Source organism: Hemitrygon akajei, unplaced genomic scaffold (assembly GCF_048418815.1).
Source record: "Hemitrygon akajei unplaced genomic scaffold, sHemAka1.3 Scf000049, whole genome shotgun sequence".
NCBI classification, from domain to species: domain Eukaryota; kingdom Metazoa; phylum Chordata; class Chondrichthyes; order Myliobatiformes; family Dasyatidae; genus Hemitrygon; species Hemitrygon akajei.
In genome coordinates, this window is record NW_027331935.1 from 3,088,338 (window position 1) to 3,160,426 (window position 72,089).

Sequence of the window (72,089 nt, forward strand, 5' to 3'; positions counted from 1 at the left end):
ATAATTTTACATTTCAAGGAAACATGCAGCCAATCATGTAGGGCAGGATCCCTCACAGTAATAAGATCTTGATCAAATGTGCTCAGTTGAGCTTCCGGAGACAAGCAGAGGTGCATCCGTGTCCTCTCTCAAACTATAGCCTGATGAATCAGCCGAATGACCCGGCACAGCACAGGGTCATTAGGTTCCAGTTCCACCTTAGTCACCCGAATGACCCGGCACAGCACAGGGTCAAGAGGTTCCAGTTCCACCTTAGTCACCCGAATGACCCGGCACAGCACAGGGTCATTAGGTTCCAGTTCCACCTTAGTCACCCGAATGACCCGGCACGGCACAGGGTCATTAGGTTCCAGTTCCACCTTAGTCACCCGAATGACCCGGCACAGCACAGGGTCATTAGGTTCCAGTTCCACCTTAGTCACCCGAATGACCCGGCACAGCACAGGGTCATTAGGTTCCAGTTCCACCTTAGTCACCCGAATGACCCGGCTCAGCACAGGGTCATTAGGTTCCAGTTCCACCTTAGTCACCCGAATGACCCGGCACAGCACAGGGTCATTAGGTTCCAGTTCCACCTTTGTCACCCGAATGACCCGGCACAGCACAGGGTCATTAGGTTCTAGTTCCACCTTTGTCACCCGAATGACCCGGCTCAGCACAGGGTCATTAGGTTCCAGTTCCACCTTAGTCACCCGAATGACCCGGCACAGCACAGGGTCATTAGGTTCCAGTTCCACCTTAGTCACCCGAATGACCCGGCACAGCACAGGGTCATTAGGTTCCAGTTCCACCTTTGTCACCCGAATGACCCGGCTCAGCACAGGGTCATTAGGTTCCAGTTCCACCTTAGTCACCCGAATAACCCGGCACAGCACAGGGTCATTAGGTTCCAGTTCCACCTTAGTCACCCGAATGACCCGGCACAGCACAGGGTCATTAGGTTCCAGTTCCACCTTAGTCACCCAAATGACCCGGCTCAGCACAGGGTCGTTAGGTTCCAGTTCCACCTTAGTCACCCGAATGACCCGGCACGGCACAGGGTCATTAGGTTCCAGTTCCACCTTAGTCACCCGAATGACCCGGCACGGCACAGGGTCATTAGGTTCCAGTTCCACCTTAGTCACCCGAATGACCCGGCAAAGCACAGGGTCATTAGGTTCCAGTTCCACCTTAGTCACCCGAATGACCCGGCACAGCACAGGGTCATTAGGTTCCAGTTCCACCTTAGTCACCCGAATGACCCGGCACAGCACAGGGTCATTAGGTTCCAGTTCCACCTTAGTCACCCCAATGACCCGGCTCAGCACAGGGTCATTAGGTTCCAGTTCCACCTTAGTCACCCGAATGACCCGGCACAGCACAGGGTCATTAGGTTCCAGTTCCACCTTAGTCACCCGAATGACCCGGCACAGCACAGGGTCATTAGGTTCCAGTTCCACCTTAGTCACCCGAATGACCCGGCACAGCACAGGGTCATTAGGTTCCAGTTCCACCTTAGTCACCCGAATGACCCGGCTCAGCACAGGGTCATTAGGTTCCAGTTCCACCTTAGTCACCCGAATTACCCGGCACAGCACAGGGTCATTAGGTTCCAGTTCCACCTTAGTCACCCGAATGACCCGGCACAGCACAGGGTCATTAGGTTCCAGTTCCACCTTAGTCACCCGAATGACCCAGCTCAGCACAGGGTCATTAGGTTCCAGTTCCACCTTAGTCACCCGAATGACCCGGCACAGCACAGGGTCATTAGGTTCCAGCTCCACCTTAGTCACCCGAATGACCCGGCACAGCACAGGGTCGTTAGGTTCCAGTTCCACCTTAGTCACCCGAATGACCCGGCACAGCACAGGGTCATTAGTTTCCAGTTCCACCTTAGTTTGTAAATCTAAAGTGGCAGGAACACCACGACAAATCGCCGAGTTCAAAGCGTTTGTGTGTCATATTAGGATGGAGCCTCTCAGAATATGCAACTGACACTGTACGTGCTTCAGTTTGGGATCGGAATTTCCTCAGTCTGCAGTGAGGCTGAAGTCTCAGACGGTTGGCGTCTACACCACCCGTTGGGACATCATACTTCTCACGTTTTCTGGAGATGTGTGAAGAATAACTATGGAGATAGGTGAAGATGGGAAGTGATGTTCTGTATAAGGACTTTGGTAAAGCCCAACGATCCCGCATGGCAGCTGATCTGGAAGTTTTGGTCACGTGGGATTCACGGGGAACTTGCAAGGTGGATTCACACCGGGCTCAATGACAGGAAGCAGAGAATAATAGAGTTCCTCTTGTCCTTATCTACCTCCCCTTCAGCCTCTGCGACTTCCACCATATCCAAAGTCTTACAACTAAACATATCTTTACCTTCCTCGCTCCCAACCCGCCCTCTTCTTTTAACAGGGATCTCTCCTTCCTCAATTACCTTGTCCTTTCATCCCTCCTCACTAATCTCCCTGAAGTCACTTGACGTGCAAGTGGCCTAACAGTTACACCTACCTGTACACCTCCTCCCTCACCTGTATTCGGAACCCGAAACAGTCCTTCCAGATGCGGCAACACTTCACCTACGGATCTGCTGGGGTCATTTCTTGTATCCCGTGCTTCCGCTGAGGTCTCATTTACATTGGTGGGACCCACATACCGTTTTGTCGGGTATCTCTTTATCATTTGGCACAAGAGGGACTTCGCAGTGGCCAAACATTTTAATTCTGATTCCCATTCCGATACGTCTCGACCAATGGCTTTCTCTTGTGCCAAGATGAGATCACCCTCTGGGTGGAAGAGCAGCACCTTGTATTCCATCTGGTTACCCACCAACCTGATTGTATGAATATTGAATTCTCCTTCCAGTAAATAAATACCCCACCCCCACAAACTTCTCAATTCCCCACTCTGAACTTTCATTTCTCCTCACCAGCCTATTACTTCCTCTGTGTCCCCTTCTTCCCTTTCTCCTATTGACAGCTCTCCGATTTTTTCTTCTCCAGCCCTTGAACCGTCCAACGCTTGACTTCACCTATCACCTTCCAGCTTGCTTCTTTCTCCTCCCCGACCTTTTTATTCACATATCTTCACCCTCCCTCCTCCGTAGTGAAGAAGGCTCTTTGTCCAAAATGTCACCTGTTTACTCTTTTCCGTAGATACAGCCTGATTTACTGATTTCCTCCAGCATTTTGTGTTTGTTGCTTTGGATTTCCAGCATTTGCAAGCTTTCACGTCTTTAAGTGAGGTACTTACCATACTAGTTACTTGTGCCTTGTTCAGATTGTATCTTGGATGTGGTGTAAACTCCTGATCCCCAGACTAACACGGGTTATATAGACCAAAGCACAAATTGCCAGAGGAACTCAGTAGGTCGGGCAGCATCTGTGTAGGGAAATGAATCGTCAACATTTCGGGCTGAGACCCTCCAGGAAATAGTCAGAGAAAAGAGTTGCGGGGTGGGACGGTGCAAGGGCTAGAGAGTAAGAGGTGGATCCCGGTGAGGGGGAGGTGGTAAGTTGGAAATAGTGACAGAGGGTGGTGGTGAGTGGTTGGGGCAACACAGGGTTGCAGAAATAGAATTTAATTCCATGAAGGATTAACAAAGAGGTTAGAGACTATATGTGTTAGAGATTTACAAGTCTGATTGTTGGAGGACGATGATGATCCGTGATCGTCCTTACATAAAACAGAGGTCGGCAGATGTGTGGAGACCGAATGGTGCGAGGAAATGAGGATCAGGCAGAAACTTATGGCTGAGATGAGAGAGCAGCCGCCATCTTGTTGATGGTTTGACGGGCTGAATGCTCACCTCCTGCTGCTTCTCATTTAACTTTTCAGTTTTCCTGTCCTATGAGTCCTCGGGGGAATGTGAATAGAAATTAGTATTTATAAACACAGAACTGATTTGCATGAGATCTTTTCGGGTCTGACTTGTGTATCGGATTGGGATAGGAATCAAACCCGTAACTCTGAGAACCGAGAGGTGGAGCGATGGGGACGCCGAGGATACGGGGGGGGGGGGAGGGAATATATATATAACGTATGAAGTAACGTGCAAAAGTGCGGCAGGTCGGTCGGGCAGTGTGTGAGGGGCGAGGAGCAGCGTCACCGGTTCAGGTGGGAGACCATCCACACGTCACCAGATCCAGTTTCTCGCTCCCATTTCAACGCAGATCAGCAGCATCTGCTTCCGCGGCCAGCTCCCGCTCTCGCAGTCTCTGGAATGGCGGTGGTTTTCTTTCTGTTCGCTGCTGAAACGTATCGTCGGCTGTGAGCCGGTGGGCTGATCGCTGTCTGCGGGACAAATTGGTCGGGTTCTCATCGGTCAGTGTTGAGGCCCGTCACTCGGGGTGAACGCGACCGGTAATTTCCCATCGGTGAGTACTGAACCCGATCCCGGGTGTGGGGAACCTGATGTTGGGCAAAGAGTCCTCGACCTGGCGGCCTCTTCCCACTTCCTGGATACAACCTGTCGCGGTCGGTCCGGGTTCACACCGAACCGCCTGAGATGAGCCGCCGCTCAGTCCCTGGTGTTCTGGTCCCAGGAGTGGGATAATAGACAATACACAGTAGACCGTAGGTGCAGGAGTAGGTCATTCGGCCCTGCTGGCCAGCACCGCCATTCACTGTGATCATGGCTGATCATACACAATCAGTACTTTGTTCCTGCCCTCTCCCCATATCCCTTGACCCCGCTATCTAAAAGAGCTCTATCTAACTCTCTCTTGAATGCATCCAGAGACTTGGCCTCCACACCCTTTTGGGGCAGAACACTTCACATATCCACCACTCTCTGGGTGAAAACATTTTTCCGCATCTCGATGAGGTGGTGATGCCGAGACTGAACCCATCCATTAAGATGCACCTGGGTAAATCTACCTCCATCACACGGCCCGGTATCGGATCCAAACTCCACCTGGATCAATAACTGTTTTACATGTTCCCAGCACACTGGAAGCGGCCGTTCGGCCTGTAGTGTTCTTGCAGTCACAGGGGTTAAACAGAGTAATCGCACCCTCGGGACACTGTTCCACGTGTATGAGTAGTTTCAATTTCCCCCGTTCAGACGGGACAGTGAGATCCAGATCTCTCACGTCCTTTCGGGGGACTGGGAACTTGATTTCCATCTTATTTCCATGTCTACGACTTGCCGAAATGCTGACAGTGTCCCCGATATCTGGCCCTATTAATGTGAGAATTAAGTCTTCTTCATTTATCTGGGATTCTCGGAAATGTGTACACTCACTCCGGAATTTCCAAAAGAGCAACCCAGGATGTCTATATTTCCACACGATTGAAATGGGGAAGCTTTATTTTGTTTTAAATGTACAGAGATAGAGTGAAAATCGTGTCTTTAGTGTTATCCACACAGATCAATACATTGCAGCAGTACATTGAGATAAAACAATACCAGAGTGTAATGAATCATTCTGGTTGCAGTGCAGGTAGATATGTGGTGCAAGGTCACATCGATTTAGACTGTGAGGTCGGGAGTCCACTCATCACGCTGTTCGCTTCTAACAGCAGAATGGACACCGTCCTTGACCCGGTGGCATGTCTGTTTTATTTTATCTTCGCCCCTATGGGAGGGTGAGAAGTGAGAATGTTCAGGGTTGTGGGGATCTTTCATTCTGTTGTCTGCTTTATTGAGGCAGTGGGAAGTATAGATAGAGTCCATGGAGGGGACGTTAGTTTCTAAGTTGTACTCAGCTGTGCCCACAGTTTTCCACTATTTCATTCAGTTAAAGGAAGAGCAGTAACCGTATGAAGATGTAAAGTATGAAGATGGGATAGTTTCTGCGGTGTATTGAAAAAGCGTGTAGAGTAGAAGAGTGCATATACCAAAGTTCTTATTGTTTATTCTGGCTTTGTTATATTGGAATCTATTATCTACTAGTGATTACTATTATTTCAGGATCTATGTATTGCTGGAGGGCCATCGGTGATCGTCCTTCATCCCCTTCTCCCATCTGGCTCCATCTGCTCATCCCCTGCCCATCGTGTTCAATCTCTGTCCAGCCTGTATCCAATCATCTCAATGATATATATCAACCACCTTGTTCAAACTGACCAGCTTGCATCACATTGCTGCAATAATATATTTCAAACTTTGTCTTCATTCTTTGTATTGCATCTTTTCCAGGACTGGTCTTTTGATAGCTAGGACTACCAGAGGTGTAACTGAACACAGCACACGGCAGGGTGAAAACAACCCTGTTTAGTTTCCCCTTTACAAAATGGCTGCAGTGTTAATCTTTGTCAAAATGGAACTCATAGCATCTGATGTTTTTCGGTTATTTTCGGTGAGCCACTTCCTGTGTTTCCAGGGTAACAGCCCATTGGAGCTGCAGCAAGTGTTGCCCATTTTAGTGTTCTGTGGTCACCGCCTCTCAGCGTAGGCACAGTGTCCTCAGGAGCAAATGTAACAGAACGACAGTGGAAGGGATGCTGTGAGTATTAACTGTGTGTTATGTATTACACAAGGTTCAGAATGAACTCCGAACTAACAAATTGCTTGGGCTGGGGTGGCATTTACAGTTTAGGGTAGCAATCAGTTATTATCCGTGCATTAAAGTAAAGAGGGAAAAAATACTATTGCAGGAAATTTAAGTTAAGGAGGAGAAAATACCGGAGATGCTCAGCAGATCGGCAACATCTCGGACAGTCTCAGTTCTGGAACTCGGTCTTCCACCATTTCTCCTTTCAGAGATGTAGTCTGATGTACTGAGTTCCCAACATTTTCTACTTTATACTTTTACGTTTTATTCCTGCTACACTGCAGGAAATATGGCAACCAACTGTGCTGGGCAAGATCCTACACAGCAAGTGATTATGATCAGATGTGCTTGGTTTAGCTGCTGGGGACAGGCTGAAGTGTAACCGCATCCTCTACATAGCATCGGCCCCGGCAGAGGGTCATTAGGTTCCAATCCCACCTTAGTTTGTGAATCGGAAATGGCAGGAACACGATGGCAAATCGCCGGCACCAAAGCGTCTTTGTATTGGTTATAATATTGCGCATGTGACTCTGAGGATATGGAAATGGCAGTATCCAGGGCTTCAATCCTGGTTGGTAATTCGACAGCTGGGATCGGAATTTTCTCAGCCTGCAGTGAAGCTGAAATTTGGGCATTGGTTATGGGGAAATCATCATCTACACTGCCCAATGGGACATCCTTTCTGTCAAGTATTTGGGAGATTATTTAAGAGTTAACTAGGGAGTTAGGTGAAGTTGGGGATTGATGTTGTCAAGATGAACATTGGTACAGTCTCTAACAAGATCCCGCACGGCAGCTGATCGGGACGGTTCGGTCACGTGGGATTCACGGGGAGCTGGCGCGGTGGATTCACACCGGGCTCGAGAACAAGAAGCAGAGGGAGATTATTGAAGATGACTTTTGCAAATAGAGGCTTGTGATGAGGGCGATGTGTGTGCCAGTGTCGAGACCTCTATCTTTCTTTATTCATGCCATTGATTTGTATATGAACGTACATGTCACGATTAATAAGTTTGAATTGAATTAAACTGAATTGATTTCTTACATCCTTCACATACACCAGGAGTAAAAGTCTTTACGTTACGTCTCGGTCCAAATGTGTCAATGTGTAATCAAAGTAATGTATATTAATTTATAATACATTGAATAGATCATGTGATATAGAGTTAACTCAAATCAGCGTGAGTTAATTAGTCTGATGACCTGATGGAGGAAGCTGTCTAGGAACTTGTTTGTCCTGGCTTTTATGTTGTTGTGCTGTCTCGCGGATGGTAGCAGCTGGAATAGATTGTGATTGGGATGACACTGGTCTCCAATGATCCTCAGGGCGCTTTCTACACATCTGTCCTTGTAAATGTCCTGAATCATGGGAGGTCCCATGCCAGGCAGTAATGCAGCCAGACAGAATGCTCTCGATTGTGCTTCTATAGAAAGTTCTTAGGATTTGGGGGCCAATTCTGAACTTACTTAACCGTCTGAGGTAAAAGAGGCGCTTGTGCCTTTTTCAACATACAACTGCTGTGAACAGTCCACGTGATGTTCTCGGTGATGTGGATGCCGACGAACTTAAAGCTGTTTGCCCTCTCAGCCCCTGATCCACTGATTTCAATAGGGGTTAGCCCGTCTCCATTCCTCCTGTAATCCACAATCAGCTCCTTTGTTTTTGCGACATTGAGGGACAGGTTGTTATTTTGCCACCACTGTGTCCGGGAGATGACTTCTTCCTTGTAGGCCACCCCAGTACTGTTTGAGAGGAGACAAATCAATGCAGTGTCGTCGACAAATTGAATTATTAGATTGGTGCTATGGGTGACCACACAGTCATGGTAATACAGGGAGAGTAAATTCGGGAGACTGGTTGATAAGGCAACAGGTGACAATGAATTTCAAAGACATCTTGGTCAGTTATAGAGATGGGCTGAGGAATGGCAAATGGTTTCCAACTTAGACAAGTGAGAGGTGGTTCATTTTGGACAGTCAAACTAGGTCGGACTGTAATAGTGAATGGGAGGGCATCGAGTGTTGAGGAACAGAGCGATCTTGGAGTACACGTGTACAGTTCACTGAAAGTGGGCGTGCAAGTATAGAGGTTGAAGAAGAAGGCTTTAATCATGCTGGCCTTCTTCAGTTAGAGCACTGAGTTCTGGATTATGGGTATTGTATTGTTGGTGCGGCTACACAGTATTATGTACAGTTGTGTTCACCCTACTGTAGAAAAGACATTATCATTCTGGAGAGGTTGCTGACGAGAAATCTGAAGATGTTGCCTGGACTCCAGAGCCGTGTCATAGGAAGAGGTTTGTCGAGCTGGATCTTTATTCCAGGGGAGAAAGAAGATGACATTGTTGGGTATCATAATATTAAGAGTGTAAATGAGAAGTGTAAGTGCAAATGAGAACAAAAAAGGATCCAAAGCAACAGAATTTAAAAAAAAAACAAAATTATAGCGATCACAAGAATAAACAAAACAATATACATTAAGTATGACAACTTAAAAATATTGATCGTATATCCCTACAGTGACGTTAGGCACAGGAGTGTCTGGACATATGAGACTGACATTGATTCTGTGTCCATAAAGTGACGTTAGGCACAGGAGTGCCCAGAACTAACAAGAAATGTTAAATTAGTAGTAGGTGTGGTGTGGAGAGTGGGTTAGTGAGTGCAGGTGTTGATCAGGCTTACTGTTTGGAGAAAGGAACTGTTTTGAGCCAGATTGTCCTCGCATGCGTGTTACAGATCCACAATTCCTTCAAGGTAGCACCAGGGCCGTAAAGGGAGATTTGGGCATATTGACTTTATAACATAGGCTATTAAGAGGGGTGTCACTTGGGGACAGGAGGCTGGACCCAAGTGCAGGACGCAGGCACTGATGTACAAGTGGCGGGACAGGAATAACTAAAGGATAGAACCAGATGGGGAGACCAGGGCGTGCGAAAGAGAAAGGGCCTGCCAGGTAATCCTGGGGTTCAGAGAGAGTTCGTGGCTAGGCAGGGTGCTTGGAGTTTTCCGTGGCTAGGCCGGGTCTTGGACTGCCGTGGCTAGGCCGGGTCTTGGAGTTCCGTGGCTAGGCCGGGTCTTGGAGTGAGTTCCGTGGCTAGGCCGGGTCTTGGAGTTCCGTGGCTAGGCCGGGTCTTGGAGTGAGTTCCGTGGCTAGGCCGGGTCTTGGAGTGAGTTCCGTGGCTAGGCCAGGTCTTTGAGTTCCGTGGCAAGGCTGGAGAGCCCCCTGGGCGGCCGCATAATTCCTGGGCAGGGCCGCCTCCCTGGCCGGAACACGGAGGCCCGGGCAGGACGCGGAACACCTGGGCAGGTGCGGGCACAATCCGTAGAGGGCAAGGGGTAGGAAAGGGCAGAGACCTCAGGGTGGGCCGCATACTTCTGGGCTGGTTCGCCTCCCAGACGGGAACACGAAGGCCCGGGCAAAACGAAGGACACCTGGGCAGGTAGCGGACACAACCCATCAGAGGTGAGGTGTAGGAAGGGGAAAGAACCCCTCCGCCGGGCAAAGGCAGTCCGGCCTGCTACCTGACGGAGGCAAGGTATCCGAGGGGAACTTGGTCCGGGGTGACTCCAAGGCTGATTCACGGAACTTGAGGTTGAAGACATGGGCCCTGCAAGCCGGGACGTCCGGAGCGAACAGAGCCGATCGGACGAAACACCTCGGAACATGGCAAACGAGCTCGTACAAGACAACCAGTGAACAGGACAAAACAGGTCAGAGTAAGACGACCACCCCAACTCGGCTCGGTCTCAGAGTCCCTTATATCCCCCTGCCAGCTGATAGGCAACAGGTGCACCTTCTTAAGCCAAGGTGATCCTGTTTGGCTTAAGGGTGACAGGAGGGACGGCTGCAAGACCCGGAGTCCGGAGTCCGCGGACCGGATCAAGACCCGGAACGCGGCTCAGGACCGGACCATAACAGGGGGTTGGGATAATAATGATAAAGTTGTAAAAGACACCGTGAATCCAAAATATGCAGAACTGTGTGTAGATCTTTTCAGCTGCTTGGAGGAAAGATATCGATAGGCGTGGAAGTGTACAGGGAAAATTACACGGACATTGCTGGTAACTCAGGAAATAATTATAGTGACAGGTAGAACTGGATAGAACTTGATTACCTGGAATGCAGGGGAATGAGGGGGTACACTAGAAGTTTTTCAATTTTTCTATGCCATTTGCCCTACAATTAAAGGGTGGGTCCAGTGACCCCTGGTTGAGAACCCCTGCAATATATGATGGTATAAATAGGGTAAATGCGGGTGGGCATTTTCCCCTCAGGTTGGATCAGATCATCGATCTAGGGGGATCGTACATTTACGGGGAATCTGAGGGGGAACTACTTCACTCAGAGGGTGTGCGAATGCGGAAACAACTCTCAGCAGAGGTAATAGATGAAGGTTCAATAGTAGGATCTGAGAGATGTTTGGTTGGGTATATGGATGAGCGAGATCTAGAGGGCTATGGTCTGAGTGCAGGGCGATAGGACCACACTGGACACGGCACGGACTGGATGGGCTAACAGGCTTGTGTTTGTCCTGTCATTGTTCTATGAATCTGAATTGAAACTTCTACACATAATCGACATTTGTTGCAGACGTATCGTATCCAACAATGTGTTTTTATTTCGGACCAGCATCTGCACTGCTGAGAGTTCAGTAGAGCTGGAACTACCATGAGGTTTACTGAATGCACCTCGAAAGGGTAAAAACAAGCACTGGAATTTGGAAGGATGTTGAACATGTTTCTCGCTCTCTGGTTGCTGACTCAGCGGAGAGAGAGTGGACTGAGATAAGAGGATTCTTTGAGCATTTACTGTACGAGATGGAATGTACTGTAGGGATTGTATTTATGCAATTCTGTTCAGGGTATCAATCATCTTGCAGCCAGTCCATTGTTTCTGCATCAATAAAATATAAAAAATCTCCTCTACTGAGTTTCCAGTGCTATATTTTCAAAGTTATATTTAACACATTTTGTTCCTGTTACACGACGGGGAAAGTGGCTGCTAATTGACCTGGGCTACACCGCACTCAACAATAAAATAATGAACAAATTTACTCAATGTAACTGGGAGACAATTTGAAGTGTATCAGCACCCTCTTTGTGACCAAATGCCCATGTTTCCCAACTGCGCTCCGTCCAGACAAAAGATCATCAGGCTCCATTTCTGTCATGGTTTGATCTGGGTGTGTACGTTTTTGGTCTGGGATTAGCTGACACACTGCCGCATATTACCGGCATCAAAGAGCCCTGGGAGATTTGATGCTTGCTATACAATCTTGGGATTTGGCTCCAAGAATATGAAACTGTCAGAGTTTGGGCTTCGGTCTACGTTGCTGCTTTTACAGATGCGGCTGGACGTTCCTCCTTCCACAATGAAGCAGACGTCTCCGGTGACTGGATATTGGTAGCGCGAATCTCTCAGTGTGGGATGTAGGAACACCCAGTGTGAGATGTGGAAAAGATGTGTGAGGCTCTCGGTGTGGGCTGTGACCATCTGAAGTTGGTTTCTGGGATACCACACATGTTTTGACCCAGATAAAATGAATCAGGGGTCAAGTTGTCCGGGTTTATGAGCTACTGAGCGAGTATTTCTGTTCTGTGCTCAGATGTTTGGTTCCTTTGGAAGTAAAGCAGAGAATAAGTTCCCAATCCTTCCATCACAGGGAGAGGCTGTGATTAAATGCACTGTTTTATGTTTGCACCAGTAGAAAAAGACTGGGGTTTCAGAATTCAATTCACATTTGGAAATCCCCCCCCCCCCACTGTCACCTGTCTACCTGCCAGTGGGAGTCAAACAGAAATTCAAGATGCTGAAGATAGAACAGAACGTTGAACAGTACATCACAGGAACAGACCATTCAGCTACAATGGTGTGCAAACCAGCTGAAAAGTAAATCAACCTCCCCAAATAAAAGCTAATGACTCCTACCTACACAATGTCCGTATACTCACAATCTTCCTCGCACCCATGTGCCTATCTAAATGTATTTTAAAAGCCTCCAGCGTATTTGCTTCCACCACCCTAACAGACAGCGCATTCCAGGAATCCACACCTCTCTGAGTAGAACAACTTACCCTCAAATTTCCTTTGCATCTACTCCTTCATACCTTCATTTCATGTCCTCTGGTATTAGACATTTCTAACCAGCAAAATGATACTCCCTGTCTACTCTGGTGATGTCTTTCATAATCTGAAAAACCTGTATCAGATCTTCCCTCAGTCCGCACCGCCCCATGGAGAAAAATCCAAGATTTCCCATTAAAAACTGGATGATGTTTGAATCCATTCTGACGAAAGGTCAGGAAAACGAATCGCTGACTTTTTTCCTCTCCCCACAGCTGTCCCTTACTTGTTCAGCGTTTCTAGTGATTCCAGTTTCTCTTTATTACATTCACCCTAGAACATTTGAAATCTCCTGCGAATGGACCAGTGTACCAGCGCTCGTTTTGTCAGAGTTGATAGAAGAGTAAAGAAACCATAGCTTTTCCCACTCCATTATCCTGGTAACAATTGTCATGTTTTTTCCCGGAAATGTATTCAGTACAGCTGTTGCTAACAAGGTTCACCAGAATAATTTGAGGAATGGTAAGCATTATTCATGAGGAGCATTTGATGGCTCTGGGACTGTGTTCATTGGATTTCAGAGGTATGGTGTTTGAGGCTTGTGGGGTGGAGTGTTTGGTGAGGGGAGATTATTTACACCAATTGAATAATAGCAAGTCTGGATGCAGTGAGAATGGAGAGGGTGTCTTGACTAGCCACGGAGTCTGGGATCTGAAACTACTGCCTTAGAATAAAGAAGCATCACTTTAAATCTGAGATGTGAGAAATTACTTCAGAAAAATGTTGGGTGAGATGTGGAATTTGTTACCACAGAGGGTGGTGGAGGATATCGTTGGGTATATTTATGTTCTGGATTGCTAATTAGGTTGAGTATTATAACAGGGAAGCAAGAATACGGTGTTGGAAAAAAAATCCTCCATGATTGATTATGAAGCAGAATAGATTGACCGAATCACATGATTCTACTCCTATGTATACTTGTATCTTATATCATGACTGAACGATGACTTCTTTGTATCCCATCACAAACAAGAGAACATTTTCAAATGCTGGAAATCCAAGCAACACACTAAATTCTGGAGGAACTCAGCAGGCAAGGTAGCATCTATGGAAGAGAGTAGAGTCGACAAACAGATGCTGCCTGGCCTGATCAGTTCCTCCAGCATTTTGTGCATGTGTTCTTGTGTATCCAATGTCAGGCTTCTGACTCCGAGTTTCCATTCATTCAGTCAGGAGAAAGTTTGGTGTGTCTCATTTACGCTAGCACTGGTCCTTTAGACATTACATTTCTGTAGCAAGGAAAATAGAAAATACCTGGAGTGAGACTGAATAAACCTAGAAGTACCAGTTATGCCAGTTGCAATCATCCCAGATCTGCTGCCAGCATCAGCTCTGTGAAGCCACGCACATTCTCTCATATTGGTTGCTCATTTCAAACTTATCACTTCTGATGTTTCCTTGCTTGTCTGTGTTAAGTCAGAATAATTTCAAAATGCCTGACAATTTCCTCCCTCTAGAAGACGCCACAGTTGTTTCCTGCTGTAGTGATTATATCACTGCAGTGATAGCCTAACAAACTTTTTCAACCTTTGTCCAGTCTGTGTCCCACCAACTCAATGATATCTATCAAACATCTTATACAATTTCTGTCCAACCTGTGCCCACCCATAATTAGCTATCAACAATATTTCTCCGCCATTGTCTTCATCGTGATGTATTTTGCCTCACTAAGTTACTTCCGTAATCGGTGTTTATTACCTGTAACTACCAGAGGATTTATTTAATGCAGAATGAGGAAGGATAAAGACAGTAACCACAATTTTAGTTTCAAAGTTACCAAATGGCCTCTGTGTTAATCTTTGTCAACAGGTGACACTCCATTTAAAGTTGAGTCTGTTATGTACTGTTTTGGTCATTTTTGGAGAGTTAATTTCTCTGGGAGCAGATGTAACAGATTAATAGTGGGGTGGGGAGGAAGATGTGAGCATTGACCGTATCGGTTGCATCGACCCTGTGTTGGAATGAGGAGAAAGCTAATGAATGTGGGCATAACATTTGTGCAACTTTTTCCAGGCCATCACAAACATCTTGCAAACAGTTAATAGTTGTGCATCTTTTAAAGTAAAAAGAGAAAATGCTGGACGTGTTCAGCTGATCGGGCAGCATCTTGAACAGTCCCAGTTCTGATGCTGGGTCTTCCACAGTTTTACTTTTCACAGATACGATCTGATGTATGGAGTTACCAGCAATTTACTTTCAATTTTATATTAAACACGTTTCATTCCTGTTAGCCTACAGGAAATGTGACGGCCAACTGTGCTGGGCAAAATCTCGTTTAACAATACGATAATGATAAAATGCGTTCAGTTTAGATGCTGGAGACAATGCGAAACGTATCCATGCCTGCTGGAGATCCACGCCCATGTTTTCCAGCCTAATATCTGGCTCAGTCAGAGGATTATCAGGTGAAAATGAAGAGTATGTTTCCATTAGACCGAGAGTCTGGGGTCTGACATCACAGTCTCAGTATAAGGGAGCTTACCTTTAAAATTGAGATGAGGAGAATATCTCAAGTACAGGGCGGCAGATATATGGAATTTGGTGTCACAGAGTGTGGCTGAGGCTGCCATTTAGGTATATTTATGGCAGAGGTTAATATATTTGTGATTTGAAGGTAGCTTCGGGGTTACAGGAGGAATATGGTGTTGCAATAAAACTCAGCCATGGATTGAATTGTAGAGCAGACTCGATGGAATAAATCAGTAATTCTGTTCTTTTGGCTCATGTCCCACCATGACTGAATGATGACTCCTTCATCACCCATACCAACTTTAGTACCGTGCCAGGGACAATTACAGATTTGTTCACTACGTTCATTATATTTATCTTAAATGTTTAAATTTCAGTTTTTTTGGAACATTGAGCAGAAATGTTCTCCTTTGTATTGGTAACGTGGTTTATTATCTCTCTGGTTAAAGTTTGACCTGTGTTGAGAGATTTATTGGAAGAAAACCCCACAACTGGAAGTGAACCACAACTGAAAATAAAAGAACAGCAGCAACTGAACCAGGGCTGAGAGCATCAGCTGAAGAGAACGCGTCTGACTCAGGGATTCCTTTGATTTCGTCAGGAGAAAGACTGGTGAGTCTCAGTTACTCAAGCACTGGTCTTTAGATACTACATACCTACACAAAGGAGGGTAGGAAATGGTTGGAGTGAGACCAAATCTGCCCAGAAATACCAGTTATGCCTCTGTCAGATCCAGTTACAATCACTACAGGTCTGATGATGTGCTGTCCGTATTCCAGCTCTTTAAAGTCAAACTCATGCTCCCAGTGTTTGCTCATTTCAAGGACTTGCATCTTGTGAAATAGGATTTGTTCATTTCTGAGTGGGGAGATGGAAACAAAGTGGAGAGTTCATAAATAATATCTTTCAAACAAAATAATTGTTTGAACTTGCTACAAACTTGCTTGGCCTTTTCTCCTTGGAGCGATAGAGGATTGGAGCTGAGCTGATAAAGGTGGATAAGATGATGAGAGGCATTGATCGTGTGGATAGCCAGAGATATTTTCCCAGGGCTGAAATGACTAATATGAGGGGGCATAGTTTTAAAGTGCTTGGAATTAGATGGAGAGGGGATTTCAGGGGAGTAGGGGTGTGTGTGGAATGCAACGTCGACGACTGTAGCGGAGACGGATACAATAGGGTCTTTTAAAAGAGTCTTAGATGGGTACATGGAGTTTAGAAAAATAATTTTATACATTTGGATAATTCTACACAGTTTCTAGAATAGGTTACATGGTCGGCAGAACATTGTGAGCTGAAGGACCTGTAATGTGCTGCAGATTTCTATGTTCCATCACTAGGTTATTGATATAGGTGACAAGTAACAATAGGTGTAAACACGGGGAACATCACTAGGCACTGGCCTCGATTCCAAGAAACAGTCTCTCAGTATCACCTTCTGTTTCCTGTCATTCAGCTGTTCTCAGACTCTGGGGCTGTCACAAACATAATGTTAACAGGAAGATTGGACAGTAATTACCGTGAAAAAAGAATAGTTGCTTCCTGAAAGGTCACGTATCCTGTCTGATTCAATGGACTAACTCCTCCCTTGTTTACGACTTAATTTGTCCTGGGACCCATCTTCTGGGTCACACTGCATCTGACGACCCATATCCCCAAACCTCCCTCCACCCCATCAATGGCGCCAAACCCTTTCTACCCTTTACATCACACCCGCACACTAAGACTGATCCACATCTTCCACATCCTCCCTCCATCCTGCCAATGGCCCTACACCCTTTCCACAATTTACCCCACACCCGCACATGTAGACTTATCCACATTCTCCCTCCCAGCTTAGGGAACCACAAGTAACTGATCCTACAGTCTCGGCTCGGGCACGAAACTAGAACGAGAGCTGCAAGACCAGACAGCCTGGACTCTCCAGCCATCCGGCTCGGTCCTGGAACCACTTTCACCGCAACAAACGCTCGATTTACACAAATCTGGGATCAGCCTCTTCTTCCCCGCCGCCTGAACTGAAGAACCAGTGGATGACACCTGTTAGGTTTCCCTCGTTGTTCCCCTGAAATCATTAAAAACGTCTATTGAACAGCTTTTCAAAACAAGCTGTCACTCGCATGTGATTTCACTCTGCACCCCTAATTGCCTGATGATACGTGTGGGTTTCCCACACGGGGATCTTGACGTCACTCTGCGCCCCCACATGACTGATGTCATATGTGGGTTCCCCACACCAGGATCTGACGTCGAGTGTGTAGTTCCATATGTTACCTAGGCGCTGAGATGGTTGAACTTTACTGGCTAAGGTAACAACTACCTGATCCACCCTACCCCACCATAGAGTCAACAGAGTAGTTACACTCTTCCCATTGGTGCAAAACGATGTCAATCATTGTTTACACTTAATAGCCGAGGCGGACTAGCCGTGTGGGTGTTACCCCTGCTGATACATCTTCCGCTCCTGCACCGAAACTTCCAATTGAATGGGAACAATTCCCAAAGTTAATGTCGCACTTTTTGATTTATTTCCATTTCCCTCCACGGGAAGTAGGGAGCGTTTGTAAAGTGATTTCTGCGGCTGGAGTATAATGTATCTCTGACAGGCAGGAGGAGACCGTCGGTCCCATTGGCTTGATGCAGGCTCCCTGCGGAGGGAGTGATCCAGCAGAAAGATGAGGGGGAGGGATTTTACTGAGAGGATAAAGGTGGTGTGACAGGAGGTAGGCAGGATGGAGTCTGAAAGGATGTTTGGCCTGGTGGGGGATCAAGGAGCCGGATGGGGAAGGAGCCCATTAACAGTCAGGAAGAGACATGAGTGGTTCGTCTATGGAAATTCCTAAGCCCACGGTGGTGGCGAGCAGAGATATTCACTACTTTGTTGGACAAACACTGGCAGACTATTGAGCAGCAAGTGGGGTTGTAGGACCTTCACACCGAACTGCCGCTCAGCCCCGTTGGAATAGGCCCGACACAGGAAATTAGGACCATATCTGTGGGCACTGTTTTTAGCATTTTCTCGTTGGGCTGAAGGGTCTGTGTCTGTGCTCTGTAGCTCTGGGACTCTATCAGCAGGATGCGCCAGATATTACTGGACAGACATACAGATGTGGTGTGGAAGTTGATGTTATTGGGGAATGTTTAGTCCCTGAGCAAACTGCTGCTCTGATACAGGGGCTGGAGGTACTGTCATATTCACAAAGTGATCGCTCTCCTTCTGACCTTTGCATGTAATTCAGAACATCACCAGCAGGTGGAGCTTTCCAGCACCAGGACCATTGTGTAAACAAGAAGAGACAATCAACAATCACCAGTCAGAAGCAGAATGGACACAGGTATGATCAGTGGAATCTATATAATCTATTATATTGGTGCACAATAATTCAGATGATGAATCTTAAACAAATGCAAACAGGGCACAGAAAAGTTTCATCAAACACCGGTAACGGTCCAATCATTCCACTCACCACGCAAAACGTCACCTGAGTGAAAGCAGCAGAAAGTCGTGAATAAAGTGGTTGTGAGCGAAACACAGTCAGGAATGTGACAGTGGTCCTGTGGTTGACGTTACAGTCCAGAGAAGAGAAAGGGTCTGTTTCACCTCCAGACAGGCCCTGATATGGAAGATGTTTCCAACTTTCATCTCTTAAATCTGGTGCCAGATAATTGGAGCATGTCCAGGAAACATAGAAACATAGAACATAGGTGCAGGAGTAGGCCATTCGGCCCTTCGAGCCTGCATCGCCATTCAGTATGATCATGGCTGATCATCCAACTCAGAACCCTGTACCTGTTTTCACTCCATACCCCCTGATCCCTTTAGCCACAAGGGCCATATCTAACTTCCTCTTAAATATAGCCAATGAACCGGCCTCAACTGTTTCCTGTGGCAGAGAATTCCACAGATTCACCACTCTCTGTGTGAAGAAGTTTCTCCTCGTCTCGGTCCTAGAAGTCTTCCCCTTTATCCTTAAACTATGACCCCTCGTTCTGGACTTCCCCAACAACGGAAACAGTCTTCCTGTATCTAGTCTGTCCAATCCCTTTAGAATTTTATACGTTTCAATAAGATCCCCCCTCAATCTTCCAAATTCCAGTGAGTATAAGCCTAGTCGATCTTAGGAGTTCTGGGCTTGAGCGACATGAGTACATTTCAGCTTGTGGAAGGGCGATTACCTGTAGGTTTTTGATATTTTTGCACAGTGGAGATGTGAGGAGCTTCCTAGAGTCCGTTTTCTGTGGCTGAGTTGGAGAATGTTTCCAATCGGTGGAATAGCTTACGGATCAGCTATGGAAATGAGTCACTCTTACAGATTTACTGTGGGTTATCACACTTTAATGCACCAATGAGCATGAAATTCTACTGATTCTACAAATCCAGATTAAACACACATGCGCAATGCGGGAGGAATTCAGCAGGTCAGGCAGCATCCATGGAAATAACAAAGAATCTACGTTTTGGGCCAAAGTCCTTCTTCAGGACTGGCCAAGGAAGGTCGGCTCTCATGAAGGGTCTCAACAGTTTTGAAAGTCCGTGAAACCGGCTTTACGGACTTAGTCACAGCCCGGTGTATAGTCATAGACTAAAGAATACAGCGCAAGTGGCGAGAACCAAGAAGAGTATCCTCCAGGGAGGCAGAGGAATAAGAGGCTGTACTGGACAATATTCAGGAATCTTTGAATCTGAATGAATACGGCACAGTTGTCCCCGACTTCATTAAGACCAGTGTGGATGACTGGGGTCCTTCGAGAACATTTCATAAATACCCAATCAAAAGCTGTGGGTGAACCAGGGGATTTAAACTTTCCTAAACTCTGCCCGTTTAGAAAATCGCCTGTACTTGTGTTCCTTCTAAGTGCATAACCATACACATTTCCAACTCTGTATTCTCTGCCAGTTCACTCACTATTCTCCTAATCTCTCCAGAGTAGGTCCACCTCCTGCCCCTCTGCTTCCTCAATACAACCTGCCATTTTACCTATCTTTGTAATGTCTGTGAACGCGGCTGCACAGCCAACAATTTCATCATTGATGTGTAAACAGAAGAGGTCCCAACACAGACCCCAGTGGAACACCGGCAGCCAACAGGAAAAGGCTCCAATTGTTCCCATTCTGTGCCTCCTGACAATCACCCTGTCCTCTGTGCATGCCAATATCGTTCCTATAATACCATGGACACGTACATTGCTTAGCAGCCTCAAAGATCTTCTGAAAATCCAAGTAAGCAGCATCCACTGATTTTCCTTTGTCCACCCTGCGTGTTGTTTCTTTAAACAATTCCAACATATTTGTCAGGTAAACCATGCTGACTTTGCGCACGAGAAAAACTGCAGATGCTAGAAATTCAAGGACACACAAAATGCCGATGGGTCGCAGCAGGCCGGGCAGCATCTATAGGAAGAAGTACAGTCAACGTTTCGAGCCGAGACCCTTCGTCAGGACGAACTGAAAGGAGAGGTAGTAATAGATTTGAAAGTGGGAGGGGGAGGGGGAGATCCAAAATGATAGGAGCAGACAGCAGGGGGAGGGAAGAAGCTGAGCAGGAAAGTTGATTGGCAAACGGGATCAAAAGTTGCAGAAGGGGGAGGATCATGGGACGGGAGGCGTACGGAGAAAGAAGGAAGGAGTGAATCCACAGGAAGTTGGACAGCAGGCAAGGCGTGATTGTGAGAGATGGAGAGAGAAGAAAAAAGTGAAACAAAGAAAAGGGGGAAAAGTAAAAATAAATACAAAAACAAAAGGTAAATATAAGTAAGGAATATGGTAAGAAGGGGAGGAGCTGCATTAACGGAAGTTAGAGAAATCAGTGTTCATGCCGTCAGGTTGGAGGATACCCAGATGGAATATGAGGTGTTGTTCCGACAACCTGAGTGTGGATTCATCTTGACAACAGAGTAGGCCATGGATAGACATACCAGAATGGGAATGGGGCGTGAAATTAATATGTGTGGCCATTGGGAGATCCTGCTTTCTCTGGCGGACAGAACGTAGTTTTTCAGCAAAACGGTCTCCCAGTCTGTGTCGGGTCTCACCAATATATAGAAGGCCGCACCGGGAACACCAGACGCAGTATACCACACCAGCCGACTCACAGGTGAAGTGTCGCCTCACCTGGACGGACTGTCTGGGGCCCTGAATGGTGGTGCGGGAGGAAATATAAGGGCAAGTGTTACACTTGTACCGCTTAAAAGGATAAGTGCCTGGAGGGAGATTGGTGGGAATGGGTGTTGGAGACGAATGGACGAGGGAGTCGCGTAGGGAGCGATCCCTGCGGAAAGCAGAAGGGGGCGGGCGGAGGGAAAGATATGCTTCCTTTTGGAGGTGGCGGAAGTTACGGAGAATTATATGTTGGACGCGGAGGATGTTGGGGTGGTAGATGAGGACAAAGGGAACCCTATCCCGAATGAGGTGGCGGGAGGATGGGGTGAGAACAGATGTGCGGGAAATGAGAGAGAGGCGTTTGAAAGCAGAGTTGATGGTGGAGGAACTGAACCCCCTTTCTTTAAAAACGGAAGACATCTCCTTCGTCCTGGAATGAAAAGCTTCATCCTGAGAGCAGATGCAGCGGAGACGGTGGAATTGTGAGAAGGGGATAGCATTTTTGCAAGAGACAGTGTGGGAAGAGAAATAATCCAGGTAGCTATGAGTGTCTGTAGGTTTATAGTAGACATCAGTGGATAAGCTGTCTCCAGAGGTAGAGACAGAAAGATCCAGAAAGGGGAGGGATGTGTCGGAAATGGACCAGGTAAATTGGAGAGCAGGACGAAAGTTCGAGGCAACGTTAATGAAGTCAATGAGCTCAGCTTGCGTGCAGGAGGCAGCGCCAAAGCAGTCGTCGATGTAGCGAATGATAAGTGGGGGACGGATATTAGTATACGCTTGCAACATGGACTGTTCCACAAAGCCAACAAAAAGGCAGTCATAGCCCCAGTCCTGGGCCCATACGGGTGCCCATGGCTACACGTTTAGTTTGGAGGAAGTAAGAAATGCAAAGAAAAAATAAAATAGAAAGTACCAATTCCGCTAGACAGAAGAAAGTTTCTTCTTCTATGGGGGGACTGGTTATGTCTGGAATCCAAAAAGAAGCGGAGAGTTTGAGTCCTTCGCTCTCCACTTTTTTTTGGATTCCAGACCCAACCAAATTTCTATAGATGTATCATAGCGAACCTACTAATTGTCTGCATCAACATCTGTTATGGAAGGGCCACTGTATAGGATCAGAGAAAAGCTGCAGAAAGTCGCAAACTCAGCCATTTCCATCTTGGAGGACACCTTTCCAGCATTGGGGACGACATCAAAAGGCAATAATTTAAAAAAAAAATAGTCTCCGTTATTAGGAACTCCCGTCACACTCTTCTCCTTCCATCAACAAGGAGGTACGGGAGCCTATGGACACATACTCAGTGTGTTAGGGACTACGTCCTCTCTGCTATCACTGGAATACTCAAAGCGTTAATCATCAGATTCAGTGGAACCGTTTGGAAATATTATGGCGATTTACAGCATTGGTCGAGGATTGAGTACTAACATAGAAAAGTCTTGCTATAGCTTTAGGAAACTTTGATCAGGGCCCAATTGCAGATTGTGTCCAGTTCTGGTTTGTGGAGTCTCCCGACAAAGTGCAGAACAATGCTGTATGGATTACAGAGTATCAGATATAAGGAGACATTGGACAAGCTTGTATTTCTTTCTTTACAGTCTCAGGGTTTGATACTGGGGTTTATAAAACAGAGAGGCATATATTGCATAGGCAGTCGGCCACTTACTCAGGAAGGACATATCAAATCCAGTGGGCACGAGGTTTTGTGAGGGGTTTGTGCAAAGGAGAATTACAATGCTCGTTTTCCATTGAGAGTGATCAGAGCCTGGAACGCGCTGCCAAGGAGCTAACGGTAGAGATACGACTGCAGTGTTTCAAACACAGTCAAACCGGCACATGGACAGGCAGGGACTGGAGGTATATAGACCATGAGCATGTAGACAGGATTGTTTCACCTTGGCCTCGTGGTCGACACAGATGTGCTGTCAAGAAGGGGATGTTCTGTGCTGTACTGTTCCATGTTCTATATGCCTGTTCACAGATCTGAATTCCGCTATCTCCAAGTTCTTGTCAAACTGTGAGGATCACCAACTGTTCTGGTTGACGATATTCTACATGGAGCGACTGCAGCAGGCTATAGAAGAGGGTGTGGAGAATCTCGGCCTCATGTTAACCGGCAAGGATCGCTTCACGGCACGAGAGTATCATGTAAGTGGAAAGGACACCAACAGATTGAGTGTCGCTACTTCAACAGCCTGGCAGAACAGATGTAAACAAACAGGTCTGTGTGGTCAACAGGGCAGACTAAGGGTGCAGCCATGCTGAGCCTTTATTTGGCAGATACAAGATGTGACAGGAGTCTCTCCAATTATCTGAACACATTCATTTTTAGCCGGGTTAGGATACAGTCAATGATTGAAGGGTGATTGTTAGTGTTGTGACATGTGATGGGTAGTTTCAACGACCAGAGAAAGGTTTTATATTAATCTGTCCAACTTCCCAACATTTGACCAATGATTGACCCTGGCGACCATGCAACAGTGTTGCCTTGAAGACTTCTGGGATCCCACAATCCATAATGATTGTACTATCTTTCTCCACCCATGCCTGAGCTCTGCCTTCACTTGTCATTCGATCCCACGGAATCAGTTGAACAGATAGAACTGGACTAGTGTCTCTCCTTTGAACTATGACGCTGTCTCTTTTGATCATATATCCTATCATGCCTTATGGTCCAGTTACATTCAGTTCCTTGTGACAGTGTCAGTGTGAAGTAGCAATTACCACAGCATGTGATGTCAACACTGAGAATTGCATAATTAGTGTAACTGAAAATATTCCAAATATCCACAGCTAACCTCGGCACATTTACTTGCTGCCAACCAGACTGAATTTTAGCAAAGATACATTAATTGTAACTGTCCACTACATTTTCCATCAGACAGCTGACTGTTTCACTTCAAACCTCCTTCTCTACATTGCTACCAGTTAGATTTGGCCTCACACACATGCACAAAGGTCCTGCGATTCACTGTCAGTTCCCAGCTGTCGGCTGACACTGGACCCTCATGGATCCCAACAGTGAATTGTGAACCTGCTGCAGTTCACCGGGGATTTACCGCAGCCGAAATCGATAAGGACCCTGTTATCGTCCGATTTCCACAGTACAGCAACGGGCACTTCGGCCCATCTATTCCACACTGACCCAGCAACCTGCTAAGCCCCATCGAGCTGCAACCAGTCTAGAAATGTCGTACTCCTCCCATCCATGTACTTACACAAATTGCCCTTGAAAGCAGAACAACAACTTCAGGTGGTAACCTCTAAGTGAAGAAGTACCCCTCATATTCCCTTTCACCTTTCACCTTTAATCGATGACATCCAACTCCATTCACACCCAACATCGGTAGCAAATGCTTATTTGCATTTATCAGTACTATACATTTTATAATCGTTTATACTTCTCTTTCTGTTGTAGCAGAGTTTTAACACTTTACTTAAAATAGAAGACAGAGACTCTCTGGGCTCAGTTCGCAGCGAGAACCTTTATTGTCGTGATGATCACGGAGAGTCACCCCTCACGGTGGAGAGACTGACTCTGACCAGACGCGTATGCGAGTTGACCTTTATACAGATAGATGAAACGGATTAACATACAAGAAAGTAATCACATCGTATGTCACGTCTTAGCCTGCGGTTTTAACTAAGCTGCTGCAGTTCTCGTAAGAACGTTGCTCTGCGGAAGTAAGGCGTTAATCACCTTTGACACACATACTAAACCGAATGTTCCAAACAGGGGCCCCTAGCAGCAAGCAATCAACATTCTGCAAATGCAGAGTTTTCACCACCATACCTACTCTTACAAATGTCTCTTGATTTTCCGACACTCTAGGTAATAATGTTCTAACCTATTCAGACTTCCTCTATCTCTCACGTTCGCAAGTCCTGGGGACATCCTTGTCAATTTATTCTGCACTCTTTCAATTTTACCTATAGGTCGGTACACACAATACTCCAAATTATACCACAGCAATATCTTATTCAATTTCAACATAATATTCCAACTTCGGCAGCCAATAATATGATATATGGAATCCTAAGTCCTAAGTAGTAGCAGAAGGTCATACAAGAGTCTCCTGCGGTCATCACCCTCCAAAGCAGGTATACCACTTTTGAGTCTGTTGGGGAAGATGGCTCATCAGGTGAAAGCAGCAGTAGCCAGGATCATGGCACCATGGGTGGACTACGCAAGAGGGCAAGAAAAAGAGTGGCAGAGCTGTTGTGGTAGGGGTTTCAATGGTAAGGGGGAATAGAGTGGCCGAAAACGGGACTCCTGTATGGAGTGTTGCCTCTCGCGTGCAAGTGCCAGAGATGTCGTGGAGAGGCTGCAGGGCACTCTGAAAGTGGACGGTGAGCAGCCAGCTGTCGTGGTGCATGTAGGTACTAAAGATATAGGACAAAAGCGGGATGCGGTCCTACACACTGAAGTTAGGGAGCCAGGAGATAAATTAAAGAGTAGGACCTCAAAGGTAATCATCTCAGGATTTTTACCAGTGCCACGTGCGAGCCAGAGTTGGGATAGCAGGATAGCTAAAATTAATATGTGGCTTGACCGGTGGAGGTGGAGGAGGGAGGGTTTCCGATTCTTGGGGCAATGGAACCGCTTCTGAGGGAGGTGGGAACAGTACCGACCGGACGGTCTACATCTGGGCGGAGCCAGGATCAATGTCCTAGGGAGATTTTTTTTGCTGGTGCTGTTGGGGAGGCTTTAAACTAATATGGCAGGGGTATGGGAACCCACACAGGAAAGAAGAAAGAAATGATGCAGAGACTGAAGCTACAGTTAGTGAAGAAAAAAGTAAGAGTGCAGTGCATTAAAGTAAAAAAAAAAATACAAAAATCGCTTAGGTCACTAGATCCTAAAAGGAGAATGAATATAAGGGCACTTTATCTAAATGCCCATAGCATTGGAAACAAGGTTAGTGAAATTGTGGCACAGATGTCTACCAAGGCATATGATTTATTGGCCGTTACAGAAACCTGGCTGCAAGGCGGAGATGACTGGGAATTAAAGATCCAAGGGTATCAGGTAACATGGAAAGATAGGCAGGAAGGCAAAGGAGGTGGGGTTGCACTCGTGATTAAGAATGAGATAAGGGCGAATGTGAGACATGATATAAAATCTACGGAGCAGAATATTGAGTCTATCTGGGTAGAGATTAAGAATAGTAAAGGGAAAAATATATCTGTAAATATCACTGTTGGATGTTGTCTACAGGCCACCTAATAAAAGTATTGCAGTAGCAGAGACGATTAACCAAGAAATAACTGAGGCTTGTAAGAAGGGAACGGCAGTTGTGAAAGGGGTTTTTAACTTCCGCACAGATTGGGGGAATCGGGTAGGTTAAGGATGTCTTAAGGAGGACTTCACAGAATGCATCCGTGATGGCTTTATTGAGCAGCATGTTAGTGAATATATAAGGGAAAATACTACCTTAGATCTAGTCCTGTGCAATGAGGCAGATGAGATTAAAGATCTTGTAGTCAGTGATCCTCTTAGAAAGAGTGATCGTGGTATGATTGAATTTCGCATTCAGAAATAGTTAGATCTAAAACTAATGTATTATGCTTGAACAAGGGAGACTACAACGAGATGAGGGTGGAGTTGGCTAATGTAGATTGGCAGCACAAGCTATTTGGTAGGACAGTTGAGGAACAGTAGATTAATATCAGAGAGGTTTTTCACAGTGCTCAACAAAAGTAAATTCCAGTCAAACGTAGAGACAGTAAGTATGGGGAGAGTCAGCCTTGGATAACGAAGGAAATAAAAGACAGTATCAAATTAAAAGCTCATGTGTACAAAGTTGCAAAGAGTAGTGGGAGACCGGAGGATTGGGGAAACTTAAAAAAAAACTGCAGAGAAAAACTGACGAAGGGTCTTGGCCCGAAAGTCGACAGTACTTCTTCCTACAGATGCTGCCTGGCCTGCTGTGTTCCACCAGCATTTTCTATGCGTTGCAGAGAACAACTAAACAAGAAATAAGGAAAGGGAAGATAGAGTACTAAAGTAAATTAGCACAAAATATAAAAATAGCTAGCAAATTTTTTTGTAAATATATAAAGTGGAAGAAGATAGCTAAAGTCTGCCTAGGTCACTTCGAAGCCAAAAAGGGGAAATCGTTATTAGATGACAAGGACATTGCTGAGGCATTGAACGACTATTTTGTGTCGGTCTTCACGGCAGAGGAAATGACTAAATATGCCGAAGAAGGATGTTATCGACGAAATGGGAGGTGAGAACCGCGAGAAAATGAATGTCACTAAATAGAAAACCAGAGGGCCTGAAGGTAGATAAGTTCCCTGCTCCTGATGGGATGCATCCCAGGGAGTTGACGTTATGGTAGACGCGTTGGTAATAATTTATCAAAAGTCTCTAGACTCCGGGCAGGTGCCAGCTTGGAATCCAGCAAATGTCAGGCCACTTTTAAGAAAAAGGATGTGGGAAAAAGGCAGACAACTATACGCCAGTTAGCAGAACAGCTGTAGTCGGGAAAATGCTTGAAGCTGTCATGAATGAAGAGGTAGCGAAACATTTAGAAAAGAGTGGTTCCATCAGACAGACGCAGCATAGATTCAGAAAGGGCAGGCCCTGTTCGACGAACTTATCGGAGTTCTTTGAGGACATAATGAGTTCAATGGATAGGGGGGGGGGGACAGTTGGATGTCGCATACTTGGATTTCCAGAAGTTGTTCGATAAGGTGCCGCACCAGAGATTTATAAATATGATACGGATTCATGGAGTAGGAGGAAGTGCATTGGCATGGATAGTGTATTGGTAAACCGATAGAAGACAGAGAGTTGGTACAAGTGTGTGCTTCTCTGGTTGGCAGTCAGTGGTGAATGGAGTGCTGCAGGTTTCGGTGCTGGGCCGGCACATGTTTACCATTTACATTGATGATTTGGAAGAGGAGACTAAGTGTATCACAGCAAGATTTGCTGATGACACTAAACTGAGTGGAAAACCAAATTCTAAAGAGCATGTGGAGAGTCTGCAGAGGGATTATAGATAGGTTATGTGAGTGGGTCAAGGTCTGGCAGATGGAATATAACGTTGGAAATGCGAGATCATCCACTTTGGAAGGAATAATAGAAGACCACATTATTATTTCAGTGGTGAAAGTTTGCAGCATGCTGTTGTGCAGAGGGATCTGGGAATGTCTGTTCATGAATCGCAAGAAGTTGTCTGGCATCTTCAGCAGGTTATTAAGAAGCCGATCGGAATGTTCGCCTTCATTGCTAGAGGGACTGAATTCAAGAGCAGGGAGGTCATGCTGCAGTGCAGAGGAGGTTTACTAGGTTAATTCCAGGGATGAATGGGTTAATGCACAAGGAGAGATTGAGTCGCCTGGGAATATATTCTCTGGAGTTCAGAAGAATGAGAGGGGATCTTATAGAAACATACAAAATTTGAAAGGGATAGATGAGGTAGAAGTAGGAAAGTTATTTCCATAGGCAGATGAGACTAGAACTAGAGGACATTGTCTCAAGATTCAGGGGAGAAAATTTAGGACGGAGATGAGCATAAACTGTTTTGCCCAGAGAGTGGTGAATCTGTAGAATTCTCTGCCCGGGAAAGCACTTCAGGTTTCCTCACTAAATATATTTAAGGAACAGTTAGATAGGTTTTTACATAGCAAGGGGATTAAGGTTTATGGGCAATAGGCAGGTAGATGGAGAATACGGACAAATCAGCCATGATCTTATTGAATGGCACAGCTGGCTCGATGGGCTGGATGGCTTACTCCTGCTCTTATTACTTATTACCTTATGTTCTCACTTTACAACCCTATCTACCATCGACACTTCCAAAAGATTACGCATCTGTGCTTCCTGATACCATGGTTCTAGTACACCTTGCGATGGCTTACCGCTAACCATCTGCTTTTATTTTGTGGTTTGTCCTCCAAAACGCAACAACTTATCCTCATTAAATACCATCTACTATTTTAATTCCACGTTTTCCTGCTACAGGTCTCACTGCTTTGATGAACGTCTTCGTTAACCGCTGCCTTGGTGTCATCCACGAGTTTGCTGATCCTGTTTTCCACATTATCTTCCAGAGGGTCCATATATTTGAGAAACAACACCAGACCCAGCACTGATCCCTGCGTCACACCATTAGTCATAGACCTCCAGCCAGAGAGTCAAGCATTTACTACCATGCTTCTCCCATGAATCCAATATCTAAAGAATTTACTTAGCGTGCCATAAATGTCAATCAACTGAATTTTCTTGACTAGGCTTCCATGTGGGACTTGCTGAAGTCCAGGCAAACAACATCCACTGCCTTGCCTTCAGTATTTTCTTGGGAACTTCCTCGAGAAACTATAAGATGGGTTAGACAGTATCTGCGCACACGAATCAGTGTTGACTACCCCTAATCAATCCTTGTCCATCCAAATACTCCTACCCAGTCCCTTAGAATAACTGCCAATGAGTTTACCACCGCCAGTGTTAAACGTACCAACCTCTACTTCGGTGATTTACTCGTACAGCCTTTTCGAACAGCAGGACAACATTAGCTATCTTCCAATCATCTAGTATCTCTTATTTTAAATAACTTTGCTGGGGCTCCTGCGATTTTTGAACTAGCCTCAAACAAGGCATGAAGGAAAACCTTGGGGATTTATCCTGCCTGATCTGCCTTTAGATAGCAAACACTGCTTCCTCTGTAATCTATTTACAGTCCATGATGTCACTGCTGTTTTGCCTCACTGTATGTGTCCTGAGTAAATATAACTGCAAAACTAATTTAGATCTCTCCAACCTACTTCAGCTTCATGCATAAATGCCCATTCTGAACTTCAAGAGGACCAATTTTGTCTGTTGCTATACTTATGCTCTGAATATATTTGATGATCTGGTGTTCCCCTTTTCCTTATCTGCTAGAGCAAACATGCCGTACCTATACCCTCTTGAATTTCTCCTTTAGTATCTCTTGATTTATTTATACTCATTCAGTACCTCATTTGTGATTCTCTGCCAATACTTGCTATGTACTCTGTGTTCACCAGGGTCTTAATATCTGTCAAAAACCAAGGTTCCCTAAACATCAAACACGAGAAAATCTGCTGATGCTGGAAATTCAAACAACAACACACACAAAATGCTGGTGGAACACAGGAGGCCAGGAGGCTGTGTAGGGTCTCGAAGGGTCTCGGCCCGAAACTTCGAAATTGCTTCTCCTTATAGATGCTGGCTGGCCTGCTGTGTTCCACCAGCATTTTGTCTGTGTTGTTGTTGTTCCCTAAACATGTTACCCTTGCCTTTTCGTCTGCCAGGAACATTTACACTCTTCACTTGAGGTCATTTATACATTTGAAATCTGCAGTCTCAAAATTTCAGTTTTGAATGCCTCACACTTACCAAGCACAGCATTGCCCGAAAACAACCTGTCCCAATCCGCATTCATCAGATCCTTTCTGATACAATTAAAATTGGCCTTTCTCCAATTTAGACTCTTAACCAGAGGGTCAGATCTACCCTTTTACATAATTATCTTTAAACTACTGGCATTATGATCCCAAGATCCAAAGTGTTCCCTGCGCACACCTCTGTCATCTGTCCTGTCATGTACACTATCAGAATTCCAGAATGAACTGTCTGTACTTATGACCTCAATGTATTGATCACAGAAACTTCCTTGAACCCATTTGACCAACAATATCCTATCCAGCCCTTTAAAGTATGGGTGTTCTGGTCAATAAATGGAAAGTTACAATAGCTTAGTATCCTAACCCTATGTGTCTGGTAACTGCCTGTGATTTCTCAACAAATTTGATCCTCTTAAACCCCAGTTTCACCCATATAGCCTCAGTGGATGAGCTCTCCAATTTGTTCTCTCTGAGCAATGCAGTCACATTCTTCCTGACGAGTTATGACAAATCTCCTTTAATCCCTCCTGCTCTATCAAATTGTGTCTAAAGCAACGGAACCCTTGAAGTCTGAGCTTCTAAGTCCTGCACCTCCTCCAACCAAATTATATTGATATTGTCATTCAATGTGCTGATCGATGCTCTAAACTGATCTGCATTTCCTACAATACTCCTTGTATTCAAATAGTACACATGTTTGAGCATTTGGTTCACTGTGCTCTTCCTTTAGATTCCTGGCTTTGAATGCAGGACTGACAACCTCTAACCACACAACTGCTCCACTATCCACTCTGGTTCTTCATCCCCCTGCAACTTTAGTTTAACACCTATGCAACGTTAACACGCCTTCCCGCAAGGGTATCAGTACCCCTCCAGTTGGGGTGCAAAATGATCAAGTCTGTCCAGGTCCCAACTACCTTGGAAGAGAGCCCAATCATCCAAACATCTGAAGCGTCCATCGTGCACCATCTCAAAAGTCATACGTTAGACTGTATTATCATCTTATTTCATGCCTCACTAGCAGGTGGTGAGGGTGGCAATCCTGAGAACACCATCCTGGATATCGTGCGCTTTAACCTACGTCCATGAACTCCCTTTCCAGGACTTCTTCACATTTCCTACCCTGCTATTGGTGCTGATGTGAACCCTGACCTCTGACTGCTCACCCTGCCCTTGAATCTGTTTCAGATTCCAAGCGAGATATCCCTGACCTTGGCAAAACACCGCCAGAAATCTTGTTTTCATCAACAGAATCTCTAATCTGTTCTCCTGACCATTGTATTCCCCGTCTGTGCAACTCACTGCTTTCACCCTTTCTGAACCACAAAAACCAACTCAGTGGCAGGGGCATAATCTCTGTGGCTTTGCTCTGCTAGTATTACTGAAACAGTAAGTTATTAGTTACCTGTTATAGAGGGATGTCCTGCAGTGTCTGCCTTTCCGATTTCCAAATCCTGACAGTCCACCCAGTTACCTATGTACTGTGTAGCCTGTCAGCCAAACTCTCAGTTTCCTCGAATACCCTGGGTTCATCTGGATGCAGCTCCATTTCCTTCGCTCAGGCTGCAGCTGGATTCATTTCTTGCAGGTGTAGTTTTCAGGGATACCGGTGGTCTCTTTGCCTTGACACACCCTGTAGGAATAGTTCTCCGCTTTCCTGCCTGGCATTCCAACTGTTCTAACTGTGAAAAAGAAAGAAAAGGAATTGCCCAAACTCTAATGAAAAGCTCCAATTCCGCTCACTGAACGCTCTCTGATTTAAAATCTCAACTTCCCACTCTATCTCTGGCTCACTCACGTGATGTCTGCTCCACTGAACCCTTGGCAAGCAGATAATTGCTCCGCAAACAGAGGCGTTCACAAATTCGTGACTGAACCCGCTCACTTCTTTCAAAATCTCTTTCCTAATACGAACACTTCAATGCCTATTAGTGATATGTGGCGTGCAGAATATGCTTGCTCAGTCCATGTTCGTGGTAGATTTGTACCCATCCCTCCGCTCCTCAATATATTCCCCATTTTTCATTACAGAGCGTGACTGAGCTTGCGAAGAAGGGAAACAGAGCGGGCGCTTCCAAACTCCTCCTGGATCTGGTGATGGAGAAGGGCTCCGGGGCCCGGAGGGTGATGTGGGAATCCTTTGTAAAACTACACCACCATTTACCGAAGCTGAGCAGAATACTGAATGAAATACGGGAACGAGGTACGGTGAACAATACACTGTGTGTTACAGATGTAAATGCTGATGAATTTACAGTATTACACAGAACAGACTTCATGCAGATCACTCTGTTTGAACAGGTGACGGCCAGTTCACCTACATGGACACTGAGCGGGGTTTATCTGAACTGCCCAAGCATCTGAAAGGTAAGCGATGGAATGGAAATCTCAAAGTCATTATTTCATTCTGAGTCTCTGAGTTCTTGTCTTTGGAGATTGTTAGAGTTTGGCTGAAGCTGGAGGACAGGAAACCAATTGCATGTGTGACAACACGTCGCATGTTCCGGGCCTCGGGCTGTGACCCAGAGATCTCTGTGACATTTATAAGCTGACTTTTCCGTCAGTCAGAGGAAGCCTCGGCGTTCCCTCTTTCCCTAGCGCCGAATATCCCGAGATCTGACCAAGCTGAAGCCAAACCATTCCAATTGGAACATCCACCACTGGTACGGGAAATACCACACCTCGGATCTGAAGATGAGATGAGATTTGCTGTTATTCCTCCATAATACCACAAGGCATGGGAGCAGAACTAGGTCATCCAGCTCACCGAGTCTGGTCCGCCATTACATCATGGCTGATCCCAGGTCCGACTCAAACACATACATCTGATTCTCACCATACCATTTGATGTTCTGACCTGTCAGGACACGATCGGCTTCCGACCTAAATATACCCACGAAATTGGCCTCCAGCGCAGTCTGTGCCTGAGTATTCTATAAAATCACTACTCGCTGGCAAAAAGATCTCATCTTTGTAGGGGCATCAGCTCCGGAGTTCGAAGCAAAGGCTCCCGAGTTCCAATCCAGCCGTTTGCCTTACACGCTTTCCATCCGTACTGTGTAGAGCGTCGAGCTAGCAACCTGGTCTCGTAAAAATAAGAAAGCCTGCTAAAAACAACGCCGTCACGACGGCGTCCCAATTACTCCATTCGGAGTTAAACGCCTTCTCCTTCTTCTTCTTCTCCTTCTTCTTCTTCTTCTTCTTCTTCTTCTTCTTCTTCTTCTTCTTCTTCTTCTTCTTCTTCTTCTTCTTCTTCTTCTTCTTCTTCTTCTTCTTCTTCTTCTTCTTCTTCTTCTTCTTCTTCTTCTTCTTCTTCTTCTTCTTCTCCTTCTTCTTCTTCTGTTCTAAAGGATCACCCTTCAATTTTGAGGCTGGAGCCTCTAGCTATGGAAATATCCACCATAGAAATCACCACTCCACATCCACAATATTTTGGTCTTTCAACATTCTGTAGGTTTCATGTAGATCACCCTGCATTATTTTAAATTCCAGTGAGTACAGACCCAAAGTTGCCAAACCTCTCCACATATGTTAACCACTTCATTTCCAGAATCATCCACATGAATCTCCTCCGGACTTTCTCCAATGACACACATAATTGCAAAGATATGGAGCCCATAACTGTTGACAGTACACCAAGTGCGGCCTGCTTAGTGTCCATAAAACCTCAGCTTTATGGCATTGCGTTTATATTCTGTTCCCCCTTCAAATAAATGGCAACATTGCATTTGCCTTCTTTACCACAGATTCAACCTGAAAATTAACCTTCTGGGAGCCTTGCACTAGGACTCCTAAGTTTCTCTGCACCTGTGATATTTGAACCTTCTCCCCATTTCTACTTTTACCAAAATGCATTTCAGCCATTTCCCAACGCGGTATTGTATACGCACTTTTTTTATTGACGTTTCTTACAATTTACCTACGTCCTACTCCATTCACGTTGGTGCGTGGCCTAGTGGACAAGGCATCAGACTAGTAACCTGAAGGTCATTGGTTCGAGCCTCAGCTGAGGCAGCGTGTTTGTGTCCTTGAGCAAGACACTTAACAACACATTGCTCTGCGACGACACCGGTGCCAAGCTGCACGGGTCCTAGTGCCCTTCTCTTGGACAACATCGGTGGCGTGGATAGAAGAAGGCCTGTAGCTTGGGCAACTGCCGGTCTCCCATACAACCCTGCCCAGGCCTGCGCCCTGGAAACCCCAGGCGCAGATCCATGGTCTCTCGAGGAGACCGACGGATGCCACACACACTCCATTCACATTGTTTCTTCAAGTACTTACTAACTACCCCTCCAGCGTTCTTCATATCTTCCACAAACCTTGCCACAAAGCCATCAATTTAATTATCTAAATCATTGACAATCAATGTAAAAAGCAGCTCTTCCCCTGCTTTTGTCACCAGCAACGAACTAGAAAAGGCCCTTTTTATTCCCACTCACTCCGTCCCACCTGTCAGCCATTCTGCTATCCATGACGTTATCTTTCTTGTAATGCCATAGGATTTTATTTTGTTAAGCAGTCTTCTGTGTGACTCCTTATCAAATGTTTTCCGAAAATCCAAGTAAATGAAGTCCACTGCCTCTGCTTTGTCTTCGATAAACTCCAACAGATTTGTCACACAAGATTTTCCTTTACAAAATCAATGCTGACTTTGGCTTATTTTGATCATTAGTTCTCATCAATAATAGAGTCGAACATTTTCCCAACCGCTATGGTTAGGCGAACTGGCCTATAATTTCCACACGTTTCCCTTCCTCCCGTCTTAAGGAGATGAGTGACACTTGCAATCCTCCAGTTCCTCGAGGCCATATCAGAATCAAGTTAGTACTGAAAGATCATGAGCAATGCATCCGTTATTTCTTCAGCAAACTCTCTCGGGACTCTGGAATATAGTCCATCTGGCCCAGTTGACTTATTCACCTTCAAATTTTTAGGTTTCCACAGATGACTTTTTCCTTTGTAATAGTGATGACAGTCACTGCTTCTTCCTGTCACTCACGGTACTCTGGTACACTGATAGTGTCTTCCACAGCGAAGACATATACAAAGTACGCAGTAGCCGCATAGGACACTGATCAGACCCTACTGGGAGTACTTTGCTCAGTTCTGGTCACTCCACCACCGGAAGGATGTGGAAACTCTAGAAAGGGTGCAGTGGAGATTAACAAGGAGGTTGCCTGGATTGGGGAGCATGCCTTATCAAAACATATTGAGTGAACTCAGCTTTTTTCTCCTTGGAGCGGCGTACGATGAGAAGTGATCTGATAGAGGTGTATAAGATGATGAGAGGCATTGATTGTCTGGATAGTCAGAGGCTTTTTCCCAGGGCTGAAACGGCTGATACGAGGGAGCGCAGATTTAACGTGCTTGGAATTGGAGAGGAGAAGTCAAGTGTAAGTTTTTATGCAGAGATTGGTGAGTGCGTGGAATGGGCTCCCAGCGATGGTGATGGAGGCGGATTCGATAGGGTCTTTTAAGAGACTCCTGGATAGGTACATGAGCTTAGAAAAATAGAAGGCTATGGATAACGTTAGGTAACTTCTAATGTAAGTACGTGTTCGACAGAGCATTGTGGACCGAAGGGCCTGTATTATGTTATAGGTTTTCTATTTCTCTAAAGTTCATCTGCTAATTATTTGTCCCGCATTTCGACTTCACCAATATTATTTCCCATGGCCCAATATCAACTCTCAACTCTATTTTACTCTTTATATAACTGAACAAAAACAAATGCTATCCTGCTTTACATATTGGCTAGTCTAGCGTCATATTTCATCTTTACCTTTCTTATAGCTTTTTAGTTGCCTTTTGTTAGTTTTTAAATGTTTTCCCATTATCCAGCTTCCCACTGACTTTTGATTCCGTTTAGGCACACAGACACACACACACACACACACACACACACACACACACACACACACACACACACACACACACACACACACACACACACACACACACACACACACACACACACACACACACACACACACACACACACACACACACACACACCACAGGACAAACAAAAGGCAATCAATAGAGATCACCAGCATTTCATTCGAAGTGGCACTGATGATATTGCCTAGCTGGTTAATGAAATATCTGCAAGCTAACAAACCAGCTCGCCGAGCCACACAAAATCAAGATCTGAGTTATTACACAACACTCAATCTAAGCTCGTTTTCCCCCAAGTAAGCTCGAGCACAATCACAATACAGACCCTTTCCTGTGACCCGACAACTGAAGTAGGCTTAATTTTTCTATTCCCTTTCTACATTAAAGTCCCCCAGTAAAAAAAAAGTATCATTACCCCTATTACTCGTACATGCCTTTTCCAGGTCCTTTACAATCTCAATTCCACATCTTAGCGACTATTTTGAGGACTATATATGATTCCCATAATGTTTCTTGTTACCCTTGTAATTTATTATCTGCACCCACAATGATTCAACATTCTCTGACCCTATGTCCCCTCGTTCTGAAGATGTAATTCCATCTCGAAAATACAACCACACCACCGCCTAAGTCTTTCTGCCTGTCCTTTCGATACAAAATATACCCTTTGATGTAAGTCTCCCAATCAAGCCCTTATTTCTGCCAATACTCAGTTACGCCCACAACGTCATACCGACGAAAATCGCATGTTGCCTCTGTGGTACAATTTAATACTCGGCTGAGTCGGCATTTAAACCGAGCGGCACATCCTCAGCTCTATCATACTGGTTTCCATCACCATGCCTTATTAGTTTAAAACACTTGCAACAGCTCTAATAAATCTGCCAGCAAGAATATTGTGCACCCCTCGTATTCAAACGCAACCCATCACTTTTGTACAGTTCCCACCTGCCCCAGAAGTGCTCACAACTATTCGGAAATCTGACTCCCGTCCCCCTAATATAATTTTGTGGCCACACGTTTATCTGATACCTCAATCTATGCTCTGTACCCTTGCTAGGTCGGTGGTACCAATACTTACCACGACTCCCGGTGGCTCGCCCTCCGTTTTCAGGATATTGTGAATGTGTCCAGAAAAATCGGGCCCAGGAACCTGGGAGGCAAAGTACCATCTGTGACTTCTTTTTGTGTCCACAGAATAGCACATGACTATAGAGTCCCCTATTACTGCCCACATCCTCTTCAGTTTCCTGCTCTTCCACGTAACATCAGGGAATTGCCTCAGTTCACGCACCAGATTCTCGGAACAGAGGGGACTGCAGAGATGGGGTGGGAGCAAATTGCCTGAGTTCATGTACTAGCTCCTTGGAGCAGAGGATACTGTTCAGGTGTGTGGTAGCGTGTTACACAGTGCCAAGCTCAGACTGGAATTCGAAACAGAAATTATGTTATTTTTCTTTGGCTCAGCACCGAGAGTTTAAACCTAACGGAGTATCAAGGTCTATTGTGAGAAAAGCAAAACAGAGAAGTATGTTCCACCCACCCCCCGCCCACTGTAACCCTCTGCAGTGTTGCACATTTCAGCAGAAGCTGAGCAGTGAAACCAGCCGCTCCACACAACACTCTCCTCTCCAGAATCACGTGTGCACTTGGTGCTTGCTGGAACACCGGGGAATCTGCAAACTACCAACAGAGCGGAGAGCGGAGACTTTAATAGCGAATCTGAATCAGATCAGAATTGTTTCTGCAAGATCGTTCACTTTCTGACACTCTTATCTCTGATTTCCCGATTTCACCCAAAAAATGTCGTTAGCAAGTGTATTTTTTGTAACCCCCCCGGCTCACTTCAGGCTCGCTCAGCTCGCTTCCGTCTAGGGGGAGCAGCCTTCGGCCCCGCCAAACTGGGTAATCAGCTTGAGTGGATGTTGTGTGATGTCCCCAACCCCGCCAAATAACAGACAGTACAACATATGCGATTAAATGCTTACACTTTATATATATTACTAGAACTAAGTGATTAATAAGGATACAGTATATATGAAGGAAAAAAAAATAAAAAAGGCGCCAAACTTATCGAAGTCCAAACCACTTCGTGCACAACCGTTGGAGCTCAATTAACGAAGTCTTCCGGCCACCAGTCGATTCCCTCAGACCTCCTCGACTCGCAGCTCAGCACCACCCGAAGTGATCAACCAAACCCATTTGTCCTTGTCTCCTCTCAACGCCGAAACTCCTGGTCTCGGAACCCCGCTTGGGGTCCTTTCCTCACCCAGCTTACAGCATCGCGCCATCTATCTCTGACCCCCTCGCGCTGACACCCCAAAAGCCCGCCAACAATAGCTTACAGACCCAGAAGAGAGAATAACATTAATCCCAATTGGTTAGAAAACGAATACAATTCTCGTCATGAGTAAATTTAACCCAAACTGCGAGAGAAAGCACTTATCATAACAAAGAAGCATTCCTACTTTTAACAAAACAAAGAAGCCATTTTGATTAACATACGCAGTTACAAAAGAACCCCCTTACGTTTTTAAATTTGCAAAATGTGTTCATTGTTCTGTTCATCAGATTAAGCATTGATAACTTATTTATGTCCGTTCGAAGATGTTCGACGGAAACACATGGAGACTCTGCCGACACAGACTGAAACATTGAGAGCGAACACAATCCTGATGAGGGAGAAGGTGAAGGTTTTCCAGCTGGTTGATCGATACGCTGAGCTCACGGTCATTTCCACTGTTCAGGACTGGGCACTGGTGGAACATGAGCTGCTGGCAAGAGGCAGAGACCACGAGGAGTGGACAGAGAAACATCTCCACGGAGAGCTGGACAAAATCCGGACGGATGAGTTTTTCCAGATGCACTTTGTTAAAAAACTGGGAAGATCTTTCTGTGGAAACAAATCCGGGAAGTTCGCAGCAGTGGCCGGGGTCGCGGGGATCGGGAAAACAACAATGATACAAAAGATTGTTTACGACTGGGCCAGGGGAAAAATATACCAGCAGTTCCAGTTTGTCTTCAGTTTCAAATTCCGAGATTTAAACAACTTTAACTGCGGAATAAACCTGAGGGAACTGATACTGCATCAGTATCCTTACTTTTTGAATTGCCTGAGAGAGGTCTGGAAACACCCAGAGGTGTTGCTTTTTATATTTGATGGTCTGGATGAATTCGAGGACAGACTCAATTTTGCTGATGGTCGGAGAGACACAGAATCACAGTATACAGATCCTGAATTCCGGTGCAAGGTGTCTGACATTGTGTACAGTTTAATCCAGGGTAAGCTGCTCCCAGGGTGTTCAGTGCTGGTGACCACACGCCCCACTGCGTTACATTTCTTGGAAAAGGCAGAGATTTGTACCTGGGATGAAATCCTGGGATTTGTTGGCGAGGAATGGAAGGAATTTTTCATCAGGTATTTTGAAGATGACACGGTGACGGCAGCTGTTTTCAAACACGTGGAGGAGAACGAGATCCTGTACACCATGAGCTACAACCCCTCCTACTGCCGGATCCTCGCTCTGGCACTGGGCCCCTTCTTCACACAAAGAGTCAAGGACCCGCAGCGAGTTCCCAAGACCATCACCCAAGTGTACTCCTACTATATTTACAACATCCTGAAAAACCACGGCCGTGAGATTGAGAACCCCCGTGATGTGTTCCTCAGGGTTGGTCAGATGGCCTTCAGAGGAGTGTCCGAGAAGAAGATTGTGTTTACAGATGGAGATCTGATCAACTACAATCTGCAGCCTTCCCAGTTCCTGTCCGGATTCCTAGAGGAGCTTTTGGAGAGAGAGGATTCTGCCCTTTGTGTGGTGTACACATTCCCACACCTCACTATCCAAGAGTTTGTAGCTGCACTCGCAATATTTATGAATCCATATCCCGGGGATATCCTGAAATCCCTCACTGAAGCCTGCAATACGACAGATGGGCGATTTGAGTTATTTCTCCGTTTTCTTGCTGGTCTCTCCTCGCCAATAACAGCTCGGGGCCTGGAGGAGTTTCTGGGTCCATTTCCTCATGAAACAACCTGCCGGGTGATTGACTGGTTGAAGGAGGAGGTTAAACGCCAGAGTGGAAACACAAGGAGTGAAGCTGGTAAAAGGAGCCTCCTGAACACATTGCACTACCTGTTTGAGTCTCAGAATCGTGGGCTGGCTCAGGCCACAATGGGATCTGTGGAAACACTTTCATTCCGTGGAATGACACTGACCCCGATTGACTGCACGGTCCTGTCTCATGTCATCGGGCTCTGCGATACAATAAAACACCTCGACCTGGAGAGCTGCCACATTCAGTGTGATGGAATCCAGCGGCTGGCTCCCGGACTGCACAAGTGCCTGGAGTTGGGGTAATTTGATTTATCTCTCACTCTGAACTGTGAAACAGCTCTATAGTCTTATTTCAATGTAAAGGGATTTGGGTAAAACAGTAGTAAATCAGATTATGAAGAGTTATGAAAAATGCCCAGACATTGCCCAGGTCAGTAATTCCTCAAGAACAGGAAAGTTCTGGAGTTCTTTGTGAAGGGTTGTTATAGAGTTAATCAGATCCGTGAACAACGGCCAATGGCTTAATGGTAGTAAATCACAGGAATGGCCGTGTTTCTCGCTGCCCCTGACACGTCCATTGACAATGTTCCTTCTCACTGTTACTGACACCCATAGTGACACTGACTGCAGCGGGTGGGTCACAGATTTACACCCCCTTCCCGGTGAGGGACAAGAGACCGTCAGCAGACTGTCCGAGTGGGGAGAGAAATACCATTGAGTGATAGTCCTCCCCTGCCGTTCCCCGCGTGTGCCTATCACCATCAGTCCACCTTTGTGACTTTGCTCACTACCAGATATCCACACCACATGGCTTCATCTCATTTCCCATTGTGGTCCTCAGTTCGGACCCACCTCTCGTGTACGATCTATTTCTGGATCATCTCATCCCATTGGATTAACTTTTCTCATCGGTATACTGATATGGGATCTCTCATACCAATCCCCTCCCTACTTTTGGATCTCTGTTCCCCGTTCCCCTTTAGGGAGATAGGGAGTTTTCTCTCCCTATCCCTTTGCCTCAGGTGGGATCTCTTCCTCCATCTCCCATCGACATTTCCCCAGTCACAAACCATTCTCTCACTTTTCATCACGCCCCTCCTGACCATCTCACATCAGGAACGTTTGCCTCACCATTGGGGAATGAGACGGAATATGTGGAGTTTACAGGGTCACACCGACAGACTAAATTACTGACATTTGGTGAATGCCCTGGAGCTGGGTAATGAGGGACGTTGACAGTGATGGGAACTCCGATTGGCGATTTACTGAAGGGTTTAATGTTTCCTGCAATATCCGAGTGAGAGAAATTCCCTCAGACCTGCAGTTTGAATCACTTTGTTCATTAATTTTTCTGTTTGTGTTTAGACTCGGGGGGAATGAACTGGGAGATTCAGGAGTGAAACTGCTGTCTGCGGCTCTGAAGAACCCAGAGTGTAAAATACAGAGACTGTGGTAAGACCAGACTGTGGGAGATTGTGTTTACTCTCACTGGTTGACTGATACGGAACATTAATGTGATCAGTAATTGTGTTACTGATAAACACTGGGGATTTGTACCGTCTACCGTCTCCCTGTGACCTTCACCTTCACTCTCTCTCAATCCCAGGCTGCAGAGAGTCAGTCTCACAGATTCTGTTGCCGAGGATCTCGCCTCCGCACTCAGTACAAACACATCACTGAAGGGGCTGGACCTGAGTGAAAATGAACTGGGAGATTCAGGAGTGAAACTGGTATCTGCGGCTCTGAGGAACCCGGAGTGTAAAATACAGACACTACGGTAAGCACCCGACTGTGGGAGATTGTGTTTACAGTCACTGAGTGTTTGAAAGTGAACACTAATGTGATCAGTAATTTAGTTACTGATAAACTCTGGTGGGTTGTACCGTCCCCTGTCTCTCTGTGTCCTTCACCCTCACTCTCTCTCATCTCCAGGCTGTACCGTGTCGGTCTCACAGATTCTAGTGCTAAGGATCTCGTCTCCGCTCTCAGTACAAACCAATCACTGACGGTGCTGAGCCTGAATTCAAACTCGCTCACAGACCGATCTGTCTCTGCTCTCCGCCGCGTCATAAAGACCCTCCCGAGTCTGGAATGGATCAGGTGAGTGTTTGTGTGAATGTTCAATCTGGTAAAATATCAGCGGATCTGCGGATTTTCTGGTGATAGTTGTCTGTGAATGTTGTTGAAATATTACCACTGGTCCCCTGTTACTGACACTGTTCTGTAATCTGTTTAATTCATCTTTATTCTTCCATCTGTTTCAGCCTGTGGAGCAATAATTTCAGTCGGGCCGGGAGGAAGGAACTGAAATCCCTACAGGAACCCAGACGCGGACTGGCAGTGGCCGTGTGAACATCTGAATGTGTGGACATCCCCGCCCTCCCCTTTAACTCCCCCCCCCCCCATTCAACAGCAGCCCTTACCTTTAATGGCCGCTCGCCGGTTTTAAATCACAACTGTTCTAACGGAACTGGCTCCGGTCTCGCGCTCTGTGAAATCGGAAGCGATCTCGCAGTGACGTATTTCCGCCTGTTGTCTGGCGGCGCTGCTTCCTTCCGCGGGATGTCCGGCTTCGAGACTGCCCCTGGTGAGACCGTGGGTAATTACACAGACAAGAAGAGGCCGGGACCGGGGCTCAGTCTGGGACTGCCGTGTCCCTGGATGGGATTATCCGGAGAGAATGCTTTTCTTCACTTTGCTGAGGACGGTGCATTGGGCAGTCTGGCCGATATAATGATGTTAATTTGACAGATCCCTCGGCAGTGACCGTGGATCTGCAGCGATCCAAGACATGTCCCTGAAGTGTGATTTTATTATCAACGGTTCCCCGGTGCAGAGTGGCGGTGATAAAGCGGGATTGATTATTCAACCTGTTACTCACTGTGGCCGGTCAGTTAATTGTGTGTGACTGTGCGAATCGGGAGCAGCTTATTTATTCCCGCAAGTTAGAAGCTCACATGTTCTTTAATTTATATTTGTCATGATGAAATCAATAAATCGCAGTAACTTCCTGTCTTGGTCTCAGAATTGAGTCTCATTAGAGGAGAAACACACTCCCAGCGTCGGACACAGAGGGAAGCTCCCTCCACACCGTCCCTTCACACATGCCCAGGTTCAAACACACAGTGAAGCTCCCTCTGCACGATCCTATCACTCACTCACAGGAGCAGACAGAGACCGAAGCTCATGCCGCACTCTTGCCGGTCAGACACAGAGTGAAGCTTCTACCATATCTTCCCATCACACACAACCCGGATCACTAACAGATTGAAGCTCCCTCCACACCATCCTATCACACACCCACAGGGACAAACATAGGGAATTCTCTCCACACCATTCCATGATGCCATCCCAAGTACAGTCATTGAGAAAATCTCACGCCCGGTGTCACAATACAAAATTCTTCTGTCAGAGACAAAGTGAGGCTCCCTCCACCGTCACATCACACACTCACAGGGGCAGACGTTGACAGAATCTCTCTCCGCACCACCCAATGTCACACTTGCCGTTTCAGGAACAGGGTGAAACTTCCTCCACACCGCCCCATCAAACTCAACATGGGGTAGAAACAGTGAAGCTCCCTTTAAATCGTCCTCAAATCCCACACTGCCAAGATCAGACAGAGAGCGAAGCTCGCTAAACACCGTGTCATATCAGACACCCCGGTTCAGATACAATGCGGAGCTCCCTCCTCATCATCCCATCACTCTCTCACAGGGGCAGACGTAGAGTGAAGCTCCTTCGGCAGAGTCTCATCACATACTCCGCGGATCTGACAGAGATTGTAGCTCCCTCCACTAAATCCCATTACACACTCATCAGATCAGAATTGGAGTGAAGCTCTCTCCACATCAGCCCATCACACACTCCAAGATCAGACACAGAGTGAAGCTCGCAAAACACCGCCTCACCTCAGACACCCCGGTTCAGACACAACGTGAAACTCGTTCCGCATCATCCCATCACTCACTCACAGAAGCAGTAGCAGAGTGAAACTCTTTCGATAGTGTCCCATCACACATTTCCCGGATCTGACATAGACTATAGCTCCCTCCACAAAATCCCATTACACACTCCCCAGATCAGAAATAGAGTGAAGCTGCCTCTGCATCAGTCCATCACATACTCCCAGATCAGACACAATGTGAAGCTCCCTCCGCATCATTCCATCACAACCTACCGGATCTGACACAGAGTGAATCTCCCTCCACATCATCCCATCACACACTCCACTGATGAGACAGAGTGCGAGAGAGGAGTCAGTCTGGTTAGAGTCTCGGTCCTGTTCGCTGCAGTAGTGACGTTGGTCGCAGAACAATTTCTCCCAACTATCCAACGCTCGGACTGCAACCACAGAGGCGGGGAGTTGCGCCTTCAGATTCAAGATCAATTGCGCCTTCGAAACATGCTGAGCGCAATCTTTTGGTATGGCGAATGTAAGGCAATGAGTCGCTATCAGTAATACTTATCTCAATGAAATATCATGGTGACTGTCGAATGTTATCCACTGGAAAGTTGTGTCGTCCATGTTTAACTCTTTCCTTTGGAGAAAGACGCCTGTCCTCCACTCCACTCCGCATTCCAGATACAGGGCTAAAGTTTGTATATTGTCATTCTTCCATAGCCAGTGCGAAGGCCAGCGTGAGGTTCCTTCATCCCGATCCAATAATACGGTAGTGCAACGCCCGCAGTCAAGAGACTATTGTGCCGTGGCTGTTGAATTCACATAAGCCAAAATGGGGCCGTCGACACAATTGAACCATACCGATCAAGATTACATCTACGCTAGTTCCATTTCTCTCTGTGTGGCTCGAAACGCTCTAACATATCCTGTCCATGTGTCTATCAAGTTATCTTTCAACTGCTGTTGATATATACATTGCCTTGACCACTCCCTCCAGCTCATTTCATATACTGGTCACCCTCTGTATGAACAACCTTTCTCCTCGGGACCCTACTCAAATCCCCCTTTCCCCTGACCATAATGCTATGCCCTCTAGTTTGTCATTCTCTTCCCCTGGGGAAACGACTGTGTGTTCACTCTACAGATGCCTCTCACGTTTTATGCTCCAGTGTAAAACCAATTTCGTAAGGACCAGTGTAAACAGTCTCAAACTGGGCAGCTGTTCTCTATGACCCAGTCCCTCAAGTACCAGAAAATTCCTCTAAACCTCCTCGGCACTCTTTCAAGCTCAGTGTCATATTTCTTGCATCGGGGGGACTAAGACTGAAAGCTGTATATGAAATGTGTCCTCGCCAGCATCTGAAACTGAAACGTGCCGTCGCAAATTCTCTACCCAATTTCCTGATTGATAGAGACAGCAGGGAATCGTCGTCTTTTTCCCCTGCTCATTCTGGAGATAGCTGCGGAACTGCAGAGAATACTCCAAATTACGCCTCGCCAACATCTTTTAAAACTACACAACATCCCAACTTCTGTATTCAGTACTGTGATTTATGAAGGCCAACGTGCCAGAAACACAAAATATGAACATAGTTATATAATTGCTTACATCTGAATTTCCGGATCCCTCTGGGAATTACTATCTGTACTCCTGATCCTTCTGGGTATCATCAGCAGTGTCCCAGATCCCTCTTGTATTATTATCTGTATTAAATATCCCTCTGGGAAATATCATCTGCATTCCAGATCCCTCCACTCTGCTGGCCTCTCATTTCATTGTGTTAGCCCTGCCATGCCATGTCCTCCCAAAACGCCACACCTCACTCTTATCTGCATTAAATTCCACCTGTAGTTTCAGACCATTTACTGTAAACCATTGTGGCCTTCTTCACTACACACCCAGTACCGGTGTCCTCCGAAATTGTGCTCATCCATTTTAGAACGCTATCATCTAGATCGTTAATATAGGAAACAAAACCCAGTACGGATCCCTGCGTCACACTAGGACTCCAGTCAAAGAGGAAGTCGTCGATTACAGTCTTTGGCTTCTCACGCAAAGCCAAAGTACAATTCAACTTTCTTGTCCTAAATGCCAAATGACTGAACCTTGATTAACCTCTGCATGCGAAATTCTGTCAAACTGTGCTGTCTTCTTCAGTTTTCCTGGAAATCTCCTCAACAACTCTGTAGGATTGGCTAGATATGACATACCTAATCTGCCTCACTGTTCTTTTGCCTCAGTCTGTATACTCTGCAACAGTCTCCAAAGTAAACAAAAATCATCAGCTCCATGCAGAGATGACAAGGCTAATCTTCGAGGACCAATTTTTCTCTTTGATATTCCTTTGCTTTCAGTAAATCTGTAGATGCCCTTACGATTCTCCTTTGCCTGGTCTGCTTGGACATCCTCATGCCTTTTTTGTTCTTTTTCTTTTCCTTTTTAAATGTCCTCTTACAAGAGAATGTAAAATGGAAGATAAATGCAGAATATGCTGTGGAAGTCTCCAGACAGATGAAATATGAAGGTATTCTGGCCAATAATATTAAAAAAGGATACCAAACGTTTTTTTTATTGTCATGTAAGGAAGCTAAAAAGAAGAGAGAGTCGATATTGGATCACTGGAGAGGTAGTAATTGGAGACAAAGTAACAGCAGGAGAGTTCAATAATTATGTTCCCTCACTGTGGAAGACACCAGTCATATTTGGAAATCCGAGTGTCAGAGGGCAGAGCTGCGCACAGTTCCTATTACAAAGGGGGAGGGAACTATAACGGATGGATTGCAGCCTAGGGCGCAGTAACTTGATGCTAAGTAGACTGTGGAAATATTCACAGTGATCTTTCCATTTGGAATGATTCCGGAGGTCCAGTAAATTGCAAATACTGTGCTACTCAGGACGACAGCAGAAGAAAGGAAATTATTGGCCAGGTATCCTGACCTCAGTAGCTGGGAAGATGTTGGGGTCCATCGTTAAGAATGAAGTATCGGGATAAAACAGGCCGAAGTCAGCCTGGCTTCCTTGAGGTGAATCGGTCAGATTTATTTGAGCTAAGACCTAACTCGCACAATAGACAAAGGGGAGTCAATTGCCGTGTTACACACTTGGATTTTCAGAAAACACGAGAGGGAGCGGCAAACGAGGATGCTAAACAAAACAAGATCCCATGGTATTACATAAAAAAAAACATAGCAACATGGACAGAAGTTTGGCTGAGTGACAGGAGACAAATTGTTGGAATTAAGGGGACTATTTTTTTTTCCAGCATCCTCGTGCGCGGCTCCCTGTCAAACACTTTCTGAAAATCCAAATGCGTAAATAAAGCAATTGACCCTAGGTTTTTCTAGTTGGAAGCTTTTCCAGCAAAGCTTAGTTTCGGGACCTCTTCTGTTCACGTTATATATCCTAACGAGCTGGATGACTTGGGGCCAGGTTTGATGAAAGAGAAAGGCTGCGAAAGTTGAAAAAGCAGAAGTGTTTGGACAGAGGGGAATGAGCAGATGGCATAGGTGTAGGGAAGTGAGGTGTGGAGTATTTTTCAAACGGAGAGCAATTTCAGAAATCGGAGGTTCAAAATGGGAGTTTCAGTGCTGGAATACCTAAGAGTTACCTTGTAGATTGAGTCGGTGACAGGAAAAGCAAATGTAATCATATAATTAACTCGAGAGTGTGAGAAGGTACAAACATAGATATAATGCTGAGACATTGCTCGGGCCGTATTTGGAGTATATTCTACACTTTGAGGGTCCCTTAAAAAGGATAAGCAAGCATTGGAGAGGGGACAGAGGTGACACATGGAAGTAAAGGTTTAATAGACGAGGATCGTTTTGTGGCTCTGGGCCCTTGTTCCCTGGAGTTTGGAAGACTGAGGGAGAATCTCATTGAACTGAAATGATTTTGATGGCCTGGTGGAAGAAGTTGTCCTGCAGCTTTTCTGCTGCGGTACCGTTTCCCAGTTGGTACTAGCTGGAACAGATTGTGGTTGGGGTTGACTCTGGTCTCCAATGACCTTTTGGGCACTTTTTACACAACACTCTTTGTAAATGTCCCCAACAGTGGGCAGTTCACATCTGCAGATGCGCTGGAAAGTCCGCACCAACATGGAATATTGAAAGGACTGGAGAGTGTGGACTGTGGAGTTATTCCAATATTCCGAAAGTTTATGCGCTGATGGGCCAGCATCAGAATGTAAGGACATCCCTTTAGATCAGAGATGAGGAAGAATTGATCAGCTGGGGCATTTGTGGAATTTGTCTTGATTAGTTCAGGCATCAGGGCTTACAGCGAGAAGGCAGGAGAATGAGGTTAAAGGGGTAATTAATCGGCCATGACGTAGGATAGACAGAACCAGGCCTGACCCGGACGGCAGCACAGAACCCAGCATCGATGACGTCATGCTTTGCGTGACCACGTCAGAGTTGTAACAGCCACAATTCACGTGTTCACGGACCACCTCTGCCTGACGTCACCATCACTGCCAACGCAGTGAACAAGGGCCAGGGAGTTACGGAGAAACGTGGCAGTGGTGCATCGCCCCGCGCCCCCCTAAATATGCCACCGGACCGCTGCCTTGTAGTTGCCTTAACGTACAATATTTATTGACATGCCTGAATTCAGAGATTTACAGTTGAGGCAGACGAGTGGTTTCTCCGGTGCTCAGAACTATCCAGCCGTCCGGCCACCGAGCAGAAAGTTTCCTCACAGAGCAGTCCGCCAGTCCGCTCATAGAACATAGAATAGTGCAGCACAAGAGAGGCCCATTCGGCCTACAATGCTGTGCCGACCTAAACCCTGATCCGTCCAACCCACACCATGTCCATATACCTCCAACCTCCTTACAAACGTGCGCCTATCCAAACGTCTGGTGAAAGCCTCTAATGTATTTGTTTCTACCACCACAACAGGCAGCGCATGCCAGGCATCCACGAGTCCTGATTAAAAAAACTGACCCCCACACCCTCCTCCCGTTGAACCGATCCTCTAAATATACACAATATATTTAATGCTCTCCTTTACAGAAAGTCGCCGAGCTCATGGAGAAGGGAAACCGAGCAGAGAGATCCAAACTCTTTCTCAGTCTAGTGATGGACAAAGAAGCTCCGGCCCGGAGGGTGATATGGAAATCCTTTGTGAAAATGAGGGACGGGTTACCGAAGCTGAATAAGTTACTGCAGGAAATCCAGGAATTTGGTACGGTAAAACAATGCATTCAGCCTGAAATCAGATTTGAATGTTCCAGATTTAACCATGTTTGCCAGACATGATTTCATGAAAGCTTTACAATGTCAACAGGTCCTGATCCTTATGAGCACTTGAGTATCACCCGAGGCTTTTGTGGTTTGTCCTCGCAACTGAAGGGTGTGTGATGATGCGGTCATCTCAAACCAATTACTAAACTGCAGTCCCATGCAATTTCAGGTGGTTTAACGTGTGGATTACAGAGATCTGCCGAATGTTCAAAGGACTAGTTAGGGTGGATGTGGAGAGGGTGTTTCCGATGATAGGGAACATCCAGATCTGGAGGGCACTGCCTCAAAATTGAGGGGTAAAACAGAGGTAAGAAAGTTTTTATTTTAACGAGTGGTGAATCTGTGGAATGCTCTGCCATAGACCGTGGTGAAGGCCAAGTCCGTGGGTATATTTAAGACGGAAGTTGATCGTTTGCTGATCGGTCAGGACACCCAAAGATATGGTGAGAAGGCAGGTCTATGGGGTTGAGTGGGATCCGGGATATATAGATAGTTGAATTAATAGATTGATAAAATGGATGGATAGATAGATAGACGGATGGATAAAGAGATAAGCAGTAGATGGATAAAGAAATGGATGGATAAATAGTTAAATGGATAAATAGATGATAGATAGGTAGATAGATAGTTGAATGGATAGATAGATAAATAGGTAATGAGACAGATAGATAGATAGACATGCGGAAATCTGCAGTTACTGGAAACGCAAACAACACATACAAACTGCTGAGTTCTTTCCAGCATTGTATGTGCTGCCAAGAAAATGGTCGCTGTATTTTCAAAAGGAACATGCGTGGTGAACGAGCAGGGTATCATGGAGTACCGGGGGTGTGGGGCACAATCTACCTTCACCGCTCAGGATGGGATGTGAGATTTCCTTAGTCATTGACCGCATTCTCATCGATAGAAACTGAGTTATTTCCTGTCAGTTTAACAATGTTCCAATCAGAGTGTTCAATGTTTTCTAGTGCAGTGATAATTTTCTCACCGTTTCTATTGAAGATGTTCAACAGAAACACAAGGAGACTCTGAGGATACAGACTGAAACACTGAGAGTGAACACAATCCTGATGACGGAGAAGGTGAAGGTTTTCCAGCTGGTTGATCGATACACTAAGCTCCCGATCATTTCTAATGTTCGAGATCGGAGACTGGTGAAACACGAGCTGCTGGCAAGAGGCCGGGTCCAAGAAAAATGGAGACAGAAACATCTCCGCACGGAACTGGAAAAAATCCAGACTGATCAATTGTTTCAGAGCAGCTTTACCCAGGATAAATACTGGGAGTTCTGCAGCAGTGGCCGGAGTGGCTGGGATTGAGAAAACAACAATGGTTCAAAACATTGTTCACGACTGGGCCACAGGGAAAATATACCAACAATTCCAGTTTCAAATTCCGAGAACTGAACTCCTTTAACGGTAGAATAAGCTTGAGGGAATTGATTCTGGCTCAGTATCCTTACTTTGGGAAGTTGCTCAGAAAGGTCTGGAAGAACTCAGAGGGATTATTGTTTACATTCGATGGTTTGGATGAATTCAAACACAGCATCGATTTTGCAGACAGTTGGAGAGATACAGAACCCAAGCACCAGTGTCCAGATCCCGAGTGGTGGCGTTAAGTATCTGACATTGTGTACAGTTTAACCCAGGGCAAGCTGCTCCCAGGGTGTTCAGTGCTGGTGACCATACGCCCCATTGCGTTACATTTCGTGGAAAAGACGGAGATCAGCGTCTGGGCTGAAATCCTGGGATTTGTTGGTGAGGAATGGAAGGAATATTTCGTCAGGCATTTTGATGATCAGACAGTGGCAACAGCGGTTTTCAAACACGTGGAGGAGAACGAGATCCTGTACAACATGAGCTACAACCCCTCCTACTGATGGATCCTCGCTCTGGCACTGGGCCCCTTCTTCACACAAAGAGTCAGGGACCCGCAGCAAGTTCCCAAGACCATCACCCAAGTGTACTCCTACTATATTTACAACATCCTGAAAAACCACAGCCACGAGGTGGAGAAACCCCATGCTGTGTTACTCAGGGTTGGTCAGATGGCCTTCAGAGGAGTGACCGCGAGAAAGATTGTGTTTACTGACGGAGATTTGATTTTGATTAACTACAATCTGCCGCCTTCCCAGTTCCTGTCCAGGTTCCTGATGGAGTTACTGGAGAGAAAGGATTCCGATCGGAGCGTGGTGTACACATTCCCACATCTCACCATCCAAGAGTTTGTAGCTGCACTCGCACAATTCCCGAGTTCAGTGCGCAGGGATCTTGTGAAACTTCTCACTGTGGCACATAGCAAGGAAGATGGGCGGTTTGAGGTGTTTCTCCATTTTGTTGCTGGTCTCTCCTCGGGGGTCAGCCTGGCGCTGGAAGGAGTTTCTGGGCCCATTTCCTGACGATACAGCCTGCCAGGTGACTAACTGGGTGAAGGAGGAGGTCAAACGTCGGAGTGGAAACACGAGGAATGAAGGAGGTAAAAAGCGCCTCCTGAACACTTTACACTACCTGCTTGAGTCTCAGAATCGTGGACTGGCTCAGGCCGCAGTGGGTTCTGTGATACAATAAAACACCTCGACCTGGATCACTGCTACATTCAGTGTGATGGACTCCAGCGGCTGGGACCCGGGCTGCACAAGTGCCAGGATTTGAGGTAAACGTCATTTTTTCTCACACTCTGGATCGTATTTTTATCACACGTTTTATTACTTTTGCCACCCCCAAATAAAGTCCCTCTCACTCTTCTTCTCTCTCCCTCGCGCTCTTTCTCTCTTTCTGTCTCTCCTTCTCCGGCTTTCTGTCTCTAGCTCTCTGTCTTTCTTTCCTCTGTCTCTCTTTCTCTTTCTGTTTGTTTCACTCTCTTGCTTTCTCTCTCCCCCTCCCACTCACACCTTCTCCATCTCACTGTCTCTCACTCCCACTATTTCTATCATTGTCTCTATCTCTCACTCACTCCAAAACTTCTTTTCCTCTCTCCTTTCCTTACCTCTCCCCAGACTCACTACCCACTCCCCCTCACATCTCTCTCTCTCGCTCTCCTATATCGTCCAGTAACAATTCCTTTTCTTTCACTCACTCTGTCCCTCTCCATCACTTCACCACCCATCTCACTCTCATTCACCATCTCTCTCGCTCTGCCCTCTCCCCTTCTCTCTACCTTCTCTCAGTCACTCTCTGATCTCCCACTTTTCTTGACCTCTCCCCCTGCCTGTCTGTTAATCTCTCCGTCTCTCTCTCTCTCCCTCACTCCTCGCACTCACTGTTACGTTTCTCCGCCTGACGCCACCGCACTTTTTTTTTTTTGCTGGCTCCTCCCACCCCCGGTCGAAAGCATTATGATCTTGGCAGGCCCCTGTCCCCCTCGTGAGTGGGAGATCTCTCTCGATAGCTCTCACGCACAGCAGACAATGTACGGGAATAAGGTGCATTTACCAACGCGCACACACAGGATTTTATTTAGCATATTTCATAAATAACCAGGAGCCGCGGTGAAAGAGGGATAACTTGTAAATGACTTAATTTCATTATGTTTCCTTTGTTAGTACAGTGAAATCCTGTTATATTAGACCCAAGGTTTTGAATCTATCAGCATCTCTCTTTGTGTTTAGACTGGGAACAAATGACAAGTGAAACTGGTGTCTGCAGCTCTGAGGAACCCGGAGTGGAAAATACAGAGACTCGAGTAAGTACCAGACTCTGCGAGAACGTGTTTGCGGTCACTGGGGGCGGGGGGGGGGGCTGACACTGAACAGTAATGTGATCAGTAATTGTGTGACTGATAAACACTGGGAATTTGCACCGTGTTCATTCAATATCTCCTCTATATATCTCCCCCCCCCCCCACCCTCCCTCGCTCTCCTTTACTCACATCTCCAGGCTGGACAGGAGCCGTCTCAAAACTTCTTGCATAGAAGATCTCGCCTCTGCTATCACCGTGAATCGTTCTCTGACAGATCTGGACCTGGGTGGGAATAAACTGAATGATTCGGGACTGACTGTAGCTCTGAGGAAACCGGATTGTAAAATACAGACACTGGAGTAAGTACCACACACTGAGAGAACGTGTTTTCATACACAGAATATTGATGCCATCAGTAATTGATTCAATAATTAGATTTTCACCATTTCCTCTTAACCTGTCCTCCACTTTCTCTTCCCCTCTCCCTCTTTTTCTTCCAACCTCTCCCTCTCTATCACTTCCACTCTGTCTCTCTATCTCTCCCTCTCTCTATCTGTATCTCTTCATCTCTCTCGCTCTCTTTTTCACTCTCCCTCACTCCCTCTCCTCGTCCCCTCCCTGCCTTTCACACACTCTCCCTCTCTTTCTGTCTCTCACTCTTGCTTTCTCTCTATCTCTCCCTCCTTCCCTCATCCCTTCTCCCTCCCTTCTCCACTCGCCGCACCTCTCTCTCCTGCTCACTCCAAATCTATTTCTCTATGTGTCTCCATCTCCCCCTCCCTCTCACCTCCAGGCTGTACAATGTCAATCTCACAAATGACTGCGCGGACGATCTCGTCTCCGATCTCCGTGTGCACGGCTCTCTGAAGGTGGTGAATCTGAAATCGAACTCCTTCACAGACAGATCTCTCCCTGTTTTACGCCACATCGTACAGGCCCTCCCGAGCCTCAGACAGATCTGGTGAGTGCTTTGTGTTCTGGTTCGATGTGATGAGAAGTCGGCGCATGCGCGGTCATGGTGTTAAATGTCAGTGTTGTTGAAACATTATCTCCGGTCCACTGCGATTGACCCTTCTTTGTCATTGTTGCTTTCCTCGCCCTTCTTCGATCTGCTCCAGCTTGTCGAGGAATCAGTTCAGTCAAGATGGGAAGAAGCAACTGAAGTCTTTGCAAGAGTCCAGACGCGGTCTGAAAGTGACCATCTGAGCATCTGAATGGGCGGACATCCCTGCCACGGAGTGGGGACATTCCTGGCCAGTTCCACGCACTGCATTTTAACCTTCGGGCAACGGTCCTATCGGATCCCAGGTTCCAGTCCAGGCAGAGGCAGTCTTACGGTGAAGTGACTCACACACCTATCCTTTCGGGTGTGTGTGCGCCACACAGAGGGGCATTCAACTATCCGAGAGAAACCTCTTGAGGACGGTGCAAGTTGTGAAGGGCGCGCTAACACGTACTCGAGTGATCCACAAGATGTGTCCTCCTCCCATCTTTTACCGAGTCACTCGGAGAGGTTAGAGAGTTGGAACACGCGATGGGGGAGCGGGAGGCCTCCGTCAGCAGGGCGCAGGCCTCGGTGGTAGCCGCTGTTACTCAGGCAACCTCTAGTGTCCAAAAGTTGTTTTACAGGATGTCGTGAAAAAATTTACAGCCAATGTGTTCTGGTCGATATCGGCGGGTGCTGTCACCAAGCAGGACATAGCCAATAAGGAGCCGGGCCCACTAATGGCATGTACCAAGCAGAGGCCTGCTTCTGATCTGGGTCCCTTGACTAGAGCAGTGACCGGTAGTTTCCATTATCACTGTGGAGAAGATGGACACTTCAAGTGAGAGTGCGAAGGACAGGAAAATCTTTGGAAATTCAGCGGTCAATCAGTCAAAAAGAGGTAAACTTACAGAGGGACCCAGTTAAGGAATGTAATGACGTTTGGGAGACCATACGTTCCTATCAGCGTGTCAAGGCATATATTCCTGAGGGGTGAGTGGGATGAAGCTCTGCTGTATTTATACGGATTGATGGTGCTTATTGCTAGAGCTACACCTGACACCGGCTCTCAAGTTACTTTAATTTATAGACCCTTTTACAACCAGTATCTGACGCGCTTATCATTGATGACACGCAGTGCCCTGGAGACTCTGGAGCACCCATATGATGGCTCCTCTCCTCGGCATTGGAGTTTATGCAAGCAGATGCTGGAGTGACTGAGTCCATTGACTCACTAGTGTTGGTCTGCCCAGATCCGATTGAGAAGGGTGGAGCCTCCGTTCATGTGGAGACAAATACTGGCGTTGTGAGAAGGAGGATGCAAACAGAGAAATGGAGAGAACTTTTAGAAAACTTACTCCATTCACCCTGTGTTCAGAGCAGCGTTTGAGGAGCTGCAAACTCCTCATAAGCAGGATGAAGAGGAGAATGAGGGAAATGTGGGTTGCACGTGTTACCTCATGGGTGATTCGCGAGAGCGACAGAATCCCCCAAAATTGCCGGAATATCTGAAGAATGGGTAAGAAGCTTAACTGAGAAGATGTTGGGGCACAAAGCTCTGTTTTCTACTGGTGAGGCCACTGTTGGTCACTCCATTGCTTGCCACACTATTAAAGCAGCTGAGGACACCCCTTTCTGAGAGAATTCACACCGGTTAGCACCAGCGGAGGGTAAGGATGCTTGGCCGTGTCGCCATTCACTGACAAAGTTAAATTCGATCACTCAGTCGGGCTGTGGAGCCTGGGCTACCGGACGACACGAGTGGTAGACAGGGAGAGGCACCGCCCAGTAGACGGGAAGCCGGAGCAGGCCATGATACGAGAAGGAAGTCTGAAAGACTCAAGAAACCCCCAGATAGGCTTCCTGATGAAAAAACGAGGGAACAAACTGTTGCGCCTATCCCCCGAGACACTACCATTCACAAAAGAATTGGAGATCCTGATGTCACAAATTCTTCGAGAATTCGTATTAATGGTGGGCTGATACATTTCAAGGTCATGAGGGCACGATTATTTTTGGTGGGGGTAGCGCTCGTTCAGATTTTTACTGCTATGCTGTAGGTATTTGTATAGAACGTAGAAGTTTACATCATATGACAGGACTGCGGTCCACAATGTAACCTACTCTAGAAACTGCCTTGAATTTCCATAGCGCATAGCCCTCTATTTTTCTGAGCTCCATGTCCCTATCTAAGAGGATCTTAAAAGATCCCTTTATATCCGCCTCCACCACCATCATGGCTAATGCATTCCACTCACCCACCACTCTCTGTATGGAAAAAATTATCCCCGACATCCCCTCGGGACCTATTTCTAAACACCTTAAAAATATATCCCCTCATGTTAGCAATTTCAGCCCTGGGGAAAAAGCCTCTGACTATCCAAACGATCAATGCTTCTCATCATCTTATACACCTCTATCGGGTCACCTCTCATCCTCCATTGGAGAAAAGGCCATGTTCACTCAATTTCATTTCATAGTTCTGTACGAGCAGCCTCTTCGGGTTTCAGTTTGTTTAGGTTTGAGCTGAGATAAGGGACAATTTAGCAAAGTGCTGTCAGCCAATCGGGGTAGTGGAGTTGGAGAAGGTTCTGGAGAATGCTTAGTTGAGAGTCTTTGTTGGCAGGACGTGAAAGAAGTTGGGTGGGGGGGGGGTGTATGGCTGAGGATGCCGTCCTTGTCGCAAAGATGCTTTGTGCAGATGAACGGCTTCAAGAAGGAAGAACCAACACTCCTGTGGGAGATCAGCTTGTTCAAGATGGATTGCGAGTGATGACCAGAAAGTGGTGTGGATTTTCACGCTGACTGAGGGCCCAGTGCCTGAGCGACAGAGAAGCTCAAGATGAGCTCTATCTTCTGCACTTTTAACTGTTTAAGAGTAATGGACCATTTTTGATTTTTTTTTCTTTCATTTAGTAACTGATTAAATTAAGATTCTTAAATCCACTTAAATCGAAAACATAAACTGTCTGCAGTGTACGATTTGTTATTTATTGCCTGGGGGGGGTCAATCACACAAACTGGGGATCGGGTGGGCAAGACATCCCAACCTGACAGGTTTTGCAGGAACGAAACTGTACACACCCGAGACGTATGGATAAAGGTGGGTTTGTTGCTGTCTGATTCGGTGGCTGCTAGCGAGGGGCTAACAAGCCGGGATTTTACTCAATGAGTAGATGAGAAAAAAGCCTGTGTAAAGAATTGAATTGAATTGATTACTTATATCCTTCTTATACAGGCAACGATGCAGCCTGTCAGGATGCTCTCAATTGTGCCCCTGTACAAAGTTCTTAGGATCTGGGGGACCCATGCCAAACTTCTTCAAACATCTGAGGAGAAAGACGCACTGCTGTGCCTTTTTCACCACAGAGACAGTATGAACAGACCAAGGAACTTACAGCTGTTCACCCTTTCAACCCCAGATCCATTGATGTCAATTGCAGTTAGCCAATAGACTGGTGAGTTTACATCTCTGGTAAGGAAGTTAGTGGACAAAATTCGTACAGATAGGATTGATGAGCATTTGATAAACCATGGCCTAATTAGGGATTCTCAGAATTGCTATCTGCAGAACAAGTCTTGTTTTACTGACAGCAGAGTTTCTGATGATGATGATACCAAACTTCTTCATGTAGGTCCGGGTGAGGATTGTGCGATTGACAAATGTAGGAAGGAGGGATGGAAAGAGGCGTAGAGGGATGGTGGTGATAGGTTTGCTGCAGATAAGCGTCTCTGATGGGGACTGAATGTGGAAAATAGACAAGTGGGGGAAGGAGGGTGGGCAGTTGGGAACTGAGGGGGAAGTGACATCATAGATGTAGAGTGAACTGGGTGCAGGAGGAGAAGGAAGCCGGGTGAGGCAGAGGGGGTTTCTGCCGGATTTTTAACGAGGAGTCGGTTGAATCAGGGCTGGGAAGGGATAGAGTAGTGCAGGTTAATTTTAACTGAATAATTCAGTCTATATACCAGCGCCTATCACCACCAAACCTCACTGACTATTTCCACCCCTGCCTCTTCCAAGTTATGACTGGCTTTACACCGCCGTCCGTATCAATCCTGTACATTCTCCCCGTAACCGCATGTGTTTCCTCCGGGTGCTCTGGTGTCTTTCCACGGTCCAAAGACATACCGGTCAGTAGGTTTGCTGTTCGTTGTAAATTGCCCGGGGATTGCATTAGGATTATATTGAGGAATTGATTGGCCTCATAGCTCGGAGGGCTGGAAGGGCCTATTCTGCAATCAATCTGTAAAATAAAATTTAGGCATAACCTTCACAGTTGATGAGTGGGAAGAGAGGTTAATCTCCAGGTTAGAAACTTAGAGAGTGAAGTTTATTCAATGGTTTAAGGTGAACGGCTCCTGTCTCTGGCACAAATCCCCGCAAGCAGGTCAGGTGGTACACATGCCCCTTCGCCAACAGTCAAGGTCCTAAGCAATACTTCCAGATGAGGCGATACTTCCCCTGCAAGTCTTTCTGGGTCACTGACTGTGTCCTTCTATCCCTTGCTCCCGGTGAGGCTGCCTGTACTTCAGTGAGGGGAGAGCCTCCATTGGGGGAATGGGAAGGAGGTGAGATGCTGTAAATGGGAGGTGTATGTGGAGAGCGGGGAGAAGTAGGACAAAGGCAGAGAAAGGGAGGGGCATCCCCATCATCGTTATATACACGTCAGGAAACAGACCTTCCCGTCTCCTCTCCCTCCTGAAACACGCATCCCCACCATTCTCCCACCGCCGCATGGAACACTCTGCCCTACCATATCATCTCTCGCTTTGCGGTGGCTCGGCTGGTAGAGCCCCTGGCATTCTGCGCCAGAGACCAGAGTTCTATCCCCACACTCTCCCACCCCAATGTGCAGACTGCCTGTGAGGCTTGCAACCTCCCTCCTCCATAGGGTAGAGGGAGGGAATGTGGAGGGGGGGGGGAGAGAGAAGGGAATGGGGAGGGGAAGCAGAAGGAACAGGGAAGGGACTGCAGTGAGGGACGAATAGAGAGTGACGGGTGAGGGAAGGCTGGAGCATAAGAAGGGGAAGGGGAGGGGTGTCAGGGAAGGGAGAAACTGTGAACGGATGCAGGAAGGGGAAATGGGAGGGAAAGTTATACGGATTGGTGAGGATTGGAGGTAAAAGTGGTGGAAGGAGGTGTGAACGGTGAGTAGAGGGAGGAGAAAATGGTGTGAAGCAGTGGTAGATGAGAGTGAAGGGAGGGGGAAGGTGTGAGGAGATCGGAGAGCGAGAGAGGGTGAGGAGGGAGGAGCACAGATGGGATGGGTAGGAGGAGGGTATAAGTTGTGAAAGAATACAAGGAGGCTGTGAAAGGAGGAGGTGGACATAAACTGAGGGAGGGGGTGAAGTGAAAAGAGTGTGAGGGTTCTGGGATAGGAGGAAGGTGCAAGGGGAGGGGTAAGTGTCTGAGGGGAGGGATGAGAGGGTGAGGTGAGGAACAGGAGGAGAGGCTGATGGTAGGAGGGTCGGAGGGGTGAATGGAGAGACAGAAGGGGTGAGGCTATGAGGAGAATGGGGAGGCCAACAATAAAGGGGCTGGAGAGCGGGACGAATAGAAAGTAAAGGGTGAGGGAAGGGAGGAGGGGTGTAGCGGAATTAGGAGCATATGAATGGAGGGAGGGGGGGAAATGGGAGGGAGGGTGCGTGGGGAATGTTGGGGTTGGGAGGTCCGGTGAAGGTTGGTTACGGGTGTAAGTGGAAGTGGAGCGTGTAAAGGGGGAGATTGAGGGGATTGGAGAGGGAGGAATGAGGTTGGGTAGGAGGATGGAGTAAGGTGTGAAAGAGTGGAAGGAATGGAGAGAGGAATGGTGTGCACAGGAAGGTGAATAAGGGACGAGAGTAGGACATAAACAGAGAGCGGGTCGAAAGGGAATGAGGAGTGTCAGGACGGGGTGATGAAAGAGGAGAGCTGGGAGGGTGAGAAGTTTGGATGGGGATAAATGGAAGGTGGGGAGGTTGAGTGGATAGAGGAGGGTTTGAGGGGAATGGTGAAGAGTTGACAAGGGAACAAAGAAAGTATGAGGGGGACAGGACGTGAGGGAAGTGCAGGAGGGTGAGAGGATGGAGGGCACGAAGGGAGAGGAGGTCTGAGGGATGTGAGGATTGGGTATGGAAAGGGAGTATTGGTTGAGGCGATCAAAGAGGGGTGAGAAGGATGCTGAGATGGGATGGAGGACGTACATGCAGAGTACCGATGGAGTTCGACAGCGACTTCTCCGAGCTCATCTGCAGAAACAGCTTCATTTCTGCCTTTAAAGTCTCTCTTCTCCCTTTTCAAGGGGGATGTTGTTCTCTCTCTCCTGCTCTTTTTGCTCTTGCTCGCTCTCTTAACCTCCATCTCAGCCTCTTTCGCTCTCTCCCCCTCTTTTTATTCCCCCACAGTCACACCCTCCAAATTGGTCCAACCAGTAATTAGAGAGGAAGGGATGACGGTGAATATAAATACCGATGGACTAGACATTACCAGGCATCACCCCGATGGAGATGGCAAAGTTTGTCATCAAGGCGTCAGTTACAAACTACACCTGCAACCGGCTGGAAGCCCGGCAAGAGCTTAGTGGTGGGGGGAGGGGGAGGAGGAGGGGGGAGTTACAGAAGCTTGAAGCCCCATATTCAACACTTTCAGAACAGCTTCTTCCCCTCAGCCATCAAATTATTGAATGGTCCATTGACACTACCTCCCTATTCCCCTTTGGGTTACTTTGAATCACAGAAACGTTTATGCCCTGCTGCCCAAAATGAACAACTTTCACGAGTTGGGTACTTTTTTGTTATTGATTCTGTGAAAGTTATTATTCTTCACCTTTGTTGAGTCTGCCCGTAGGAAAGTGACTCTCAGAGCTGGTATATAGTGAGATAGCTGTAATTTGATGCTAACATTTGCTTCGAACTTTGACTGACGTCAGTGATAAAAACTTGTCTGAGAAGAGCATTCATTTGGACAATAAATTAATTAGTACAGCACAGTACTGTGGGACGAAAGGCCTGTTCTATAACACTGTTAACTCTACAATGTTTCAATCTGATTTTCAGTGTGCTGTTTTACCGTACCGATTGTTCAGTCATTATCAGCAAAGCACTGCCCCTTTCCAACCCGCATCCACCACTTCTGATGGCAGCTCGTTCCACATTCTAAGCAGTTTCACCCCAGCTTCCTGTAAAATATTTTACCCTTAAACTATGACCCCTAGTGTTGGAGGGAGAACGTGTGGTGGAAAGCGAAGGCGGGTGGGAAGAGTGGAAGGTGCAGGAGGATAGAGACGGCGGTGTGGGGAGAGAGAAACCGAGGGGAGAGTTTACACTATACTTATCTTTCAAAAAAAGAAACTGCTTGAATTTAGTAACCATACCGTGTACATCATCAACAAGCTTATTGACATAGATGACAAGTAGCATAACCCTGAGGAACATCATTAGGCACGGGCCTCGAGTCCAATAAATATCCTCTCACCATCATCCTCTGCTTCCTGCCATCAGGCCAACTGGGAACCACATCACTGTCACTCTCATGTCTCACCGGCTGACCTCTGGTTATCCTCCTGGCTCACTCTCTTCCTCAACAAGCCTCTCTGCTCAGTCACCATCTGTGAGATCATAAATAAACAACTGAAATGATCCATTCGACAGCTCCTGTACCCCATCACCTCTGACAATGCTTCCCCAGTTAAAACTCTAGCTCCTCAGCACCTTCCCTATTCCCTTTCAGCTCCAGAAATGCCACCAGAACGGAACCCACTATCAGGACATTTATATCTCACAAGAGGCTGTAAAAACCCGTGTCCTCTGATGCAAAGGTCACTGGCTCCCCGCACACTCCCACCTCCCCACCCCCCGTCCTTCTAATCTGCACTCGCTGCCCATGATGGTGACAGCTGTTCCCAGACTCTGGGGCTTTGTAACAAGCACAATATTTAGAGCGAGAATTGACAGTAATTAATATGAAGATAGAGTTGTTGCTTTCTAAGAGGACACGCGAGCTCACTGATCCTCTGGTTCACATCCTCTCGTTTACAACTGAATTTGCCTGGGGCCCATCCTCTCCTGGTCACACTGCGTCCGATCCCACTTCCTCCCAACCTCCGTTACACTCGGCCGCCACACGGCCTACGGTCCCACACCCTTCCCAACACTCAGCCCACATCCACATGCCCACCAATACCCTCACCCCACTACACGACAGGCCCCCAATTCTCTGTTGTTTCTCTACACCCTCTGCTTGAAAGAACAGAAAGCTTACACATTTATTTGCAGCGTACAGCATACTTTTTTTTCAAAGGTTAACAATACCTAAAGTATGTTTTCACGCTTACAGGGTATTTCAACAATTATATTAATATTTTAATGCTGATCTGAAACATCAGAAGGAAATCATATCGGGTATGTAAAGGCGATGAAAGCTCGGCATTCTCATGTTCCCCGGTTGTTTCCATTAACTGAACCACTGAACACAAGCTGCATCTATTTTTGTCATTGCGGTTCTTTATCCGTAAACCCACTAAATATTAGCGTGAACTTGGACTTGCAAACCTGGACCTGGACTTACATATCAATGAATTTATTTTATATATGCGAAAATAAAAATATGCATGTGCCCGGAAATATAAACATGGACCAATGTGGTGATAGACAACAAAGAATGAATATTTCGCCTTATCCGCTAGGTCACACTTGATACGAGTACGAAACTAAAAACAAAAGCCGAGGTTGAATGTTTTTAATGTCCACTGTTGTTTCGGTCACTCGTTGGTACATTGACCGTACAACTCGCTCCTCTGAGCAACAAGTTGCACGGAGATTCTGTCCACATCATGTAGCCATCGCCTGTAGAGCATGGTACTATAAATGCCATTAATGATTACACATTTCAGATATCGACTCTGCGGTTTGTAATGTGTGTGTTATCAGCATTTTATTTGCTGCAAAGGAGCTGGCATTGGCATCTAAACACATAATCAATATGTTCTGATATGCAGCGACAGTGTGATCATTGATTGCAGGGAATCATCGCTAATTGTGTGATTCTGTCGAAGAGCGTTTATATATATATATATATATATATATATAAAGAGAGATAGTCATATGTTTCAATGGTCATACATCTTGTTTTCGTTCTGTCCATCATGAGGTTGGACAAGCAATGAATTTACAAGTATACTTGGAGAGGGTTCTGAATAATCAGTTATACTCTCTGTGTGAGAGATCCTTGGACCGAATTAGATGTGATAATAACATTGCAGAATTCAAGGATCTGGCCAAGCAGAGATAATATGCACGTGGTCACTGGCATGTCAGAAAAAGCACTGATAACACCCCGAGGGCAGCGATGTTCCTGTAACCTGTGACAGTCCTGTTCACTGCAGGGATGGGTCCCCTTGAAGGAAGGAAAGAACCCCAGTTGTCTCCCCACAGCTCAGAAAGGGAATAAAATTATCTGCTTCGTAAATGTAATCCTTATCTATCTGTCTGTTTATGAACCTATCTGTCTATTTATATGCGCATATTGGCCATAATCTGAAATTTCCCTTCTTTGGTATAGTCGTGGTGAATATTTCTATGGAATATGTAAAATTATAACTAGAAATATTGAGAAATATACCTGATATAATCAATATATATACCTGAACTATAATCACCATGTATTAGCTATTTACGATACTATGTAATCACTTCTAGGTACCGAATATTAATATGTATTATTTTACTAGGCATATGTGTTGTTTTCACTAGATACTTTGTACTCTCTTAGCTGCACATTATGGTGCTTACAGTACACCTGCTTGTTTTGCAACACCATTAGCTGCTATGTATCCCATGTATTACACTCAGCCTTTGTTTAGTACGAGATAACGGTGGCGGACAGGATGCTGCGAGCAGGAATGTACTGTGAGGGAGGTTGTCTGAAAAACATAATCTTGGCCACGAATAAGGCCCCAATGAAAAACAAAGGTGACGTACCGCGGGCTAGGCAAGAGCGATTAATTAATTCATATATAGATGATATGCAACTAAAAATTGATTGGGTATGCTAATAAAACCGAAATGTAACTGAGATAAGAAATTACTATAAAGAATGCTGTACACCGGAGCTCGGTGGGCTTTCGGTGACAAGTTCATTGATTGCCTTAGCCTTTGTTTGCAAATAAAGGTTTACTTTTCTTGAAGAATTGTCAGTTTCTCCAAATCATTTCAAGTAACCACGACAAAATTGGCGACCGCGAGCAGGGTCGGAAAGAGACCCGCGGAAAGGAAACGGCAGATTAGGAACGCTTCCCAGTCATCTAGGGACCCACATAAGGCTAACAGGATTAAGGGTGCACCCAAAAAAAAGGTAAGCGCTTTTTGCGACAATTTGGACTAAGAATTCTGTTGGCTTGGGGAGGTCATGGAGTCTCAGAAGTGTGGAACCACTGCCGAAGGGTCTCTCCGGTCCAAATAATCTGGCAGAATTGGGGGTTAACAGAGGAGGCTCAGAGGATTGACCAAGAACACTGCAGTGAGGGTAAATCCAAATAAGTTAATAAGAAGTTAAGTTAAGAAAAATTCCACGTGGTGTTGGTAAATCCCTGTGGATACCGCTTCGCACAGAGCGAAGGGCTGCACGGGCAGGGTAAGGAAAAGTAGTGTAAATCCCTGTGAATACCGCTTCGCACAGAGCGAAGGGCTGAACGGGCAGGGTAAGGAAATATAGAATAGAATTAGAGTAGAATATCGACTAGATATTAGAGTAGAGTAGTGATGGTGACACTATATAGTATTGCTACTCGTGGTTCCCCCTGAACACTGCTGGTTCCATTCTAACATTGCGAATGGATCCCTCTCTCCTGTATAGTCGTAATGGATCTCATTATGAGAAACAATGTACTGAAAATGTTTCGATTTACGGCAGTGACACGATATGAACGCATTCGTCCTCATTACAATCTGACTTCATAGCTGTTCTGGACAGACTTGCTAGGGACACCTCATGTCCTCACTCTCGCTGGGATCCTTCGGAATCGAACAAGCAGAGTGTAGGAACAATATGCAAGTGGGAGAGTAGAGGTTTGTATCTTCCGGCGGCACATTTCTAGCTAATGAGAAAAAGCGGGAGGCATCGTGTCAGTTTAGAGCACAGTCTATTTCCGGCAAAATGTTCACAAAATATTCTAGTGGTACGTCCCGGGCTGTTAATTTAGCCCGCTCCTTTTGCAAGATTGACGATTTGTTCATGTGTTTGACTGGTGCTGTCTGATGCAGGACGAGATTCACCAGAACAGTTAGCCGCATTTCCGCAGGCAATAACCCAACGCACCTCTACCAGATCGCCCACTGTGCTGTGAACATACTTAGTCTGTCGCTTTGCCAAGATCTCGAAGGTGGAGGGAGCTTTATAACACTAACATTTAAAGAGCTGGGCAAATCTCCATCTCAAACCATATTTTCTCCAAGTGTCTGAGTCCTCCAGCCCGGTGTTACTGGCCGTAAAAATCATGCACTTTTGATGAAGAATTCGAAAATGTAGGAGCCATAGAACCCACACCACCAGTTTCAGGAACAGTTAATACCACTCACGCATCAGGCTATTGAACCTGAGGGGACGACTTCACTCACCCCATCACTGATCTGTTTCAAGAACTTATAGACTTACTTTCATGGGCTCTTCACAACATGTTCGAAGCATTTATTTATTTATCTATCTATCTATCTATCTATCTATCTATCTATCTATCTATCTATCTATCTATCTATCTATCTATCTATTTATTTATTTGTGTGTGTGTGTGTGTGTGTGTGCGTGTGTGTGTGTGTTTATTTATTTATTTATCAATTTCATTCTTTCTTTCTTTCTTTATTCATGTATTTCTTTAGTTATCAGCTTATTTACCCGCTTATCTATTTGTCTACCTGCCTGTCCGTATATCTATTTGTATATCTATTTACTTACTTTCCCAACGACCTATTTATCTATCTCTTTATTTACTAAATAATTCATTTGTTTGATTGGTTGGTGCAAGTTATATTTATGTATTCATTTACATAAATTTATTGTTTATCAATAATTTTTTTCTCAGCTCAAGCTGGTAAAATATTGGATGCGGGAAAAGCCAGACGCACTCATTTGTCGATTGCAAGAAAAGTTCGGACAATTCTTGTGTTTGTTCTGCGGTATTCTGAAGGTTTACATAAATATTGCAAATGTCTAATTTGTCATTCAATATCTTACTTCATTTTTTGAAAATTTTGCAGATTGATTTCCGGCAAAAACATAATGCCATAAGAACAGGTTAATATGTATTTTTTTCTCTTTCAGATCAAGCTGATAAAACCTGAGGGACGGGCACAGCCACGCACACTCATTGATCAACTGGCTGAAATTTCGCCCTAATCTGGAGCGATCACTTTTGAGAGCAGAAAGTCGCTTTGGAGTGTGGAGGGGAAGTTGTATTATGGTGTGATCTGGTTGGAGATGGCGGACGTTGCGAATAATTATGTGCTGGACGCGGAGGCTGGTGCGGTGGTAGGTGAGGACAAGAAAAACCCTATACCTGATAGGGTGAGTTGAGAGTGGAGTGATAGCAGACATGCGTGAAACATCGATTTCGCGAACTCCTCCCTCCCCACCACCACAATTTCCCATCAGCTTTTTCCTCTCTCACCTTATCTCCTTGCTCGCCCATCGCCTCCCTCTGGTGCTCCACTCAATTTTTCTTCTTCTATAGCCTTCTGTCCTCTTCTATCAGACTTCGCCTTTCCAGCCCTGTATCTATTCCTCCAATCTCTGTACTTCATCGCTTCCCTTTCAGATTTCGCCATTGGCCTTGTGTTTTTCTCTGCACTCCTTCCAACTATTAAATCTAATCCTCGGCGTTTTTTCTACAGATCTGCCGAAGGGTCTCGCTCTGAAGCGTCGACTGTAGATGCAGCCTTGCCTGCTGAATTCGTCCACCAATTTGTGTGAGTTTCTCGATTTTCAGCATCTGCAGATTTTCTCTTGCTTTTGTTTTGGCTTACCATACACTTTCTGAAGAAGAACATTTTAATAAGAAAAGAGCTTTATAATCGCATCGAGATATTAACAATCTATATATTGTATTCACGGTATACGATGTCACTAACTGCGAGATAGTAGTAACGTTTATCTTTGGACGCGGGAATGTTTATTTACTCTACGTAGGTCTGCATCGGAGTGGCCGACGGAATTTACAGACCCTGTTTGTCATTGTCCGGTCCGGATCCTGCATTCTGACCCTGCCTCGCCGTGAACTCCGGGATCCCGCCTCGCCTGCCTGTACCCCAGCGTCACCCCTGCACGCCACGTCCCCCTTGCACGCCATGGTCTCCCCATCTTGTTGTATCCTCTAGTTATTCCTGTCCTGCCCCTAGTACTTCAGTGCCTGCGTCCTGCACTTGGGTCCATTCCAGGTCCCCCTGTGACAGAACGACCCTCCCCCAGCATGGACCCAGCACACAGCATGGACCCTCTTTGGTCGCCAGGAAGCTCCCTTTGTCGGGGGGTACTGTCATGGTCCGGTCCGAAGGCCACATTCTGGGTCTTGATCCGGTCCGCGGACTCTGGCCTCCGGGTCTTGCAGCTGTCCCTCCCGTCACCCTTAAGCTAATTAGGATCCTCTTGGCTTAACGAGGCAGACCTGTTGCCTATTCAGCTGGAAAGTGTTTATAAGGGGTCGGGGGGTCGTCCTGCTCTCGACCTGTTATCCTGCTCTTGACCTGTCCTGATCTGTCCTGGTTGTCTTGTTCCCCTGCTTCTCTCGCACGCGCTGGTCCCGCTGTTCCGCCCGGTTCGCCTTCCTCGCGTTGTCGCGCTGTCCGCCTGCCTCTCCCGTTTTACCTGTGTATCATGTTTGCCCTGCTTGTCAACACGGACCTAGTCCCCTTCCTATCCCTTGCACCCGTCGGGCAGGTCAGGCCAGATTGGCGTTGACTGGCGGGGGACTCTGCCCATTTTCCTACCCCTCGTTTCCCGTGTTTTGCCCAGGCCTATGTGTCCATGCCTGGGAGGCGGCCCTGACAAGGAGTTATGAGACCCACCCGGAGGACTCAGGATAGGGGCACTTTCCTACACCTCGCCTCCATCAGGTAGGTAAGGCCAGATTGCCGTTACCTGGCGGAGGACACTGTCTCACCATGAACTTCAAGACCCCGCCTCGCCGTGTATTTCAAAACCCGGCCTTCAGGACCCGGCGTCGCCTGTACTTCGGGACCCGGTCTTGCCGTGAACTCCGGGATCCCGCCTCGCCTTCCTGAACCCCAGCGTTACCCTTACACGTCACGTCCCCCTTGCAAGCCATGGTCTCCCCATTTTGTTCTATCTCTAGTTATTCCTATCCTGCCCCTAGTACTTCAGTGCCTGCGTCCTGTACTTGGGTCCATTCCATGTCGCCCTGTGATAATATTGTGCTAAAAGTGAATTTTAGCGTTTCTCTGAGTTAACTTGTTCATTGCTTACGAATTCTGTGAAGCAAAACGTGCCTTTGATAGGAAGATTTTTTTGCAAGTGTTGATAAATGAGTTAAAATGAAATATTGCTTCAACAATAAAAGAAAACAAATAGAAATGTATTGCAATTCACGTCACAGGCATTAATGCGTGCATGTGTGTGCTTGTTAACGAGAATATTTATTGTTATTGCAAATGGAAAAGTGGGGGTAGAAGCGTGTTAATGAGCGACCACGTGGTTTCAGCGAGATCTTGATTTCGGGCTTTCTTTGTGTAGAATATTCGATTTTCAACCGTCTCTCTTTCACACGGACCTATTTTCATTCAATATTTAAAAAAGCACGTCAGGGGTATCGATCAAGATCTGTTCTTTCGCGGTTGCATATCAGTTGAGGTCTGACTGCATTCAACATTCGTTACTTCCTGGCCAAATTTTGTATCCCGTGCGAGACGACAGTTACGGCAATCTTGTGATTGTCTGATTTTCTGGAGCTTTTCCATGGTTGTGGACGGCAGGGTACTGGATGTTAATCTTCCTCCAGTCTGCAATCATTCTTACAAACGTGACTACTCCCAGAATGAACACCAGCAGTCCAATAGCAGTATAGATTTGGCCTATGATGGCAAAGTCGATGGAGCAAGGAATGGACAAAATCAATATCAATCATGAAGCCGAGTGGTGAACCATAGAAACACGCAAGTGAAAATCTGCAGATGCTGGAAATGTGTGTGTGTGTGTGTGTTAGTGAGCCCAAGAGTGTTTCACAACAACATTTGCTGACTTCGCGAACCGTCATTACTTCACCTGTGAGATTTTGCAATTTCGTGTCAAGCCATCCATACTCATAACAGCTGGGATTTACCTTGAATGATATAATGTTTATTTTTACCTCAGCTGTTGAAAGACAGGTCAGTCTTGTGTAGTTTTGGATATTTAGTGTACCGGAGCGAGTATAAATGAATCACCTTGGAGATTCATCAGATCAGAGCTTCTTCAGTGAGATCGCGGGCCGCTGGAAGACAGGCTGAATCCCACCAACATGCTTGAAGCATTTTACCGTGTGAGAAAGATATATTTAATGATCATTGCCGTAATTGGCGTTCCTGGTAAGAACAAAGACAAACTAACTTTTGCTGTTCTGTGTGCGCGGACTTTGGACTCGTTCAGTTACTGACAGCATTGTGATGCTGGTGTATGCGCGAGTGCGTTGCGGACATGGTGGCAAAGCTCCGTGTTCGTTCAGAAACTCCCTTGCAGTTGGATCCGTGGCGTCGGATGAATATAACCCGTCACTTAGATGTTCATTTTGTGGATTCATGGCAGGCAGTTTCGAATTATCAATGAAAAGCCGTTGTCAAAGTAAATTACGATAATCCAGCACGCTCGAACCTTCACGGGCTACTTATTTTTATACTCTATCAATAGTGATAAATGCTTCAAATACAAATTTCAAGGTATTGCACTGTGTTTCAAGAAGTTGCAGCAGGTTTGAAAGACACGCTACAAGCAAAATCCCGGTGAGATTCAGGAGGGAGCGGCAGACGTCACTTTTGATTTAGGCTCCAACCCACTGAGAATTTCGAAATTTGAAATAAGTGTCTTTGTGAGTTTTAGTGTTTGCTTCCACACCCAATTATCCGTGAAGTAAAGAGTGAGTTAAGAGCCAATACAGCATTGTCCGTTAGAGGTTAGAAAGGTTAAAGGATCATGTGGTACTCCACTCTGGGAGAATAAGCATCGAATCATTTCGAATAATACTGCAGTAATTTGGAGCAACCTCAAAAGAGGCAAATGTTTTAAGTAACTACATTGTCCTCCCTTTGGAAATTGGATGGTTTAAACACTAAGGAAAGTGGAATATTCGTGAAATATTCAGCGGTTCACGCCAATCCTAAAAAGCGAAAGTTTAAACTTTCTGATCGGGTATTTAGCGTGGTGTGAAGGAAACGCGGCCAAACACAGAATTGAAAAGAAGCGAGCCAAGCGAAGCTCCTGTATGTGAACGGCAAATGGGCGTTCAGGCGGGGATGAAAACATGTGAACGGGTGAAGTAAATTTGCTTTGTAAAAGGACAGAAGTGGAGAGAGCAGGGCTTCGCTGTACGGGGAGATTCCAGACCATAGATGACAGAAACGCGGCAATTCCGTCGCCGAGCAAATTGCCGAAGCATCCAGGCTTTACACATCAGTCAAAAACCTAATGGTGAAAGTTTTACGTTGATTTCTCCAAATCTCCCTCAGATGGCAATGCCTTCTTCCTCCTCCAGTGCCAATTACCGTACCCTAGGCGTGTGAGGCATCTGGGATTCCCACTTTGCACCTTTTAGTCATTCAGAAATGAGTCGTCTGCAAAGTTTGATTGCTCTGCATTTCCAGCTTATCTCTGCCCTGGGACTCATGGAGCGAAGAGGCAGTAGTTTACTCATTCTTTTTGCTTTTCCCCGAAGTGAATATAGAGGCGATCGTGATCCTGTCCCGAGGAAAGTGCGGACTCTCCATCTGCACCACTCGCTACCTGGTGGCCATGGCAACGGCGGATCTACTAACCATCATCTTTGAAGTCATATTGTGGCGGATCAGCTATTACTACTTTCCCGGGTCTTTCCTGGACATCACCCCCGTATGCAGTGCGATTACCGCTCTGGCAGAAGCAGCCACAGATTGTTCTGTCTGGTTTACTGTCACTTTTACATTCGATCGGTTTGTCGCCATTTGTTGTCAGAAGTGGAAAGAAAAATATTGCTCCGGAAAAACAGCGGCTGCGGTTCTGGCAACAACCGGTGTTTTCTTCTGTTTTAAAAATGTGCCCTACTTCTTTATGTATCATCCTGTGAAGGTGATTGACAATATGCCCTGGGACTGTATTCCAAAGCCGGGCTACTATACGGATCCCGGGTGGGTGGCATATGACTCGTTTGCTACGGTTCTAACACCATTACTCCCGTTTGTGTTAATACTGCTGTTCAACGCTCTGACAGTCAGACACATTTTAGTGGCTAGTCGTGTCCGTAAGGGGCTGAGGGGTCAGAGCAAGGCGGAGAACCGCAGTGACCCGGAGATAGAGACCAGGAGGAGGTCTGTGATCTTACTTCTCACCATCTCCGGAAGCTTCATCACCCTGTGGTCGGTGAATGTTGCCGAATTCCTTTATTACACTATCGCCGGATTGGATCCAAACAATTACAACGATTGGGAATACATATTTTACCAAACCGGATACATGCTGATGATATTAAGTTGCTGTACAAACACGTTTATTTATGGGGTAACTCAGTCCAAGTTTAGAGAGCAGTTCGTTAGCGTTATGATATATCCGTTCACGACAAATATTC

General features: G+C 46.2%; 1 protein-coding gene across 1 annotated transcript; it reads left to right on the forward strand.

Annotated features, from left to right (window-relative positions):
* The first annotated feature begins 15,535 nt into the window (after positions 1 to 15,535).
* On the forward strand, positions 15,536 to 42,893 carry LOC140721044 (NACHT, LRR and PYD domains-containing protein 3-like). Its single transcript, XM_073035923.1, has 10 exons — positions 15,536 to 15,684; positions 18,312 to 18,407; positions 23,155 to 23,321; positions 32,580 to 32,751; positions 32,850 to 32,915; positions 39,054 to 40,803; positions 41,870 to 41,956; positions 42,111 to 42,281; positions 42,437 to 42,604; positions 42,769 to 42,893. The coding sequence occupies exons 2-10, from the start codon at positions 18,398 to 18,400 to the stop codon at positions 42,854 to 42,856; spliced, it is 2,679 nt and encodes an 892-aa protein (XP_072892024.1). The 5' UTR covers positions 15,536 to 15,684; positions 18,312 to 18,397; the 3' UTR covers positions 42,857 to 42,893.
* Positions 42,894 to 72,089: the final 29,196 nt, after the last annotated feature.

Coding starts and splice junctions, on each gene's coding strand:
- LOC140721044 (XM_073035923.1), top strand. Junction 40,804..41,869: donor CACAAGTGCCTGGAGTTGGG/GTAATTTGATTT, acceptor GTTTGTGTTTAG/ACTCGGGGGGAATGAACTGG. Junction 42,282..42,436: donor TGTAAAATACAGACACTACG/GTAAGCACCCGA, acceptor TCTCATCTCCAG/GCTGTACCGTGTCGGTCTCA.